Source organism: Bos javanicus, chromosome 4 (assembly GCF_032452875.1).
Source record: "Bos javanicus breed banteng chromosome 4, ARS-OSU_banteng_1.0, whole genome shotgun sequence".
Taxonomy (NCBI): Eukaryota; Metazoa; Chordata; class Mammalia; order Artiodactyla; family Bovidae; genus Bos; species Bos javanicus.
Window position 1 is genome coordinate 78,095,089 of NC_083871.1, and position 56,858 is coordinate 78,151,946.

Consider the following 56,858-nt stretch of genomic DNA (forward strand, 5'->3'; position numbering starts at 1 on the left):
AAGAGAGGCTGCTATGGATTTAGAGCTGTACATTTTCATTACCTGTAAATTATATCCCCCTTCCTACAATAAAATAGCTAAGGCTCTTGAGATTAACATTTTTAATCCAGCTCTTTTAGTTCTGTAACAAATTGAAGGTCAAGTGCTAGATGATCTTTAACAGTTTTGACTATCTTATTTTTATCAGTCTAATTCAAAATCCTACAAGTGTGATCTTAAAATGTATTCAGGATTGGTTTGTTGGTACCTTGGAATGATCCATGTTGGTATCCAGGGAGCATTGTTGGCTCAGGCCTCCGTGGACAGAGCCACACAGTGCTCACCTCTTGTCCAGCATTCTCGTAGTGACCTCTTCTACACTTTCTTCCAAACTGAAGTCCATAGGAAAAGCTTAAGATATACCACAATTAGCATCTGACCTTTCTCTGTAACTCCTGGAGAAAGCCATATTCTACTTTTCAGGTGAAAACAAAATGGAACATTAGGACACAATTTCCTGATTGACTGAAACCATTTGTACATTTTGCATAATTCATAAACAATTCATCAAGCTAAAATATAATGTTGAATTTTACTATAATTAAAACTGGATTTCTAAACTGCATAGATAACTCAATAGTATAGTTTAGTCCTTTGTAAACTAGTGAAAAGAAAAAATTAACATGAACAGCTTTAGATAAGTGCAGAGCTATTTGGTAAATAAAGTAATGGAAAGGTTTGGTCCAAAACTGTTAAGACTCTGAATGCTCTATTTATATTACAGAAACCAAAAAGTGCTTCTAAAGAAGCTGTACAATTTCTCACTTCAAGACCCAAAAGCAAATATTTAAGAAAAATATTAGCAAAATGCCCTACAAATTCAAACGGCTGACTTGACACTATTGCTTCCATCACAGGCAGGCGTGATCTAGGGAGCTGGAGGGGGTTGAGGATGTTCTTGTTGAACTGAATGAAGCTTGACATACATTCAGAGCCGTTCAGGTTTCTGTGACCCAATAAAATAATTGGTACTGGGCTTTAAAAATAAGCATTGTATTACCCTGAGCTTTTAAATGCATCAGACCTATCAGAAAGATCAAAGAAACTTACCCTTATATGCTAAAGTAAAAATATGTGAATTAAAAAAAGGCACAAAAACAGCTAAGGATAGTAGTGTACTGCAAGTGGCAAAGTGTCCAGCTAAAAGAAAACACATCTTTTCTCTTTTACAAGTACAGCAATTAAATGTATTCATTATGAATACAATTTAAAACTGTTTGGAAAAAGTCTATAAACTGGTCCACATGATTTCTGATTTTAAAACTGAACAAATCCATCAAGTATAAAACTGCATTGTTCAAATACTGGGTATTTTTTTTTCTCACCTATTTTTGTTGGAGATATAAAAATTTGACTAAAATTATATTTTACCTCTTTTCAAGACTTACCTGAGACTTAGCATTGCGGCCGTGTGTTTTCACTAAAAACTGCCACTGCAGCAGAATTTCCTCTTCCTCTTTCTACAGCTTGTTTAGAAACGCTCATTTCTAGGAAACCGTACAAATCAATATGCCAATTTAGTGAGAAAACAGTGCAACCCGAGGGTTCGAACTACCTAATCAGTTTCATCTGATGGAATTGGAACAACAGAGCGTGAGCGATGCTCACGTGGCAGGACTAGGAGCCCACGGAGACCAGGCATGTCCAAGTCCAGCCTGGTACTCTGCACAGACCTAAAAACAGATGGCTTGGTGCCCCCATCATCCTGATGCTGACAACTGAGCACCAGGCTGGGAAGAGAGCATTGTATGATTCCCTAGCAGACTGTGTAGGGACTGGCCTGAGTAGTTCACAATACAGAGCACACGTGTACACACGGCATACAGGTCACAGACAGGTTGTATTAACCTGATACTAGGACCTAATACAAGATAAATAAAGACTCTCAGACTGTTCCATGTAAGAAGGATATTTAGTTGCTTTAAGTTGTACAGCATCCACTTTTACATTTGCATTTTTTAAAATAGGAATTTACTGTTCACTGTGGGGCCCAGATACAACTGAAGTATTCAACCCTAAATAAATGCTACTGAGTATATTCTAAGTCTTTTGGGGACAAGGAAGGGTACCTCCCTAATGACAAAGTCTCCAAAGTCAAATTGCTTATGAACAAAGTAAAGGTTTATAAATATTCTGGCTTTTTGTAAATTTTCCCAATATAGTTTGGGGGCTAATACAACTCAGCAGAAGTAGAGGCTCAATGGTCAGCATGAATATGCTTTATTTCTTATCCTGACACCTAGGGATTTTATTAACAAAAACAGCATTATACCATCTTCTCACTGACCAAAGCACCATTGTGTTGATCCGATCATGTAAGAGGTGACTCTCCTAAGAGACCAAAGTGACAGACCTGCGCAGGGACGCGTCTATGAAGGAAGGTGTGACGAAGGAGCCGCAGGCTGACACTGGTGGAATATCACAGGATGACTTAACCTTGGCCTTGAAAACCAGAACCATTTCAGAGGTGAAAAATCACACCACTCTTACTAGTGATGTTGAAGAAAAACAAATTAGCCAGGGTTTTTCACTGATGGGGTGACAAGCATTAGAGGAAAAAACAACAGAAGCCAAATTAAATCAACATAAAGCAATAATATATAAATAAGACACTTTTAAACTAGTGGATTTATTCTAGGTCTCAAAAATTTAGAAAATACTTAAATTAAAATCTTACTCCCTCTAAAAAAACCCAAAGTGAAAAAGTATCAATTTTAGTAAAGGTATCAACATATATATATGCAGATATACATATGAATAATGCAAAACAGATTTACACAGGTGTTAATTTTGGCACTTTTACTTGGATTTTTACAGAAAGTGAATACAGATGTCTTTGCATACAAATTCTCATTCTGGAGAAGCAGGATGCAGAAATGGTTCAAACATCTCCCTTCTTAAAAAGAACATTGAAAAAGGTAACTTCACCCGTTAAGCCTCCTCGTTGGCCACTTGATGAATCCGGCTTGATTTCTCTCACTCCACAAGTTTGACAAAGTTATTTTAAGTTTCTATCACTGATACCTGGTCATCCACTTTCAGTCCATGTACCATTTGGCCAGAAGTCCATAAATAATGTTTCCAATGTAGAAATCTTAAAGTTCTATAGGGAAATACTGCTCAGTAGATAAAGTCTCCTGGAATGTCTTGTAGCAAAGGTTCCTCAAATTTAAATCGTTTGGAAATGGCCTTTTGCTCCATTTTCTCTTTTTCAGACTGTCTGCATTGTCCTAAAGTATATGAAGTAACTACAATTAGCTCCTCTGTTACGATGGATTCCTCGGTTTCTGGCTTCTGAGTATCTGAATTACTTTCAGACACAGGATCTGCTTCCTGGAGGGCATGTGCTTCTTCTAAGGCCCCTTTGACCTTGAAAGCAGGCTCCTGAACACCACTCTGAGTCAGCCATGGATGCTTCAGACACTCCTCTGCAGTGGCTCGATCTCTGGATAGGGATACACAGTTTACACTTAAGATGGCTTAAAACTTCAATCATAAGTCAGAGCCTAAGGGATTAAATTTTGGGACATAGGAAGAGCTGGTAAAAATCTTACTGTAGTTCCTGAATTAAAGGAAGTTTTAGCATTTGCTTGCAAAAACCATTCCCCATAATGTTGAAAAATAGTATTTTAAGCAAGTTATCTCTGAAAAGCCCCCTTGAAAGACCAAGAACAGATGGAAAATATCTGTTACACTGAGGTGCGATTCACATTTTCTGAAAACATTTTTATTTCTGCCACTTTTCTTTCAACAGACGTAAAAAGTCAAAGATTTTAATGTAGTTTTATGTCTACGTTTTCATGTCTTCATTTTGGGGTTTCAGTTGTTAATCTGCTTTTGTTCAGAGTAGATGGCTCAAAAATTGATAAAGATCAGTATTGACTAATACTTACTCAGGTTTCTTAACTAAAAGTGTCTTGATGAAGTCAACAGCTGACTCAGACACAACATCAAATTCTTCCTCAGAATAACTTAAATTCATCTGTGAGATGTTGAGGAACGTTTCCTGTTTATCATCGCCCAGGAAAGGCGATATTCCTGTCAGCATGACATATGCTAACACTCCAATGCTCCTAAATCAGAATGAAGAGGTAAGAAAAATCAGTATCACATTCATTTCTTAAAACTGATTTGATCAGTTTTTCATCAATGATTCTTACCACATATCTGTTGCCGTGCTGATAGGATCATAACTGAGAACTTCAGGAGCTAGTAGCAGAAACAAAAGAAAATATTTAGTTTTGTGGAAAAATGTAAACTTTGCTGTTAGAGATAAAAATTTAAATACTCAAAACTATATGACATTATCAAGGTTTGGGCTAAAATAAAGTAAGTTCACAGTATAAATCAAATTAATATGAATTAGTGTAAAGTCTAACTAGACATTTGTAATTAACTTAATTCCTTTTTTACTTCTAACCTCCAATGCTGGATCCTAGCAATTAAAAAAAAAATACTTGAATACATAAATACTACCATATAAAGTGATAACTTTTACTTTCTTCCCCCCTCTTCCCACACCCTCTATCTAATCAAGTATCAATCAGCTCTAACAGGTTCCTGCTTTTAAATCTCGCCTTGAGTCTGTAGTACGTCCCCCCAGACCCCTTTTGGACCCGCCTCTGATCTACTCTAAGCCGAGGCTGGAGTGAGCTTTTAAAATGCCCGTTAACTCGACGTCAGTCACCGAGGGTAGAAGACAGCCTGGGCATCGGATGACATGCATCATGCACAGAAAACAGGGACAACTCCAGGGGGCTGAGAGAGCAGTCTGCTTTGCTACCATCTAACTAGACCGCTGCCACCCAGACAAGGCAACGGAAGGGCAGCCCCAAGTGTGCGAGGCCACAGGGGAAATTCAGGAGAATTCTCCTCGGAAACTACTCACTGATACAAGCCAGTCAACCCAAAGATGATTTCTTTTTCATGAGTATACAGATAGGAAGGCCAGGCTATGCAGACAGTTAAGTACTGAATCCATTTAAAAACAGATCAAAGACTACAAAACTGTGGTAATTACAATAAAAAAGGGAATGAAAATGTTTCAGGGAAAACCAAAACACTCGAAGTCACACATGGATTAGTAGTTGGGGTCAAACCTGCCCCCGAATATGAGGGGAGGAAGTGGGGGAGGGGGAGGATATGAGGGGGAGAAGTGGGGAGGGCTGATTTCCTCAACTCCTATCTGAAGACGCCAAGCTGAGAAACAGATTATGAATATTACTTAAAAGTTTCAAAAGAAACTACTAGGAAATTTAAAATCAAATGCATAAAATCCAGATTACTGGACGGGAAAAAGTAAAACAGCCAAGACAGCAGTAGATGGTGGGTAGAGGGGGAGAAGGTAACATCGGTTACTTTTCTGAGTGTTTATAACACTGACAGAAGAGCATCACTGAGCAGATCCAATGAGGCAGGACTTGCACAGCCTTGTTTCATGGACAGAGAGACGTGTGGCACCAAGAGGCTTGGGGACCGAGGTCACACAGCTCACCAGCGTGGAGCAGCACACACCGGGGCAGAGGTGGCTTCAACTCCCCTTTAAAAGGCAGGCCAGCGGAAGGCAGACAGGAAAGCCCTCACGCTTTTCTGTATTATATCCTGAATTATTTTCAGTTTTTCCCAATTGGGCTTATACTATTTTTTTATAATAAAGTTTTATTTTTTTGGAGGGAAAAAAGCTCTTGATAGAAAATTGAGAATTTACCACAGAGCAGAAAACATTGGAAAACAAGCAAACAAAGCCCAAAACTCATTCAGCGCAGTAATTCCTGCTGGCGTCTTAGTCCATAGCCCTTCAGTCTGCATTGTCTGTGTTTCTTCCAGTTTACAAGGCCACCCACTACTCGCTGGCTAACACATCAGGCTACTCGCCCTGAAGCAGCACATTAAGCCTCTTTCCTATCCCTTACACTGTGGTCAGGAGGTGTTATCAATCAGCATACAGGAAATTAAGTGTTCTAGTCCACCAAAAAAACCCCAAAACCAATATCTGAACGATGTTTTTCTGCCTGTGATATCTTTTATTACCTAATAAAGGATATGCAGTTTCAAATCGGGACTTTAGAATGCAATTTCAAATTTCAAATTATTTTTTGTGCTATCTATAAAAAAAAAGCCCTATAGCTTTGCTTTTCTCAATCCTAACTGTGCCCTGGGGCTTTCTGGATGCCCTGGAATCCTTTTTTCCTTTCTACATACCACTCTCCTTTCTCATTCTGTTTTTTGCCAAGCCTCCAGGCCTTCTAGGAGGAGACTTCCTGTCCTCTTCACACCTCTGCCTGCAGGCAAACCTTTCCCCCTAGACAGGGCCACAGTCTTCTCTCTCATCTTCAGCTCTCACCTGAGGCCACAAAAGCCATCCTCCTCCTCCCAGGGCTGCCATCATCCAAGGTCTTCCCATCATAAAGAGCCGTTTCTACTCAGGTTTTAAATAAAACGGTAATCCCCGGTCACAACCTTTAAATTATTTCACTGCTTTGCTCTTCTATAGAAGTCTCTTTTTTAAACCTCATTCAAACCACTAATCCTTCTGTGTTCCACCTGTCTATCAAAAAAAAGTCATAGTTTACTTTATCTACCAACCTAGAAGCCATGGTTCCTGACCTGAACAGCTCTCTCCTTTTTCTTTCTGCCAGGAGCTTTCCCCTCTGTATCTACATAGCAGAATACCCGGTATTTCCCACACATGTGCAGTCACAGGCCTTGCAATGACTTTCACGATGTTTGTTACCAACTTCAAGCTCTTAACAGGTCCTTTACTTGTTCAATATCCTCCCACCCTCAGATAACCTGATATCCTATGCTGCTAAGAGAAGTGAAAGTCGCTCAGTCGTGTCTCTCTTCGACCCCATGGACTACGCATTCCACGGAATTCTCCAGGCCAGCATACTGGAGTGGATTGCTGTTCCCTTCTCCAGGGGATCTTCCCAACCCAGGGATCGAACCCAGGTCTCCTTCATTGCAGGTAGATTCTTTACCAGCTGAGCCACAAGGGAAGCCCACTCCATTTAGAATGAAGCACCAATTTGGTATCATACTCTTTAAAGTCTTCCGTTTTTTAACTCAAAGGAAGGGCTCTCTGACAGCAGAATTTCAACACAGTGGAAAGTTGGCCCCACCACTAATCATAGCACATGTGAGCTCCCTGGTGAAGGCGACGCCTGTCCCTAAAAAGAAGACACACCCCGCTCTGACAAATACTCACCCACATACTCAGGAGTGCCCATGATCTCTCGGAGTTCTTCGCTCTTCTTCATTATTCTTGAAAGACCAAAATCCACTATCTTAATGTCACCCAGTGGAGATTCACTTGTCAGCAGAATATTCTGAGGCTAAAAAATGATACCCCCAAATTAATAAATCATGATTGTGTATGAAGAGCAAAAAGAACAGGCAGCCTGTAAAACATACAGATTTTACCTGTGGAACTGAGAGTGAGAAATTTACCAGTGGACAGTCATTCATTACACAGCTCTGCTTACAGCACACTTCCTGTGTGTAACGCAGGAGGCTTCGTACCATCTCTTCTCTGATGCTAGCTCCTCCTCAGGACATAAATATGCATCTATTCCTATCTTAAAAACCAAACCACTTATTTTAAAAAACAACAACCCTCCCCTATGACCCTGAATTTCTTTCTACCCAGTCCACTCCCTCCCTCAAAGCTCAGCTGTTGAAAGCAAGGTCACTAGACCTTTGACCACTTCTCAATCCAGCTGAATCAGGATCTGCCCCCTTGGCTCAGTCTGCTCTCACTAAGGGCACATTATCTTTAATAGTCAAGGCCCACCAAGTCCGGGTGTCCTGCAGGCACTATTTTGCAGGCACTCACCGCTGGACAATCAGGAGCTTGTGGACATCCTTACACCCTCTTGGATATATCCCTCCTTCTATGGATCCCTCTCTATAGATCCTTTTCTTGGGATTTCTTTGTCCTCCTTTTAAGTATTGGTGTTGCTCAAGATCTCTTGCTGACTGACATTCTCCTGACACTCTGCATTCTATTTCTGAGCAATTTTATCTATCAGCAAAGTTTCAGTCCTCTCCAGACTCACAGCACCAATTAAAATCAGATCTTTTCATCAGGCTGAAATGTGCCACACCTTCGGCTTCTGCCTCGGGGCAAGGCCTTCAATGCAGTCAACACCTCGGTTACAGATTCCTGTCTCAGTGCCCAAGTCAAACAGTGGGAATCATCATAAAATTCTGTCTCCATTTTCTACCACTGTCAGATCGAATGAAGTCACCAGTCATGCTCATTCTAGTTCCTAGACCTCAGCATCTCCTCCACTTAAAGTTTGGGATTTCATTATTTCCTACTTGGACACGACCCTGCGTCTCTAGTTTTCCCTACCTTCAGCCCATCCTTCTCATACAATAATCTTCCCATAATGGAAGTCTGATCACGATATTCTCCCTATGTTGTCCAGCTGCCGTTCTTCAGCAACACACAAAACTCCAATGGAGTGGGGGTAGGGGGTGGATGCACACGGTGATGGTGAGCACTACCCAAATCCACAGATTAATAAGCTTCATATTCCTGGAGCCATTTTCACTCATTTGAAGAAGACACTTTAGCGTGAAAAGTCAAGCAGATATATTATGGACTAGAATGTAAGATTCATTAGAATTGTTTAAAATAAAGTATGAGATGTGAAAGTTTATATTTGCTTCATAAAGGGTCTGCATTTACTGTCTTTTGTTATTAAGAATATTTCCAAAGATAAATTGAGAAGCGTGCATACTTAGTCATGTCTAACTCTTGGTGACCCCATGGGCTGTACCTGCCAGGCTCCTCTGTCCACAGGATTCTCCAGGCAAGAATACTGGAGTGAGTTGCCACGCCCCCCTCCAGGGGCTTCTGTGAGGAATCTGTTCCCAATCTATCGGGCTGTAGTCCCTAAACAACACACGTGGGACACACCTCCGGCCTTGCCTCTGCTTGGGAAGCCCTGTTCCGCACTGCCTGACAAATTTATCCTCATCCCTCACTCCAGGCACAGTGCGTGGGTCTCCTCTGCAAAGGCTTATACAAGACAAACTGCTCTAACGGTAATTTCCTATTTCCCCCATCACACCTGTGCTCTGGAGGGTGGTACTGATGGTCACCCACCTTCCCTTCCACTCACACCCAGCTGCTCCATCCGACTTCCATCTTCTCATCTGCAGGGTCACTAGAGGGCTGGGGCTCTCTTCTGCACACCATCTCAGTGGCACCTGACTCTACTGCTCCTTCCCTGCTTGTGAACTCCTTTTCTCCTGGCTCTCCTAACTCTCGGCTGCTGCTATCCCCTCTGTTGTCAGTCTCCCGTTACCCGCCTGATAATCGCCGGGTCCCCACAGCCTGACCTGGAGGCTCCTTCGTCCCATCACCCCACTCCCGCCACACAGCACCCACCCGCACCACAGGCGGAACTGTCACCGCAGCTCAGGAGTCACCATCCTCATCTCTGGCTCAGATCTCTTCAACCAACTCCTACCTAATCTTTCCCCTCTGATGTTGCAGAGGTGCCTCAAATTCTACAAGCTCCAGTCAGACTCACTCCTATTTTCCTTCCAAGTCAGACCCCCCATCCCTCTGTGGGCATCTCAGGTGATGCTCTTCGTAGCTGCTGGGACACAACACTGAGAAGCAGCTCCGTCTCTCCTCCCTCCCACTGCTCTCCCTTCTAGCTATTCTGTCACCATATCCTACTGACTTTAAATCCCAGATGCAGGCATTTCCAGACTTTGCCTTCTCTCCCACCACAGGCTGCTAACTCCAGCTACCATCACTGTTTGCTTAGTTGTACAGAAAACTGCCCGGACTGCAGCCAGCAGGGTCTTCTGTCCTCTGCGCCATGCCCACACCCTTTCAGTAGCTGTCCCCAGCTCCTTCTGGATCCGTGAGCTGTCCCCACTGCTCACGGATCCAGAAGCCCCTGGCAGGGCGAGCTCCGGCCTGGCTCCCCAGACTCCTCATGCACCTGCTTCCCGCAATCAGGCAGAGTGAGGCTCTGGGACACTGCCAGCCCCTCACACCTGCACTGCTCTCTCACAACAGCATCTCTGTACACTGCCTGTCCCCCACCTAGAGCACTCTTCTCTGTTCTGCTTTGCCTATCAACTTGGTGAGAGGACCTAGCACGGGAGGAAAGCAGTGTCGTGAAGGGCTGTGCTATGACACAGGAAGCTGAGGTCAGATGGGCCCTCTCTTTAAAAGGGGTCGTAGGGCTTCCCTGGTGGGCCAGTGGTTAAGACTCCGTGTTTCCAGTGCAAGCGGTGCGGGTTTGAGCCCTGGTCAGGGAACTAAGATTCCAGGTGCCCCATGGCCAACAAAAAACTCTTAAAAGTCATTTAAAAACAAACAACAACCACAAAAATTTAAGGAAAAGGTGTCTTACTGTTGACCCAACCATCCTGCCTACCCTTTTCTACTATGAAAGTGCTCTAGGTCTGTCACAGTTTGGATTCAGAAGCGGCGAGTGGGAAGAGTCTACAGCTTGGTGGGAACCAGAGCCACAGCCCTGGTCACTGAGGCATCACCAGGTTCAGGGCCCCGCCCTCGGCAGACAGGCACTGGTATTCACTGAGTAAATGAAGAAAGGGAACTCTACAAAAAAAGCCCTGAGAGGGTCTCTACTTCGTGTCAGGCTAGGTGGTAACATGACTATGAACAATAAGCCCTTACTGTCCTGAGTTCATAATCAGAAGAGAAACAGATGGGCCTGTCAGGCTCAACTGACTCTGCTGTGCATCGTTAAGTACTGCAGTCCACAAAGTGCTTGGGCACTAAATGAACAAGAGCAAGGGATTCTACCTTGGAGAGTTCCAGAGGAGGCCAGGGAGCAGACCCTGAGGGGGGAAAAAGGACTTCACCATTGACTCAGCCAAGTTTCATGGACTGCCTAGTGAGCTGTGACCAGGGGAAATGGCAGAAAACAAGATGTGTTCCCCGTTCCAACCGGGTCAAATAAGGACCAATAGATAGTACAACTCCAGGTAATTTTTAGCTCTACCAGAGTGGGTAAAGGGTGACAGCATGCCTCGAAAGTATGTATGAGTATGGATGCTGTTTCTAGGACAGTCAGGGAAGGTTTCCTGGAGGAAGCAGTATTTGAAGGGAGACAAATGTTAAGAAGGAGTCAGTCACGGGAGAGCATCTCGGGGTTGGGGGAGGCCAAAGGAAGAACTGCAAGCTGCAGACAAACACAGAGGTGAGAGGCAAGTGTGAGGCTGGAAGGAAATGGGGTTGGGGGCAGGGCCTGCAGGGCTCTGTGGGCCATTCAGGAGTGCCTGGCAGGAGGCAGAGCGAGGGGAGGGACAAGAGGGCATCCAGGGAAGTATGACCACAGGCCAAAGGGCAACAGGGAGCCATCCCACAGCACGGCACGTGCAGGGGCTGCCAGATGCACGCCTGCGGCCAGGAACAGCCTTCTAAAACACGCGCCTTTAGCCTGTTTTTAAAGGCCTCCAGAGGGAGAGAGACTGAGGCAGGTGTGAAGAAGCATGGAATGAAAGAGAAGAGAAGAGAAGAGATCTCACACGTTAGAGGCAAAATGCACAGGCCATTGAGACTGATGACATGCAGAACAGAAAGGGGGAGCTCTTGTCATTCGCTGACTGATCCGTCAGGTCCACAGACAGGACCATCACTTCAGTTTTCTCAGGACCACCCAGGACAGCTGGAAATTCAATCTGGAGAGAGAGCAAGGCCAAGGACAGGGCTTTGGGGCCAAGAGCACTCGGGAAAGATTAAGCATGACACAGACAAGAGGAAGTGTGTATGTGGCAGAAGAGCAGTGGGCCAGGATGAGGGCTTGCTGATAACTAGGTTTAGGGGACACAACGAGAATCAAGGAGGAGGAGCTGGTCTGAGAGTGGGAACCCAGGTGTAACATCAGAGGAGGGGAGCCATGAAGAATCGCTCCATCAAATAGGACAAGAGGAAGAACGAGGACCATGAAGGAACTCGGAGAATGTAACTTTTGGCAAAGTTGTGGGAGAAAAAACTAGCTTACAGTAGGCGGAAAAATGAATGGAGAGGCTAAGAGATATAGTACCGGTTGTTTTAGCTTAAACATCTCCTGATCCCCTTGAAACCAGTGCTGTCCTGTTACAGAAAGGTCATGTGAGTCACAGAATGCAGCCTAAAATTACCTAGCACCCATATTACAAAAAGTAAATGAAATGGGTGAAATTAAATATATTCATTTAACTCAATTTATCTAAAAGTCCATACCTTCAACAGGTAACTAATATGCAAAATTATTGAAATATTTTACTTTTTTTTTCACACCAAGTCTCAGAGCTCTGGTGTGGACTTCATACTTGGAGCCCATTTCAGTTCGGCACCATGCAGCCAGTGGCACTGGATTGATGGTGCAGCCATAAATTCCTTAAGAGGGGGAAAAAGATTCAAATGACACCCCAAGAAATGGTCAGAGAATTCTGAGCGTCTCTTACTCAATGTGCTAATTATTACCACTATGCAATTTAATGGAATGAGAGTTTATTCTGAAAACAAATTCATAGAATAACTAAGGCTTTTCTGCCTATACTGAAAAAACCATATTATGGCCAGTATTATCTCTAATTTTGTATAAAAACCTGTTTTGTTTTTTAAATTACAAAAAATTTGGCTACAGTAAACACCTGAAACTGAATAAAAAACTAAAACAACAAATTGCTGTCACTACAGAAGTCTCCATTGCAGAGGCGTGATCCATGGTTATAAACACCCAAACCAGATAAAGCGCTCTCCTACCCCCAAAGACTGAGAAGCTTAACTGACCAGTGTTAGAATCAATTTCTCTTTTCAATGAGGTTTTGATAACATAAACCTCCTTATAAAGCCACGTTCTCTTTGTTACTTAGCTTCTAGCTAATTTTTCAGGGAAAAAAATCCTATACAGCACTGTGATTGTAAGTCCCCGACTTCTCAAAGCAACTGTAATTTTATTACAATAAAGAAATACTACTTACAATCAAATGTCATTTTTCAGGCAAATTAGATGAGAGGCGTTTGGCTCTGAATATATGTTCATCACTGCGCATGCTTCACCCTTCCCAGTACACCAAAAACACCAAGAGAAGTACTGCTTATCACTGGATCTGAAGGGTCATTTGTGATTAGTAAGACATGCTCATTCTGGGGATGTCTGCAAATGCCACTTATTCCCTTAAATGTTTTCCCTTACAGTTGGTTTACCCTTTATATTCCCTGGGAACTGCTTTCTTTAGTTGTTATTCAAAAGCTTGCTGGTCGAGTGGTAATGCAATAAATTCTGTATTTGTGTGACCAAATTATTAGAATGTTACTGTAGTAGTTGAAATTGAGGCTTAGTCACAAGTGTCCATGATCTGCCAAAGTGAGAGACCTTAAACCCTTGAAAGAGATTACTAGAGAAAACACACATCTCATAATAAAATCACAGCCATTTCATGGAATTTCAGTTATGTTTTTTGTGTCCTCTCGACCAACTGTGCCCTGGTTTGACCACCAGTACATTTTTAAAGTAGAACTTACTCCTCTAAATAAAGGACTATAGTTTCCATCAGTCTCTGATGGAGAAATAAATCCACTTCCATAAGTGAAAATAAGTGCTAAAAACAAAGATAAGGACCTTAAAATTCACAGCTCAGTCAGTTCTCCTTTTTGTAGAATCCAGTTCACGATCAAGGCTGTGGCTCACAATACTTAATTCTAATTTAAGATGCACTCATCCCGAATAGAAAGAAAGAAAGAAAGAAGGTCCACTGAGGGGTAATGGGAGTGGAATACACAGGAAACATACAAACCATCCTCAGACAACGGGAATAGAGACACCTTCCCAAAATCTTATTTCTCAGCTTCAAGTGGGAATCCTTTTCTTTACCTGGGTATCTTCACCTCTGCACACTGTCTACTTACCATTTACTGAGAGTCACCACTGGATAAGACCATTGTAAAGTTGAGGCTAATCTGCTCAATAAAGCTTAAGATACCATGGACAAAATTTTGAGCAACATTTTATCAGGCAATGAAAGTTTAATTGACTTTTTATGCTCTAAAACCCAGGTCAAAATACAGAAACAGGTTAATAATCCTGCCTAAATAAATTGGAGGAATTGTTTAGAAATGTTACATGATACCAATCTTTCAAGTAAAACGCTGATGCCTAAACTTTCAGTAATCAATTTAAATCTCAAATGGAAAAGTTTCAGCTTCTAATGCCGAGGCTGCTCCTCTCCTTCCCATCATACACATGGCAGTGGGGGCAGGTTTAATGACTCAACACCTAGTACAGAACGGTGAACGATCTGACCAATATAAGACCACTGGAACACAAAGAACCTTGGTTATTTTTTGACTTTTATTTTTTCGAACTATGTGGGATCTTAGCACCTCAACCAAGGATCAAGCCTCGAGCCTGCGTCCCCTGTATTGGAAGTGCAGAGCCTAAACCACCGGACCCAACCTTGGGTTTTAAGACTGACATTTGTACCCCTTTTGGTCAGTCCTCCTCCTGGCTGATGTAAAAGCAGGCCACTATGCCCAGGACCAGCTCACATTACTGAAATGATTTTGAGACTTGAGCTTTGTCCTGACTCTGAACATTTTGGTAATCCTTGAAATACCTCACACATTTTCATTATATTTGTCGTGCTGATCTGTGATCAATAACCTTGGCACTGGGAAAAATAGTGAAACTTTCTTTATTGAGATATTCACTTTACTGTGGTGTCTGGAAGCAAACCTGTGACTTCTCTGAGGCCTGCCTGCATCTGGCTGAGGGTCTTCAGTGAATCAGTCTTTGGGCAAACTGACTGCCCGGGTTCTTACCTACTGAAGAGTGTATTTCCCATTCTTGCAATTATCTCTTTTCACAGGGGCAAATCTAATAGTTGCCTAACTAACTAACTTCTGTCTCTGGGACAAGAATTGCCCATTTTCATCATCATGGGCAATAAAAATGGTCTAATGACTCAAAGTTACCATATATATCGGGGTTATCATTTTTTACAGGGCTTCCCAGGTGGCGCAAGTGGTAAAGAACCCGCCTGCCAATGCAGGAGACATAAGAGATGAGGGTTTGATCCCTGTCAGGAAGATCCCCTGGAGAAGGAAATGGCAACCCATTCCAGTATTCTTGCCTGGAGAATCCCATGGACAGAGGAGCCTGGCGGGCTACAGTCATGGGGTTACAAAGAGTCAGACACAACTGAAGTAACTTAGCACACACCAAGTATACATTTAGCTCTGTAGCTTAGTCTCTCAAGCTCCTATCAAGACTGAGAGTCAACATTATAAACACACTGTCACTGGGCAGATGGCTGTTAAAAGGACAGTAGACACTCTTTGTCCAGACTCACAAGGGTCATGGAAGCCAACTTGGGAATGACCTTTTGGTAGAAATCATTCCCGTCTGCATGGCTGCCTTTCCAACCCCACCTCTGACCTTTCCCTCCACAGTTCACTAGGAGCCAAGCTGGACTACATGTGTGAAGAGCGAGAGGGCAGGAGAGAGGCTGAGAACCCTCCGGGCCCCTTGTCTTCAAGCTCCTCTGGGTCTGGGAAACATGGAAGAGTCCTGTTTCCAACATCAAAGGCCCATCATCAAAGCCTCTATTAAATCTGGAAAGTATTCTATACCGAGTATACTGGGGAGAAAGGAATACAATTTATACTGAGTGTATTGGGGAGAAAGGGATATAATTTCCTTGTGTAAATACACAGTCGAACCTGGTAGTCAAGAACTTAATATTCACCCTTGACTGCTTTCAAGTAACATCAAAGATGCATGACACACGGTGTCGGCAACCTGTCTGACTCGCTACTTAATTAGTTTCTAGTCTGGATAATGTCACAGGTGGAGCTGTCATAAATTGAGAGCTCATTTCCTAAAGGTGTGATATTATTTAAATTGGGGTTCTGTTCGTGGAGGTCCTTTCTACATCATAAAACTAGCAAAATGTCATAAAATTAAATGTATGATTTTACAAAGTTGAGTGTGTAACACCAAACATGAGAGAAGGCTCAGCACAAACACAACTTTGGGGAATTTTTTTTGCACTGTCTGATACTGAGGCTTCTTAAAAGTCTGAGTTCACTGAAGCCTGGACTGCAAAGACCATCCCTTCCTGGCAAGTGTTCCCTTGGGAAGCATGGGTGGCTATGTCTTGCAGAGAGGATTTTTGAATTTCTAATGCACACGATACATTCAGGGGAAAAAACAAGAGCTCAAGCGGCCTGGTGCATGCTCTCAGGGTTTCACCAGATGACCTCTAAGGCCACTGCAGCATCAGCCTCCTGGGACCACATGTGGGTGCACACGTGTCCACACCTGCCTTCAAAAAACGTCCCACAAGCACTCCCATGTCTACTGCGGTGTAACCGCCCACTTTTGACACTCCTGCAGTATGGCGTGTGTACAGCATCGTGTGTGTAAGGTGTCAGAGCGTGCCATCCAGCAGTAATTGTGGGTGGCGCCTGGATCCCCAGGATTGGCATCACCAGGAAGTCCACAGAGTCAGACATGACTGAGCAACTAAACCACCAGCACCAGCGTTTCAAGCCCTGTCTCCACCAGGAAGCCTGCACCCACCCAGAAATATTGCTGAAGCTCCATTTCTAGGGCAACATGTCACTATTTATCTTCCCAGGTACACACGTGTGCGTATTCTCCCTGAAACACTGGCTAGAGGATAAGAATAAAGATTCAACTCTTACTTCCTTGTAACCCAATGACACATGCAGACCTGACAAATGTTTGAATAAATCACTGTGAAACACTTCACATCTGGGGTATGATTTTCCAGCAGCCTTAAAACTGGAAAGTGATTCAGTTTTCTTACCTTCAAATCAAGATGAACGACATCATGAGCGTGTAGGAAGCAAACACCTTCTAAAATCTGCCTCATGAGTCTCTGAACATCTTTTTCCGTGAAGGCTTCATCTCTATCTGCAACACATTGGTCAAAGATTTCACCTCCAGCCGCACTAGAAAAGAGGAGAAGCACAATTTAAGAGGAAAAGGACTCACTGAAAATAGTTGAGTCTTTTTGTTTCTAATATTTATACACACTAGGAATTCTTATTTAGATAGACTATTAATTTGAATGTGTGTAAACTTTTGTCTATTTACATGCTGAAATCCACTTTTTAAAATAAACAGTAAAATCTTTAATATGAGCTCATTTTAGCATTTCCAAAGCTAAATAAAAACAGCTTAAGAACTTTAAGAACTAAACCTAAATGGTAAAATATATTAACAAAGTTTCAAGTAAAAATATTTCAAGAATCTTTGGTTACAGAATACATAAAAACATTATTTTTGCAAAAAATGCAAATAATGAAAATAAAGCAAATACCTTCCATTGACAAGCCATTCCCCAATCCAAGAGCCACACCTGGAGGCATGCTCTTAGCATGTGGGCATACTCCATCCTTGCAGTTTTGTTTTTAAAAACCACACTTAAAATGCATACAAAAGTATCAGTTTCGTGCATTTTTAAAGAACACATAAATGGTAACACAGGACACATTCTACTGATTCTTACTTTTTTTTAAAACATGGCTTATGTGTTTTTTCCATGATGGGTTTTTTTAATCTACCCACCTCATGATTTTTCATTTCTGCAACCTTGTGAATAGATAAACCATAGTTTCTATATGAAACGTCCCCAAAGGCAAATTTATAGAGAAAGAGAGCACAGAAATAGCTGCCTGGGCAGGGGGGTGTAATGTGCATGAGGATGCTACTGAAAGCATACAAATGTTTCAAAATGGGTTTACTGCGATGGTTGTACAACTTGGTAAACTTACTAAAACCCACTGAATTACACACATGAAGCCTGGGAATTATATACTATGTAAAGTATGCCTCAATAAAATAATTTTTAAAACCTCATAATTTACTTAGCTATTCCCCTTTGAAAGACATTTAAGTTTTTTTTTTGGTCTAATTATTCATGATTATAGACAACGTCGTGATGAGAAGGTGCATGAATGTTCTGGTCTGCTCCTGGGCCCGCAGTCTTGGCAACTTGGATACTGGGAGAAAAGTGCTGGGTGAAGGGACTGTGCTTCTGAGACTGTGGTAGCTATGACAGGCTCACAGAGCAGCATGGACTTCTGGTTTCTCCCACCCTCTGGCCAAAGCAACTCGGTTTGTATTTTTTCCCTCTGAATAATTTTGCTAATTAAAAAAATCATTTATAATTTTTCCTTTCCTTTCAGCAGAAGTTCCATATTTAAACAATTTTTCCTTACCATAAATGACAACTCATGTCACACTTCAAATTTTCCTTTCTGTGTTTAAAAAAAAAAAAAAAGACTGGGTTGCGTCCATGAAGTTGCTACAGAATTAATGTGAACTATATAACACCAGGCAGCCATGCTTCTGTCAAACAAAAGCTGCTCATTCATTTCCTTTTCATAAGGTAACTTGGTTCTTCTCTTTCTTTTTTGTTAGGGCAACCTATTCTCCAAATTGTGTCTAGATAAGGAAATAAAAATTTTCACAAAAATCATATAAGAACCTATTAAGTTTAGTTAAAGAACTGCAGGTGATAAGAGCAGAAGAAAATAACTCATTGACTGGTTTAGATTTTCATTCTGGTTAAACGTATACAACTGACTCTTGTTATGTTTTCATTACAGTATGAGAAAACCATATGTGAAAGCATCAAAACAATTTTTATGTAATTAACTGTAAAATGGCCATGACATATTCAGGCAAAGTTAAAAGTACTATTTAATTTGAAAGAAAGGAAATAGTGAGCATTTACAGCACACACAAAAAACAGTAAATTCATGACAGCCTGACAGTGCTGTCTGCTGTGAACAGGGCGCTAAGATGAGCTGAGTCCACTTGGTCCCCAGCAGCTACAGACGCACCAGGGCGTGATGCACAGTCAGGGCACAGGCGCTCTGCACATACAGGCGACAATCTGCAGAGTACACTCAGGAGGGCCTCTGCTCCTCAGCTGAGACAGAACTGTCTTTTGGTTGCCAGAAAGTTTCTCAATCTCAATTTCCTGTCCTCTGGACCCCTCAGCTCAACACTACCATCCACAATAAAACTGAATAGAGCTTGATTTACATAAATTCAAGGATCTCTTTACCTAAGATTAAGAACAATTTATTATTAGTCTTTTCCACTAGCTATTCACTCATTCTTGCTTTAACAAAAGGGTTTCCTCTGTTTTCCCAAACACAAGATATGAAGGGCAAAATTAGTTTTCTAAAAATTCTGAAGGCTATATTGGGTTGGCCAATGGGTTTTGCCACAGGATCTTATGGGGAAAAAGGAAAAAACAAACAAACAAAAAGACTTGAAAGAACTTTTTGGCCAATCCAACACTTCAAACAGAGACTACGTAAAGAAGCTACGTAAGCCAGCCTTCAGTGATCAGCACAGCTTACGCACCCCTCTAGGTACAGTGTACAGTCGCAAGTCATTTTACCCTGTTTACATGTAAGCCAGACCCGTTAACCAGCTGTCATTTTAACTCATGAACCAAGTGAAGCTTTACTATGGAACAACCTGAGATGGTAAAGGCATCTGTCGAGTGTGGCAACAGAAAATACAAAAATATTAACAACTGCTTTGCACAAAGCACCTTCATTCACACAGAAGCTAGAACAGCAGGAAGAATTTTGCTGGGCCCATCTTTCACTACAGCAAAATTTTCAGTTTTATTGTAGTGCTCTAGTAGTGCTTATTTTCCATGACTTTAAATTATTCAGAAACTAAGTTTAATTCATGTAACTTTTTATCCAAATATTTTTCACAGAAATAACTGAAGGATTTTTCAAAAAATTTTACTAAAACTATTTTTATAGAAAATATTAAGATCTAGGAGTCTCAACTTTCTAGTGGTCCTCAGAAAATTATAAGTATCTCTTTGTTTACATTATTCAGAGTCATATAAATGATGTTTAGAAGGTAAGAGTAACCGAGTTCCCCTGGTAGCCTACACCTTAGTGAGCTCATAGCTCCCAACCTCACACCAAACACTCCTTTTTCTATCTAAACTAGCATTTCCATTTCTATCCTGCTTAGAGGCCCAGCATGGATCTTTACTCCCTCACTATTCAAATTTAACAAATATCATTCAAATATATTAGAGGCCCTGTGCTATGTGCTAGGGATAAAGAGATAAATTATGAGTAAGTATGTATGAGATTTCTTGTACTAGTGGCGAAGAAAAAAATGAAAGATATTTTTAAGAATATGGAAGATCCCCTTGAGGAGGAAATGACAACCTACTCCAGTATTCTTGCCTGGGAAGTCCCATGAACAGAGCAGCCTGGTGGGCTATAGTCCACAGGGTTGCAAAGAGCTGGACACCACTTATCGACTAAACAACAACAAATGCATAAGTATATATAGGTATGAAATTACACATCAAGTTATTGATAATTTAGCAAGTGAGCAATTAATTGGAAGGAAAAAAATATTAGAAAGATGATACTTATTCTCAGTCTTGAAGAATGAACAGGAATCCACTAGATGAAATGGCCAAGAGTGAGGGGACTTCTCTGGTGATCCAGTGGTTGAGACCTCCCTTTCCAATGCAGGGGATATGGGTGGGATCCCTGGTTGGGGAGCTAAGATCCCATATGTCTCAAGGCCAAAAACCCGAAACTTAAAACAGAAGCAATACTGCAACAAACTCAATAAAGACTCAAAAAAAAAACCCCCAAAAAACAAATAACCCCAAAGAGTCCATACCAGGAAGCGTGGACACGTATAAGGGTGGTGTGAAAATACAGGATATACTCCAGAAGGATAAGTAGCTACTTCCCCTTGCAGCCCAATGCTATGGAACTTGCTCTCTAGCCATGAACAATGAGCCAAGTACGTGAATCAACTATTTTCAGACACATCAACAACAGGCACTTAAGACCATTATCCCTGAGTTGGGGGCACAAACAAGCTGAGTTCTATGCTCAGTTTGTAGCTCAGTTGGTAAAGAATCCGCCTGCAATGTGGAAGACCTGGGTTGGGAAGATCCCCTGGAGAAGGGATAGGCTACCCACTCCAGTATTCCGGCCGAGAGAATTCCATGGACTGTATAGTTCATGGGGCCACAAAGAGTTGGACACGACTGAGCTACTTTCATTTTACTTCCTGCTTGGAGGTAATTTATGGAATGTGGTACAGGGCAGGGGAGGAACCCAAGCAGAATATGGCAGGCAGCCTTGCTAAGTTGAGAAGGTAGGGAGTTGGGCAAGGCTAAGGCAGCTGGATCTCATAAGCAGAGTACCAGGGAGGAGGGTTCTACACAGAGAGAGATATCTGTAGACATCTGTTCAGTCATATCCCAGAGTCTTAGACAAGATACTTATATGCACATTCACTGGGTAAAACTGTGAGGTCAGGCAAAAAACTGCCAGGAAATCATAAGCTGAACAATTCTTAGCATTCACAGAGGACAGAAGATATTTGAATGTTGCCCATTTTGAGTAGAAAAACCATGCCAAGCACCTGGGGCATTCAGCAGACCCCCCAGGATGCCATATTATAGTCTTATTAAAGGCTAAAGTTCTCCTAGACCTGCACTAATAAGGCTGATCCACAAGTAACTTAACTGCCTGCCAAAACAAACACCACCATTCTTTTAGTGGAAGATCATAAAATCCACCCAAGCACTATGCCATTCTAAACGTCTGGCATCCTTCCAAAAATTACCAGCCATCTGAAAATGCCACAACTTACAACTAACAGGAAAATAGAAACAGACCCAGAGATGATGGAATTGCTAGGTAAGGACTTTAAAACAGGTATTATATATACACCCAGGATTTAAAGTAAAATATGAACATAACAAGGAGATAGAAAGTATGAAAAGAACCAAATGGAACTGCTAGAGATAAAACAAAAACAAAAACACTTATAGTGAAGATTTCACCCAGCTTTAGAGCAGATCAGACCCTACAGAAGAACCAGCAAATCTGGAGACAGAAATGGAAGGCATCTGTCTAAAGTATGGGTGGTGGGGTGGAGAAAATAATAAACAAGACCTAGGGACCTGAGTTATGAGAAACCTAGATAGAATGTTAAAGAACATTACTTTGCAGACAAAGGTCTGTATAGTCAAAGCTATGGTTTTTCCAGCAGTCATGTACAGATGTGAGAGTTGGACTGCAAAGAACGCTGAGCACCAAAGGATTGACGCTTTCAAACTGTGGTGCTGGAGAAGACTCTTGACAGTCCTTTGGACTGCAAGGAGGTCAAACCAGTCAATCCTAAAGGAAATCAACAACAAAGGGATTTGAGTGACAATATGGAACAGTTTGTGCTTAGTTGCTCAGTCGTGTCTGACTCCTTGCGACCCCCCATGGACTGTAGCCTGCCAGGTACCTCTGTCCATGGGGCTTCTCCAGGCAAGAATACTGGAGTGGGCTGCCATGCCCTCCTCCAGGGGATCTTCTGAACCCAGGGATCGAACAGTTTAACACACTGTAATTGAAGGAACAAGATAAGTGGGGGAAGAAAAATATCTCTTAAAAATAATGGCTGAAAAATCCCCAAATCTGTTAAAAACTAAAAGATCCACATAGCTCAATAAACCCCAAGCAAGATAAACAAAGAAAATCAAGGCACATTTGCACAAATTGCTGAAAACCAGAGTGAAAGAGAAAAATCTTTAAAAAGGCACATGTACAGGGGAATTAAGAATCAACGCCGACTTCATCATAAGCAATGTAAGGCAGGGGACAGTGCAGTGACATCTTAAAGAACTGAGAAAAAAGTGTGCCCAGAATGGAAGGTGAGGTTGGAGCGCTAGCAGTAGATGAGACAGAAGTCAGACAGAAAAGCATGGGATGTGGTCCAAACAACCTGAAAAGTCCTGAGTAAGGCAATGACGGCTAGTATATAATGCTAAATGTCTCCTCCAAGGGCACTCCTGAGCCTCTCCCTTGGAGTAAAGGTGCACAGCTCATGGCTAAAGGCTTTGGACTCGCAAACTCTTATGCTAAATCGTAGCTCTACTACTTGTCGTGTGATCTTAGGTTGAATTATTATTCTGGTATTTTTCTCACACATAAAATCTTGTTCTAAAATTTGTAAATAAATTCAGTTGTAGCATTCAAAATCAGTATACTGAAGTCAATGTGTTCCTTTTATATACTAACAATGAACTATCAGAAAGAGAAATCAACAAAACAATCCCATTTTCAGTAACATCAAAAAGAATAATTCTTAGGACTATTTTTAACCAAGAAATCAAACATCTGTACGTGGAAAACTAAGACGCTGATGAAAAAAACTAAAGAAGACACAAATAAATGGAAGGATAGTCTGCTCATGATCTGGAAGAATTAATATCATTAAATATCTATGCTACCCAAAATGATCTACAGATTCAATGCAATTCCTATCAAAATTTCAATGGCATTTTTTAAACAGAAAAAACAATCCCAAAATTTGTGTGGAACCACAAAAGACTCCAAAAAGCCAAACCAATCTTGAGAAAGAACAAACCTGGAGGCATCTCCCCAGTTTCAAAATATATTACAAAACTACAGTAATCAAAACAGTATGGTATTGGCATAGAAATAGATACACAGATCAATGGAACAGAACAGAATGCCAAGAAATAAAAACACACACATATCATCACTTTATTTATGAAGGAGCCAGGAGTACAAAACAGGGCAAGAACAGTCTCTTCAATGAATGGTGTTTGGAAAACTCAATATTCACATGCAAATGAATGAATCTTACGCATACACAAAAGTCAACTCAAAATGGATCAAAGACTTGAATGTAAGACCTGAAACCATAAAAGTTCTAAACAGTGGGGGTAAGTTCCTTAAAATCAGTCTTGGCAATGATATTTTTGGATTTGACAACAAAAGCAAAAATAAACAACTGGGACGACACCAAATTAGAAAGCTTCTGCAGAGCTTAGAAAATCATCACAAAATGAAAAGGCAACTATGAAGTGGGAGAAAATATCTGCAAAATATATCTGATAAGGTATTAGTATCCAAAATATATAAAGATCTCATACAACTGAATAGCAAAAAACCAAATCCTCCAATTTTTAAAAAATTGGCAGAGGAACAATAGACATGCTCACAAAGAAGATGTACAAATGGCCAACAGACCACATGCAAAGGTCTGCAACATCACTAACAGTTGGGGAAATGCAAATCAAAACCACAGTGAGCTAACTCACACCTGTTAAGATGGCTATCATCAAAAAGACAAGAGAAGACAAGTGTTGGCAAGGATGTGGAAGAAAGCGAGCCCTTGTGCACTGCTGATGGGAGCATAAATTGGTGCAGCCACTCTGGAAAACAGTATGAAGGTTCCTCCAAAAATTAAAAGTAGGGCTGCCATATGATCCAGCAATTCCACTCTTGGGTATGCACCCAAAAGAAATGAAAACAGGATCTCAAAGAGATATCTACACTCCCGCGCCTTATTGACAATAGCCAAGATACAGAAACAACCTAAAGTGTCTGTCAAAACATGAATGGATAAAGAAGATGCAGTATATATACAATGGACTATTATTCAGCCATGAGAAAGAAAGACATTCTACATTTGCAACAATGTGGATGAAACTTGGGGCATTATGCTAAGTGAAGCAAGTCACACAGAGAAGGACAGATACCATATATCACTTATAAGTGAAATCTAAAAAAGCCAAACTCACAGAAACAAAGATTAGAATGGTGGTTACCAGGGACTAGGGGGTGAAGAATAGGGGAGCTGTTGGTCAGAGTATAAACTTCTAGTTAGAAGTTCTGGGGATCTAATGTAACGATAATTATTATAGTTAATAATACTGTATTATATACTTAAAAGTTGCTAAGAGAATAGATCTTAAATGTTCTCACCACAAAAAAGAAATAGTAATTATGTGATGTAGGTGTTAGCTAATGCTCTAACATTGCAAGATATAAGTATATCAAAACACTGCAGACCTCAAACTTACAACATGTTTTATCTCAATTATATCTTGTAAAGCTGGAGAAAATTTAAAAAACTATCTCCTTCACTAAACATCATTTGGAGTGAAGGGGTTATGCTGTTTTTACTTTCCTATTACCAGCACCCATTAGTATTCAGTGCACAGGGCAGGTGGAGTGAGTAATACAGTAATCATAAACCTGTCTGCTTCCATAGCAACAAGACCTCAGTGTCTAAAGTCTAATTCTAAGACTTCCTCTTCAAGCAAAATGCATAACACAAAACATTTTGGCCAAACCATATGGTTTTGTGGTTCTAGAATCGTGACCATGAAAGCAACAGAAGCCAGCAAAAGCTTCTAAGCAAGGGAATAGTGTCCCCACATCTATGTGTTGGTTACCTGCCCAATGGGAGCCTGAGGGACGCTCTAGGATTGAGGGGGATCAGCTAAGCAGCTACAGGGAAAGTCCTCAGAAGAGGCAGTGAGGACCCAACACAGGGGAAAAACAGCAAGCACAAAGGAACAGGCCCCAGCAGGGGAGAGGGGTAAGTGGAAGACTTGGTGATTCATTACACAAGAGCATTAAAGGAGATAAAGCAATCAAGGACACAGCCAAGGTTTATATTTGAGTGATGAAATAAATAGGGACACCAGTGGAAACGGGGAACAAAACACGGGCATTAGAAGCACAGCAGTGCAGGGGTGCACACACACGGATCCTGCACTGGTCACAGTGTGCGGGTGGATTAAGGGATATGCACTAGGCAGCTGGAGCTTAGGGAAGGTCTCATGTTGGAGACAAAGATTTGGAAACATGTAAATAATAGCTGAAGCCACAGAGTTACCATCCAGGGTAAATGTGCAGGTCATAAACGCATGACAAGAGTAATACTAATCAGCTGTGGCAAGCACTTACATAGTAGAAGAAGGGGGAAAGGCTCTAAGATGGAAAAAAAAAAGCCATGAAAGCTAAGGAAGAACACAATTTCAAGTGAAGATGGTATAACATCAAGTGTTTAAAGAGCGTAAGAAGCAGAATGAACACTAAAATGAGGAGATCGATTCCTGCAAACAGGGCTGATGACCTCATGGAAGTTTTAGAGGAGCAGGTGGCATCAGATTGAAAAGTGATGGAGTATTGGCAGCTAAACATATGGATGGTTCAGTGAAGTAGAACAAAATTGACTAGAAGGTGAGGAAAGCTGTAAATTCAGAAGAGAAGGGCAGGACAATAGTTCAAAAGAGTCCAAGCTGAGGACCAGGAATTTTAGGAGAGAAGTGATTGAATTATTGGAAGATGGATGGAAAAGAATCACTTGAGGTGGGAGGGACTCTCAGAGAGATTAGAAAAGTGAGTAAAACACACAACACAGGTCCTAGGAAAGGAAGGAAGAGGATTAAAGAGCAGAAGTCAAAGTTGTAGGCTTGGAGTTAAGGAATGGACTCTCTTCCTGGAAACAGAGGAAAGGCAGTGAGAGTGTAAAGAGTGGGTGATGCTGAGCAGTGTGCATCTGATGGCTTTTATCTTCTCAGTAAAGGGAGAGAGGTTTGGTATCTAACAAGTGGGAAGTGGGTGACAGCACATGTGACCAAGGATTTCATAAGCTCCTGCCCTCCTGCTGGGGATGTTAAAAGAAGGGGAGGAGAGATTAGGTAAAGAATTACAAAACTACACCAAGAGCCCAGCTGAGGATGGAACTCTTCCTTGTGTAATAAGCAGGTGGAAGGCTATGCAAATCCTCCCAAGAATGGGCAGGAGGAGGGACAACAGCTTAGATCCCGTGTTTTAAACTGGTAGAATGGATTGCAGAGGAAGAGCAAGAAGAAGAAAAGCATAATATGAGGCACTAGTGAGGGATTAGCTGCAGGAACTACCCCAGAAGTGAAGGGAATGTAAGGGAAGTGAAGGCAGGAGATGATGGAGGACCAAGGGGAGACAGGAGGGAAGGTTAAGAGCAGGTTCTGTGAGATCGGGAGAGAGACAAGATGATGATCAGAGCATCACACTTCAGACAGTCCCTTTCGGATCAATTTCCAATTCTAACCAACCCTCTCCAGAACAAACTGAAGACCAGAAACCTCTAAACCAAGGTTTTTTGAAAATGAAAAACAACTTCATTGAGATATAATCCACAGAGACTACATTTCTTAACCATTCAATCATTTGTGGCTATTTCTATTACAATGAAAAATTCACAGTGGAAAACATGTTCATGCTTTTTGTTGTTCACATTTTAATTTTTTTTCTTTGAAAGGATTCCTACAAGTGAAATTACTGAATTAAAGAAATACATAAACACAATGCTCTTGAATTATATTTTAGGCTTTTTTAGAAGCCATCCAGACTTCTCCCTCTATAAACTTATTTATGTTTAAAAGTTTATAGAGGGAGAAGTATTGCTTTACAGAATTTTGACATGTTTTCATGTCAAACCTCAACATGAATCAGCCATAGGTATACATATATCCCTTCCCTTTTGAAACTCCCTCCCATCTCCCTCCCCATCCCACCCCTCTAGGTTGATACAGATATCTATTTTATACATAGGACTGTATTTATGTCAATCCCAATCTCCCAGCTCAGCCCCCTCCATTCTTTCCCCCTTGGAGTCTGTCTGTTTGTTCTTTACGTCTGACAGGATTTCTTAAGAAGAAAAAACTGTCCTTCATGTCCCAAAGCTGTTTTCTCTGCTGTCCCACCTACTTACCCAAATTGAAAGCACGGTATGAATCCCAACAATTATTTCTGAAAGAAGGATTATTAACTTAGACCACATGAACATGTAAGAAATTATATCAAATGCCTTTTGTTTTAATATTGTACCAGTTACCTCCTTAAGAAGGCCTCTAATAAGAACATAAGAGAACTTTATTTTCAAAAGAATTTCATTAAAGAATGAAGATGAAAAACACAACATATACGTATCCTTGCAAATCTGGGCTATGTTGATAAATACACGAAAAAGTTTTGGAAAATCTTCAGATTTCCAGAGAAGCAGGGCTTGCCAGGTTATCACGGACGAGCGGCCTGTATAAAGGAGTGTGGACTAGCAAACAAACTCAGTAAGGAAGACAATACTTACTATTCTAGAACTAAGATCATTTCCGATGGTGTCTCATAGACTTCATGTAAATTAATGACCCACGGATTGTCCTGGGCTAGCTCGAGTACAGCGATTTCATGAACTATTTCCATCCGACAATCTTGGCCTTTTCTTCTTTTTCTCATGAACTTGGCGGCAAATTCTTTTCCAGAATCTTTCTTTATGCATTTCCTCACCACTGCAAATTTCCCTCTAGAATTAAGCAAAACACAGTCACTGTTAAAGCTGACTTTTCAGAGGTGATAAATTTTAATGTAATTTCCAAACAGTCATCAGTGGATTTTTAAATTTAGGTCATATGCAAACACTCAAGTAGCATTATAACTTGGGAAACACCTCTCTATAAATAAAACGTAATGGGCAAATCTGCAGGATTCATTCTTCTAAATAGAGGATAACCAAATATTTAAACCAATATTTCTTTACAGCATTATATATGTATATATATATAAATAACTTAATTTTTACACATTTATACATAAAATACTCTGAATCTTAAAAAAAAGCCATCTGACTTATGGCTGGTTATCAAAATTCCTAAACAATGGATTTCACTGTCACTAATTGACTCTAAAAAGACCCAATCACCCTACAAAGTTATTTAAAGGTAGGGACCTCATTTGTATGACGTCATTTCAACTGCAGCATCAGCTGGAAATGTCTAGCTTTTCTATAAAGACAGATATAACAAGCCTTCTTTGATACCCTCTGCTGCTGCTGCTAAATTGCTTCAGTCGTGTCTGACTCTGTGCCACGTTATTATACTAATAAGTCACACAGGGGATCAGCACAGCATATTGACTATGGAATAAGGTCTGGAATTAGATTTGGGCACGAATCCCAAAGAATGGCTCCATCCGCTCACTCAATGCATAAACTTGGGCAATTTAAGCTCTAACTTAAAAAAAAAAATCTCATTTTCTTAATCTATAAAGGAGAACACAAACAGAATCTATTTCACAGGGTTGTTGTGAGAATTAAAGAATACATGTCAACTGCTTAGCATGGTACTTGCCACATACTCAATAAAATATTATGAAGCAAACAAATCACTGAGCTGTAATAATTATCACCCATAAACACCCAATACTCAAGCTGGAAGGCAACTTAGAAATCAAATAGTTTTTTTTTTTTTTTAATCTACTGCCAAATGCCAAAGCCAATGTTTTTCTTTCAAACTGTGAGGTAGTCTTTTCCTCTTGTGGGCACACATTATTTTAGTAAGGTTTTCATTACAAGCCTAAACCTGGCTTCAAGAGAAGAGCTGCTGTCCATATCTTTTGCTGAGTGATACAGAAGGACCAACCTGACAGTCTATCAGGTACTGGACACAGCTGACGTGATCTGTTAATTGCTACTCCCTTTTCCAATTTTCAATCATTCCTCATCCCCTTAGGGTCTTTGCTGGTAAAATGCGTCAACCAAATCTGAAGCAACTGCTCCAAGTATAAGCTCAAAGTGCTTCATGATTATTATTTTGCTGAGGTTGGCCCGATACAAATTAATATGCCTTGTGAAAAAAACTTGACAGGTTTTTCATATTTCATAAATAAAACCTTCTCCTCTTGGATTCTTTCAAGGCAGTGTCTTGATACTATGTTTTGGAAATATACTTTAAAAAAGTTCAATGCAAGGCTTTAATTTGCTGTTAAATTCTACTTTCTAGGTTTGGGCCCAGCATTCTAGACTACCAATGCAATTTTGAGGACTGATCCTTCCTTCTTTGCTACTGTTAACCACAAATATGATGTTCATCCCCTCTGAATTTTTGTTACCATCAGCAATAAAAATGTTACATGAAAAATCCTTAGGCACAGCCCTACAGCTGATCAATTAGGTGGCAATCTACCTAACAACACCCTAATTCAGAACAAGGCTCTGCGCTCAACAGGAATGTGAGATGACACACTTCTTCAGGTCACTAGAAAGATTCAACAATAAATTATGCATCACAAGCTAATGCCTCTTTTTATTTAGCCCCACAAAATCATTAGGCTAATAACATCTCCATTGAGTTTTAAAAGGTTCCTAATGATCTTTGGATTTCTTTAAGGAAGAGAAAAAAAATCATTAATCATTTGATTTTTTTTATACCTGTATTTCTGAAGTTTCAAAAGAGGAAAAAGAGAAAATCTAATTTGTAAAAAACTGACCAACATATAATTGACAACAAACATGTTGCTATTAAATTAAAATGCCTGGGTTGAACTGCCCTCAAAGAACTCCCACAGCAAACACAGGTATTTACTGTTACCACACCTAACACTCTAGGCAATACAGTCCTGTGTAAAATTATAGTAAAATACTGCTGCTTACATGCCTGTCCTGAAGGTATTGCTATATTTCCAAAGACGCAACAGATGAATGGATCCCTAACCTATAAACTCTGGGAACCCTTGTTATAAAGGAGCCATTGCTCAATTCAGAGGCCAGAAGAAACCAGAGGAGACCCCTATACTTACCCTGGGTCTCCCACTAGGCATCCACTTCTTTGGGTCCCCACAGTAGTTCACACACCAATCACTAATCTTGACATCACCCTTGTTTTTGAGGAAGCATTGAGCTGTAGGCTTACCCTTTCTCTCCCCATATCATGCGCTATCCTGGGAGTCAGCCAACCTTTCTGTAAAGGGCCAGATAGCAGATACTTTCGGTTTTGCTGGCCAGCTGATTTGATCACTACCATTCAAGTCTGCTGTACAGTCAAAGCAGCTGCAGACAACAGGCCAATGAATAGGCGAGGCAGGGTTTAAAAAAACAAAAAAACAAAACACAACTTTACCAGCACTGAAATGTGAATTTCGCATAGTTTCCATGTCATTAAATGACTCTTCTTTTGACTTTTCAATCATTTAAAAATGTACAGATCATTCTATATAGCTAATGAGCCTCATCAAAACAGGCAGCCAGCAGTGGGTGACCAACTTGTGCTCTAATCCATGCTGAAGAAAACTCTTCCACCGTTCTGATACTGCACGCCACTGAAGCAGACAGCAGGACAGTAGGTCCCAGGACACCGGCCCTGCCTTCATCTCAGGATGACGGGGCGATGGAGGGGAACCCTTAAAACTACCTTAAAACTTCAGAAGATGAAGCCAGGTTTCCGGGAACTGTTCTTTCTCTAGAGCCACAAGGCAAACAGAAGCGTGAGACTCAGTCTTCAAGGTGCGGGGGTCGAGTGAACACACTAAGAATTAGCCAGTCAGTTTCCCTAAATTCCACACCCTGGAGTGCTCTGGTATGCCTGCTTTACCACAACTTCATGGCCAAGACTGTGATTGTATCTCAACCCTTTAAGTTATTGAGGCCTCTCCAAAGCATGAAATAAATGATGTTTCTCTGACTCTCAGGGTCATAGTTATATGCAGGGACTTGAGGCTGATGAGGTTCAAAGGACATAAGACGTCTGTTGCACGTTTACTTCCTTAGCTGACTTAGCCAAAATTCTCCCTAGATTATCAGGATGTTTCAGTTTCCAGAGCTCTTCACGCATTTCACAAACTTCTATAGTTCACTATCACACACTAAACTGAAAACTCTGATTTTCATTAATCATTTGGCAGGGAGTGGGGGTGGCGGGGGGAGATATTAGGAATGAGTAGGTTTCAAAATAACAATGATAACACACTCCAGGGTAGTCAGACAGGAAGGATAAACAAAGATAACAACAGGAAGAGACATTTGAGTCAGAGCCACCAGTCTAAGCTTCCTCAGAACAAGGACTGGGTTTCTACTGATCTCTGTATTACTGGTGCACAACTGGAAAAGCTTAGGAAGGCTCAGTGAACATAGGTAGGTAGATTTAGGTATGACAGGCTAAGTAGCTGGCGCTTTATTTCTCAAGGTAAGAATGGGCACCTATGAGACTTTTACCTTAGTGAAAGTTTTAAAAAGCTAAGATAAATGTTTTAAAAAGCCAATTCTGAGGGTATTGCCAAGTGTTAACTAGAAACTAGGGAAGCCAAGAAAACAGCTCAAAGTAAGGGGTCTGAACTAAAGTAGCAGCAGCAGAGGCTGGGAAGAGAGGAAGTATTTACAAGGCATTCAAGGTCAAGACAGACTGAGCTTTGGCAGAGATGAGGGCAGAAGGGAAAGGCCGAAGAGGACTTGGAGATCTTTGCCCTGCGTCCTGGGTAACGTGGTACCAATCCACTGAGAGGAAAAATCAGAAGAATGGTAACAGATGTGCAGAGGGTGGAGGGAAGGGAGTGTGTGTTAGGCTTCAGATGGGAGAAGTTTGAGGTGCCTTTCTCTGTAAAGAGAATTTTATTTACTAATACATTGATTCCAAATATAACCAGTGTTGGGCTACCACACAAAGATGAACACACATTAGACTACATAAGGCTCGGGCAAAGATAAAAAAAGTGGAGGTGCTGATTTGAGTGTATATAGAGGAAGCAAAATAAAAGTGAGTTCCAAGGTTCTAGGTTTGATTCTAGATTACAGGAAAGGGCTTTGTTTCCACATGTACCCTATTATTTAAGTTCTTCCGACACGTTACAATTTTTTGGCTATGACTGTCTTCCTGGCCCCACTATGAGTTTCAGAGACCTGGCCTCTTCATCTTTGCATCTCCATGTGTAGTGCCTGGCATATGGCAGGTGCTCAAATACAACATCAGATAACACCCTAGATACATACACTGTTCTTGTTATTTTGCTAAATAGAAGTTCTATTTAGCAAACTTAGCCACATAAGGTCTAATATTTTAGCCACATGGGGCTACTTGCTGTTCTCTTTTTCACTGAATTTTTCTGCACTCTGTGCTTGTTTTATTGCCAGTGGCTGGAGTGTCTTGCATTACTACTGCTACTGAAATTCCATCCATTCTTTCAGGCTCAGCTCAAATGTTGTTTTCCCCACAAGATTTTCCCATGTGGCATGTCACTTTGCCCATAAAAGGAGTAGTGACTGATTTGTTAGATTTGGGAACAATTTCCAGAGCCTACCAAAGAGCCTTGTGTGCTCAACATGCCAAGTCCAATATTTGCTTAATAGCACTGGGGTACAGCCTTAGGCGCAAAGAAGTTCTGTTCAAGAATGACCTAGATCAGATCTGTCTTCCTTACCTCTGAAAGAACAAAAACCAAACCATCTGTTGATCCTAAATGTAAAAATCAGCAAGTCCATCAGATAAGTCAGCATGAGTGACAAGAACAGCTAGAGCCAAAAGCCAGACTTGGTTTGAAATTCGGGAAACTTGTTCAACTTTTTTGAGTCTTAAGATTCCTCACCTACAAAATGAGGTTGATGGCACTAACCCTGCAGGGTAGTGAAGACAAAAGAAAATGACATTTCCAAAGTGTCCATTCTCTGCAATCAGTAACAGCAGCTATTTTTATTGTCTGGGGCATTAATTTCAGATCTATGATAATTTATAAAAAAAATCATACAGAACTGAAGAGTTTTGGAGGCAACTTAATTTGAACTTTCTACTTGATGCATAAATTTACTATACAAATTGAGTTCCTCCTTCCTTTCCTGAACAGGCAAACCAATGATTATAGCTACCTAACTTTCTAATGCATTTAGTTCAATAATTGGATTTTATAAAATTTTGTTAGGTTTGTAAAGTGGTGGAAATTCACTAAATCTTTAAGTTTACATATTTTTAAACTTTGATTTTATATTGGAAAGTTTATATATTTAAATTAAGTTTTTACTTTTAACATAAGCTCCAACTTTTCAAAATTAACAGTTGACCTAATGAAGCACATGCCTTGGAGCAGGAGCCATACTTCCTAGCAATGTCTGATGCTGAACCGCAAACATGGCTAGTTGTCTTTATCCATCCAAAAATATCAGATTACCCGAAACTGTAAATATCTTTCAAACTGATGATAAACTGCCAAGAAATCTTAATAGTTTTCCTAAAACAAGGCAAAATTTTTACATGGATAGTCTTATTTAACAAGGATCTTTATTTCTAAAGAAATTATGACTTAAAATTTATGACACATGCTCAAGTAGTTGTAAGGTCCTCAACCTGAAGCCATTACCTACAGACATGAATCTAGGTAAAGGAGATCCACCTTCTAAAACACCTCCACCTGTGCATCCTCTTCAGCTTGTACATCTTCTTATTTTCTGGTAAAAATCCTTCCTTGTTCCCGTTACTCCCAACCGCTTTGAGGAGAATGAGATAGGCTGTCCCTACCCACCATGAGGCCCAGCTGAGACAGGCTGGGATCTGGGACCCTTCACCTGAGTGCCTGCACCTGTACAAACATCTCCCCAAGCAACAGAATACAAAGGAACTATAAGGGACTCAAAAATAACTTCATGCATGCGCAGGTGGGGTCAATTATGAACAAAAAGCTAGGAAAAGGCCACAAACTGACAGCCATTTCTGAGGTGCTGGGAGAAAAAGCAGGCGCCTGCACACCAAGGGGGTGGGCGGACCACTGAAGCCCGCCTCCAGCCAAAACCACCCATCAGGCCCTAACCTTATCCCATCCAAGGGACCAGCCTGCCCCCTTCCCCTCCCAGCCAGGGGCATGAGCAAGGGCATCTGGTTCTTGTTTTCACTCCTGTGCGCTACATACAGCCCAAGTCCCAGACAAGGCTCTCCCGGAATTCTCATCTGGCCTCTTATCAATTTCTATTGATTAGAGAGTCCAGGGACCCAGGTGGGTAACACGACCGGGGAGGGACCACATGAGGCTGAAGCTTGGCAGTGCTTGCTCCGATCTGGAGCCCATTAACATGTCCTCTTACAAAAACGATGGCAAATTGCTTTAGCCGCAAGATAGACTACAGCTTTTTTTTTTTTTGAGAAACATCTGCGGTATAATGGAAGTGATTGCAAGGAGTCCCAGCTCAGCTGTCTCTCATATGACTCAATCTACTGGTATCTTGATTTTCTCATCTGAAAAACAGGACTTCCCAAATCTGCTTGTGATAAGAAGTAAATGAGATAATGTATGTGAAAGCCCCTATAAAATTGTAAATGTATGAAGTACCCATTTCAACAGAGAACTTGGATTTTGTACCTTTTCTGCTCACAGGGAAATTCAACTATCAGTATATAATAGTATAAAAAACAAGATATTCTTTTGGCTTTAAAAATATCTTTTTTCTTAAGATGAAATTTATGAATATATCAAAAAATGTTGAAGACTAGGCAAATCATTTGATGTAAAATTTAGTATAATTTAAAATTTCTAGAAACATTTTTTTGTTCCTACGCTATCAATAGAAGCTCCATGGACGTCAACTCTTTGAAAAAATTCTTGGAACCCAAGGTCATGTCTCCTGTACCTCGAATCGTTACTGTGGTTTACATTGGCACATGTCCTGACTCAAAAGAAAGGTAACAAGCCTCAGGAATAACAAGTCAAGTTTCAAGCAATAAAAGAAAATTTTACATCATATATTTACCCACATTTAGGCTGCTATGGACTCTGCTGGAGACATGAAAGAATGTGGTATTTCTTAAAATAATCAACATTACATCCTCTCATTAGTAGGGAATCAATACTGATCATTTAAAATGTCTTCTCCAAACAACCATTTCACTGAAAGCTTTATATTTCTATAAAATAATGGGAATGCCTGCAAAAACTTGATTTCTTTGAACAGTTAGCTCTTCACACCTCTTCAACATTTTCACTAAATGAAAGGCCAGAGAACAAAATGAATAGATCTTTGTTTTTCATACCACATCATTAAAGTATAACATGAGTAATTTTAAAGTTCTACATCAGCATGAGATCAATTCCTTATATCAGAAATGCAACTAGAGTCAACACCTAGGAAAAGAGGCTACTTTTCTTACTACTGAAAGAATTACACAAAAACACACTTCATTCTGTCAAAACTACAACATTCAGGCAAAATTGATAAACCTTAAACAGCAACTGCTTCTAATACAAAACAGAACTTTCACTTCCTGGGACGTCCAAACAGTTCCCTGGGCTTTTGCAATGAGGTTCTCTACTTCTGCAACAGATAGAGACACATTTGGAGGTTGTGCAGGTTTTCCTGTTTTTGCGTTTTGGTTACATGTAAAATACCATTCACTTAGCTACTCAACGCATTACAGTTTCTGAGTGCATGCCCTAAGTCAAGCACAGCTTTTATGCTACAGATATGCTGTTAATTTACTTAATTCTCTCAACAACTCTGTGAGGTAATCAGAGATTAGGTAACTCACTCAAGTACATATAAAGTGAAGTAGCTCAGTCATGTCTGACTCTTTGTGACCCAATGGACTGCAGCCCACCAGGCTCCTCCATCCATGGAATATTCTAGGCAAGAATACTGGAATGGGTTGCCATTTTCTTCTCCAGGGGATCTTCCTGACACAGGGATAGAACCCAGGTCTCCCTCACTGCGGGTAAAGGCTTTACCGTCTGAGCTACCAGGGAATCCAGTAAGAGCCAAGACTCCATCACAGACTGACTCCTAAGTCCATGTTCTTAACCACTGCGTTACACTTCTCCATGAAGAAAAGGGAACCAAAAAGAAACAAATACATTCATTTTCTTTTTCAGTTTTAGGCTCTTATATCAAGTACCTATCTAATTGCATTGTTCTGTGCTTCAGGAGTTATTGCTTATGTAAAGAAATTCATGTAAGATATGTAAAAGATGTCATGCTGCTGCTAAGTCGCTTCAGTCGTGTCCGACTCTGTGCGACCCCATAGACGGCAGCCCACAAGGCTCCCCCGTCCCTGGGATTCTCCAGGCAAGAACACTGGAGTGGGTTGCCATTTCCTTTTCCAATGCATGAAAGTGAAAAGTGAAAGTGAAGTCACTCAGTCGTGTCTGACTCTTTGCAACCCCATGGACTGCAGCCCACCAGGCTCCTCCACCCATGGGATTTTCCAGGCGAGAGTACTGGAGTGGCTTCAAGCAAACGAACACAACTTTATAGACAAACTAATTTTATAATAGAGGTTAAAATGAAAGTTGATTTAACCTCCTTGGTTCCTGGAGGGATTGTCACAACACCTGGTAGGGAGCAAATCAATTGTTTTCTGATTAAGTCATCTATTATGAGTCCACAAGACAGTGCTTGCCACCTGAAGACATTTTCAGTTGTGTAATGTGTTTTCCCTTCTGTGGAATGAAGCCAGACAACCAAACAATGGAGAGTCCTGGTTTTCCTTCCTCAAGAAATCAGTTACTTCAGAATGTCTGGAATTTTCACCAATTAGAATACCTAGATGAGTTAGTAGCTGTCGTCTTTTGTCATAAAGTGCACACAGATCCAGTTAATTAGTGCCTAGCAGAGTGAAGTAAAGCTTGGCCCTGGAAGACGTTTTTCCTTTTCCCATGTGGAATAAATAAGACACTTTTAAGGTCAGTTTCTTTGCCAAAAAACGATTTCTAAAGGTTACTTTAATATTTGTAAGGCGGCTTGTTTTTAACGTTGTACTCACTGTTATAAGACCTTTTTCCAAGACCCTCAAATGAAGGCTGTTGTAACTGTCAGGCCCATTCCCCATTACAACATGGTGAGATTTTGCAACCTTGATAAATGTCTGCAACAGCTGCTAACACTTATCAAATGCTGTGTGCCAGGACCAGTGGTTTGACCTGTACAGCCCCTGCACCTTCTGGACACCCCCATGAGGGAGGTACTGTCACTACACTGACTGATTTTATGGGTGGGAAACGTGAGGCTGGGGAGACTAAGTCACCGTCCAAAGGCGCACAGAGCAAGCAGAGTGGGGATCTGAGCTCGGGTCTGACCCCAAAGCCAGTGCTTCTGACAATTTCTTCAGAAATTGTCTTTTTCCTCTGTTCTTAGAGAAAAAGTCGGTCCCCAGACCTCTACTGTTCCCTCGTCGGTCAGCAGTAAAAAAAAAAAGGCAAGCAAGAGAGAAAAATCCGCCTGCACGGAGATGCTGGTTCAATCCGTGGTCGGGAAGATCCCCTGCAGAAGGCAATGGCAAATACCCTACTCCAGTTTTTCTTGCCTGGGAAATCTCATGGACAAGAGGAGCCTGGTGGGCTACAGTCCATGGGGTCGCAAAAGAGTCGGACATGACTTTACGACCAAACAACAAAACCTATCACTCTGTGACCCCTCTTCAACATACAAGACGTAAAGTATCCAAACAGCCTTCACCTTTTGCGATTTTAAAAGCAGACCAAATTCTAAGCACTCCCTACCCCTACAAAACAACAACGAGATGGGGAAGAAAAGCAAGGGCTGAATCACGGCGTAGAAAGAGTCAGACAAGGGCCCAGAGTCCACAAGTGAAACTGATCTGAACTTGAAAAAGCACACGGCCCTAAATATTTCAGAACGCAAACAGCACAAACCCAAGAAATCGCAACTGAAGTCTGCAGAAAGCGGCTGACGGAAACTGGCCCAGGGCTGGTGCGAAAGAAGCTGTCACGCTCGGGGTCCTGCGCTCGTCTGTCACAGCCACAGAGGGAGAAGCAGGAACCCACAGGCAAAACCAAAGGTGACTCCACACCTGTGCTGACTTCAGACTCGCTGCCGCGGGGAAAGGTTCGCAGCGCGGTTCCCACGCCGCCTCGTTAAGTTACCGCACAAGGGACCACAGAGGCTGAGACGCCCGCAGCAGAGAGAGGGAGGGGTCAAGGTTCTGGGGGGAGCCTTTCTCATGGCCGATACCACGGCTTTGGGGGACGCCGCGCGTGGACTCGTGGCCAGGGGGCCCCGCCGCCCTAATCGCCGCCCGCACCCACGTCTGTACCCGGTCCCGGCGCGCTATCTGCCCCGGCGCCGCCAGCCTCCCGCACTTATCTGCGCGCGCCCGCCGGCCTCACCTGCCCAACTCCCGGCCGGGGGTCAGGGTGTAGGCGTCCTGAAAGGGCTCGGTGCGCACGGCGGTGCGGATCTCCGTCAGCAGCCCGCGGGCCTGGGTCGGGGGCGGCGGCCGGCGCGGCGTGCTCAGACCCCGGCCAGCTCGACCCGAGCCGGAGGCGACGGCCGGGGAAGAGCCGCCGCTGCCCGGCTTCTCGAGAGGAATCATGGCGCTCGGGCGTGCTTTTCTTGCCTGCCACCCGGCTCGCTCGGAGCTCCCGGCGGGTAACGGCCCCGCCTCCAGTTGCCTCGAGCCGGCGCGAGGATGCCACCCGCTCTGCCCGGAGCTGCGCACAGACTGCGGCCGGGGGCCTCCAGGCCGCCTGGCCCCGCCCCACGTCCGGCCCCGCCTCTCCCCTGCCCCGCTCTGAGCTCCCGTGGGTTCCTGAGCGCCGAGTGCCTCGCGCGCGCCCTCTGCAGCTGAGGGGGAGAAGGTGCAGCCTGGCGGGGGGCCCGGCGGCCGGCCCCGGGCAATCTGCAGGCAACCCACAGCACCGCCCTTCTGACTGGAGGACCGGCTGCGTCAGCCAGTTACGTACCTGCTGAGCATCTGAGTGTTGCAAATCTGAGCCCTACATTAATGAAAATGCGTAGGAGCTACCAGCCAGAGCTTCACGATCCCTTCCCTTGGGCGGGTCAGGAGAGGTGATGAGACTCAGATCAGGGCTGCTGTACAGCACGTGGAAGTTGCCTGGAGTATCTGGTACCTTCCCACACTGAGAGGAGGACGTGAAGGCAAGAGATGGATAAATATTTTTAAGCCCGCATACCAGCCCTACAGTCTTCTCTATATTTAACTTTCAAGGTGCTCTCATCCGGTCTTGTGGTTTTAATTACATCCGTATGCTCATGACCACAAAATTTTTATCTCCAGCTTCCAACCATTCTCTGAACTTCAAACTCATACACTGAAGTATACACTTGGCATCACCAGTTGGATGCCAAATTAGCATTTCAAATTCAACGAGCAGAACTCATCTCCTGATCATCCTTCATAAATGCAGTCCCAGCAAGTTTCCGCACCTCAGTAAATGGCATTTCCATCCTTCCAGTTCAGTTCAGTCGCTCAGTCGTGTCCAGTTCTTTGCGACCCCATGAATCGCAGCACGCCAGGCCTCCCTGTCCATCACCAACTCCCGGAGTTCACTCAAACTCACGTTCATCGAGTCGGTGATGCCATCCAGCCATCTCATCCTCTGTCATCCCCTTCTCCTCCTGCCCCCAATCCCTCCCAGCATCAGTCTTTTCCAATGAGTCAACTCTTCACATGAGGTGGCCAAAGTACTGGAGTTTCAGCTTTAGCATCATTCCTTCCAAAGAACACCCAGGACTGGTCTCCTTTAGGATGGACTGGTTGGATCTCCTTGCAGTCCAAGGGACTCTCAAGAGTCTTCTCCAACACCACAGTTCAAAAGCATCAATTCTTCTGCGCTCAGCTTTCTTCACAGTCCAACTCTCACATACACGACTATTGGAAAAACCATAGCCTTGACTAGATGGACCTTTGTTGGCAAAGTAAGTGGTTCAAGCCAAAAGCCTTGGGGTCAACACTGACTCCTCTCTTTCTCCCATACCCCTCATCCATTTTGTAAGTAAATCCTCTTGGCTTTACCTTCAAAACATATCCAGAATCTGATCACTTGTCTCTATTTCCACATGACCACAACTAACATTCTCTCTTGTCTGGATTATTGTGATATCTCCCTAACTAGGCTATCTGCTACCATCCCTCTTCCTCCTCAATTCCACATCTCTTATTTTTGAGGCAACTAGAGTGATCTTTTAAAAAATCTAAATTAGATCATGTCATTACTCAGAGTTTTGCTTCTGGCAATGATGAGTTAGTCTATATGTGATCAATACTCTCACTGAGAAAGTTGGGAAAAATTTTTAAATCAGATAGTCCTCTACTTGAAACATCAGAGGGTTTCAAAAGCAGCAAGAACTTGAACCACTGAGATCCTGGCAAGAAGGGCGGCCCAGAATGGCACCCCTCTCCCATGAAGCGTTTGATAATTCCAAAGCAATGACTGGAAGGGTGAGAAAATAAGCAGGGCTTTAGGCATCTCATCAGGCTGGAGAGACAAAAAACTGGAGTTTAGGGATCTGCTAAGAAGGAGGAGCTGGTAGACACTCTAGACTTGTAGTTGGCACCCTAAAGTGCTACCTCTTAGGAGTACTGGTAAAGGGAAATAGACAAGCTGTCTCAAGGACTGAAGAACAGCTTCAAAACGCAATAGAAAATCCCCTGTGGAGGAAAACACCATCATCCAAGGTCAACATTATCTCTACAATATTTCATACACAATGTCGGGCACTTAATTTAAAAGGGGGGCACACAAGAAGAATTATCTTAGAAACTGAGAGAAAAAGATAGAAAATAGAAAAAGTAATAAGAAGATGCAGATAATGAATTTTAAAGACATATTTTAAATAATTGTGTTTAATATCTTCAAGAAATTAAATGACAAGATAGAGAATTTCAGCACAGAACTGAGAAATCCAAAGAATAAAATGGGCTTTTTAGAATTGGGGGAAAAACCCACAAACTAAAACTACGACTGAATAGATGGGTTTAATAACAGATTTTATGAAGCTTAAGAAAGAGTTAGTGGACCTGATTAGGGATCTTAATAGATAAAAATATGCAAAATGAAACGTGAGAGATAAGAGGAAATAATGTTCAGAAAAGAAACTAAAGCACATAAGGTACTATGTGTTAAGATGTTCTAACATACGTATAACTGAAGTATCAGAAAGAGAGGGAAGAGAAAAAAGAAGCAATATTTTAAAATATAGTGGCCAGGAATTCTTCAAACCTAATGAAAGACAACAACTCATAGAATCAAGAAACTTTATAAATATCAAGCAGTGTTTCAAGAAAAGAAAATCATACCTAAGCAGATCACAGTCAACTACTAAGAATTAAAGACAAAAATCTTGAAAAAAATAGAGAAAGGAAATATATATAATATATATATATTATATATTATAGAAAGGATATATATATATAATATATATATAATAGATATATATTATCTGCAAAAGAGCAACAGTAAGATCAAGAGCTTATTCTCAAACAATGGAGAATAACTATCTTCAGATATCTTCAAAATGCTAAAAGAAATTAGCTGCCAATCTAGATTATATACTATCCAGTAAAAATGTTCTTCAAAATTGGAAGTAAAATACAGCCATTTTTATAAAAAACACTAAGATCATCAGCTGACCTATATTAAAGGAAATTTGAAAAGGAGTTCTTTACGTAGCTAGAAAAATAATCCCAGATAAAATTGTGAGAATGTCTGTAGGGATGCAGAAGAATAAAGTGATTAATATGTGGCTAGATATAAATAGGAACTGTATATAACAATAAAAATGATGTCTTCTAAATTTAAATATTTATAGATATAGAATTAAAATATATACGATAATAGCACAAAAGAAGAGAGGGAGTAAATAGCACAAAAAAAGAGATGGAATGAAAATATGCTAAAGTTCTAGCATTGAGTGGGAATTCATGAAAGTACCTGGCTTTAATAAATCAAGAATTAATATTATAATCTCTAGATTAGCAATGAAAATAATAGAAAAAGAATGAAAAACAAATTCATGGCGGGGAGGGAATGGGATAATAAAAAAACTCAAAAGAAGTAAGAACAGAAAGCAAAGGATCATAAAGTAAGAAAAGACAAATAGAAAACACATAGTAAGATGATATGTTTAAACAAACTGAAGTTGTTTTTTTAAAACTGCAGTTACTGCAAACTTGAATGGAATTTGATATACCCTAGATTAAAAGACAAAGGTTGTAGACAGGATATAGTTGTTTGTGCTTCAATAAGACACCCTAACTAGAAAGTTACAGAAAGGTTGAAATTAAAAGGATAGAAAGATTTATGCCATATAAATAGGAGCTAATAGAAAATTGGTGTAGTTATGCATATATTAGACAAAGTAGATTTTTAAGGCAAGAGGCATTACTAGAGATAAAGGGCAACATTTCTCAATGATGAAAGGATCAATCTGTGAGTAAGTTATAAAAATTCTAAATTTGTATGGTCTTAAAAATATAGCATTGAAATATACAAAGCAAAATGACAGAACTATAAGGAGAAATAAATCAGAACCTGAGATTTTTAACACACTCTATGTGATAGCAATATCTATCTGTGTGATGTGATAGACAAGCACATAAAAAACAAAGAAACATTTTTAGCAGTTTGAACAACACAATGAACAAACAACATAATCGACATAAATAAAACACTGCAGGCTATACATCCTTTTGGTGCAAGAACATTTATTATGTACTGGATCATGAAGCACATTTCAACAGTTTCGAAGAACTGACGTTCTACAGAGTACTATGTTCTGTGATCATAGTGGAGTTAAGCAAGAAACCAAACATCACCTATTGGTTTGGCATACAACTAAGACCACAACTGAAAGCTCTATAAAATCGCAAATGCTTGGAAACCTCATTTATGGTGATAGAAATCAGAAGAGGGGTTGATTTCAGGGTGGAGGAGATTGAAAAGAAGCAAAACAAGATTTTCTGGGGTGATGAAATAACCTAGTTTTACTCTGGCTTGCATGGATATATGCATTATTTAAATTACCCTTTATTTTTTATAAAAACTTCTGTTCTACAGAAATTTTCAAACCGATGGAAAAACATGGCCTCAAAAATATTAAACAAAATTAATTTAAGCGATATATGAAAATATACATCATATCAGAGTAGATTTTATCCCAGGACAATTCAGGGTGCTTCACTCCATGTTCAGATTAGAGGAGGAAAGAAATTCCATTAACTTAATAAATACTGGAAAATATTTTATAATGTTCAATACCCATTCATGGTTAATTTTTTTTAAATTGAGCAACCTCAAATAAAAAAGAATATCCTAAGCTTAATAAGACATGTCTCAAAACTTGCAGGAGCATTATAACTGAAGTCAGGGGTACAATGATGACGCCTGCTCTTGTGACTCCTACTTAATGTTGCAGGAAGACCAGTCTGGTTCTTGTTGGAAAGGAAGAGTGAAAATGGTCCAAGGGAAAAGGTAACATTGTTGAATATACACAGTTCAAGGACATTTCTAGACTACCCAGAAGAATCAACTGGAAAATACGAAAATTAAAAATTAGAAAAAGGTGATGAAATATAGTAAAAATAAATACCAGCTTTCATAAATAAAAACAATATAAGGAAGGAGGATATAGGGAATTTTCTACTTGCAATAGAAGGAAAAATAAAACATGCAGAAACAACCCTAACAAAAAAGCATAAAGCATACATTTTACTTTATAGCTATATAGAACACAATTATTCTAGGACACATAAAAGTAGACAAATAGAAATACATAGCATGTTTTTCAATGAAGAGTTTAGATTCTGTAATTCTTTGTTAATCAATCAACATATTTAACAAAATTCTAATAAATCACCAAATGATTTATTTTGGAATTTATTAAAATTGTCCTAAAGCTTATCATGAAGAATTTTCAAATGTGAATAGCTAGGAAAATTTTGGAAAAGACGATTTGTAAGATGAGAATGGTTCTAATAGACACTAAAATATATTATGAAATAAGACAGCTCAGTATAATAGATGCATAGTTTTGAGTTATTCTATATACAAAAATGAAACAGGTCCAAAAATATAAATCATTAATTAAATTGATTATAAAATAAATTACTTAAATATAAAAGGACTACAATCTGGAAATAAATTGTATATAATGATTAACTGATTTCTATAGGAGAAATAATTTCTAAAGCCATGGGAAAAAACCTCAAAGGAAACTCTTTGACTACCTAAAAATTCAAATTCTTGCATATATTTTAAAAATTATATACAAAACAAAAAGGCAGACAAATTGGGAAAAGTTTTACTGGCAAAAAAATGGAACCCCACTAATCAATTTATATTTCTTTGATTTCTAGCAAATTTGAACATTTCATACGAGTTTACTAAATTTATCCACTTAAAACAAAAATTACACCCTAGTATATAAAGAACATATAAACCAATAAGCAATATGGCAACACTATGTTAGAAAGAGATCCAAGAAAATAAAAAGTAATTTTTAAAGGGATAAATACAGCAAACTCATATGAAATGTTCAAATTTGCTAGAAATCAAAAAAATATAAATTAACAATTGGGGCTCAATTTTTGCCAGTAAATTAGCAAAACATTTTAACATAATTCGACATGGAACAACAGACTGGTTCCAAATAGGAAAAGGAGTACGTCAAGGCTGTATATTGTCACCCTGCTTATTTAACTTCTATGCAGAGTACATCATGAGAAATGCTGGGCTGGAAGAAGCACAAGCTGGAATCAAGATTGCCTGGAGAAATATCAGTAACCTCAGATATGTAGATGACACCACCCTTATGGCAGAAAGTGAAGAGGAACTAAAAAGCCTCTTGATAAAAGTGAAAGAGGAGAGTGAAAAAGTTGGCTTAAAGCTCAACATTCAGAAAACAAAGATCATGGCATCTGGTCCCATTACTTCATGGGAAATAGATGGGGAAACAGTGGCAGACTTTATATTTTGGGGCTCCAAACTCACTGCAGATGGTGATTGTAGCCATGAAATTAAAAGACGCTTACTCCTTGGAAGGAAAGTTATGACCAACCTAGATAGCATATTGAAAAGTAGAGACATTACTTTGCCAACAAAGGTCCGTCTAGTCAAGGCTATGGTTTTTCCAGTGGTCATGTATGGATGTGAGAGTTGGACTGTGAAGAAAGCTGAGCACAGAAGAATTGATGCTTTTGAACTGTGGTGTTGGAGAAGACTCTTGAGAGTCCCTTGGACTGCAAGGAGATCCAACCAGTCCATTCTGAAGGAGATCAGTCCTGGGTGTTCATTGGAAGGACTGATGCTAAAGCTGAAACTTCAATACTTTGGCCACCTCATGTGAAGAGTTGACTCATTGGAAAAGACCCTGATACTGGGAAAGATTGAAGGCGGGAGGAGAAGGGGAAGACAGAGGATAAGATGGTTGAATGGCATCACTGACTTGATGGACCTGAGTTTAAGCAAGCTCCGGGCGTTGATGATAGGGAAGCCTGACGTGCTACAGTCCATGGGGTTGAAAAGAGTCGGACACGACTGAGTGACTGAACTGAACTGAATAATACTGCACTATTGTCTTGCAGGTCAGTTCAGTTCAGTCACTCAGTAGTGTCCAACTCTTTGCAACCCTATGGACTGCCGCACGCCAGGCTTCCCTGTCCATCACCAACGCCTGGAGCTTGCTCAAACTCATGTCCATCAAGTTTGTGATGCCATCTAGCCATCTCATCCTCTGTCGTCCCCTTCTCCTCCTTGCAATGACAATTCATTAATTATTTCCTACAGGGAGACATTCAGAGTGTTGCATATTCAGTTCAACCACATTTATTTACCAGTATTTATGGAGGTCCACTTTACACATACTGCTGCTGCTGCTAAGTCACTTCAGTCGTGTCTGACTCTGTGTGACCCCATAGATGGCAGCCCACCAGGCTCCCCCATCCCTGGGATTCTCCAGGCAAGAACATTGGAGTGGGTTGCCATTTCCTTCTCCAATGCATGAAAGTGAAAAGTGAAAGTCAAGTCGCTCAGTCGTGTTCGACTCTTAGTGACCCCATGGACTGCAGCCCACCAGGCTCCTTCGTCCATGGGATTTTCCAGGCAAGAGTACTGGAGTGGGGTGCCACTGCCTTCTCTGTACACATACTGAGATACAGAAATAAATGATCTCTGTCCTCTCTAGGAAAATAGAAAATTATACACTTAGAATGTAAATCGATATAGCTGTCTTGCAATGACAGCTATAAAAAAAGAATGATTCAAAATTGTTTCTATTATATAGTATATATTTTTAAAGTGCATTGAAAACAGGTGATGTTATTACACTCAAATAGTGATTCTTTTTGAGTTATCTATCGTTGAGCAATTTTCTTTTATATTTTGTATTTTCCAAATGTCTTTGATTGGTTATACATTGATTCTGTACTTGAGTGAAAATTTTTAAGCCTTATTTTTAAAATAAATATTCCATAGTTGAGCCATCCAGGCATGAAATATGGGTATTTTAAACAGAGTTCATACATACCCGGATGCTCCCTGTCTTTCCATCTACTGATGGGGGATTAAGTCACATTCTCTTTCTTCTACTTCAAATTAAAGCTTGTTGTATGTCTAAACTTTGGTTATTTTTAAAATACCATAGCACTGTCTGGGAAATTACATGTAGGTTATATAGATTTAAGCTCTTTGAGGATGCATATGCCTTTGAGATCAGCATTTCAAATAAGTAACCTTTGACACCTCCTATCAAAGAAAGATTGAAAAAAAAAAAAACAAAGATTGACTTGTACTTCTCATGTGGGTGCCAAAATTATATAGCATTTCGGTCAAATGTATGACCATTTTTCAGTATTTAGCTGAGGAAGAATCACCTCACAGGATCATCTCTTCTCTCTTTTCCTTGGCCATTTAGCCTTTCTAAATAAAGTCTACATTTGAGAGAATCACAGTTATTCTGCCAGAGTTATATAAATTATATAAGATAACTTTGGAGAGCAGATAAACTCACACACATTTGAGGATCTGAGAGATTTGAAAGCACATGGATCTGAGAGAACAGAAATGAAGCACAATGTCACAATGTCATTCAACAGCTGTTTGGTCAATGTTGTGGAATCTAATGAAATCATCAGCTAGCGAAATTCCAGCTGAGCTAGTTCAAGTTCTAAAAGATGATGCTGTTAAAGTGCTGCATCCAATATGCCAGCAAATTTGGAAAACTCATCAGTTTTCTTGTCCACAGAACAGGAAAAGGTCAGTTTTCATTTCAATCCCAAAGAAAGGCAATGCCAAAGAATGTTCAAACTACTGCACAAATTGCACTCATCTCACACACTAGCAAAGTAATGCTCAAAATTCTCCAAGCGAGGCTTCAACAATACGTGAACTGAGAACTTCCAGATGTTCAAGCTGGATTTAGAAAAGGCAGAGGAACCAGAGATCAAACTGCCAACATCCACTGGATCATAGAAAAAGCAAGAGTTCTAGAAAAACATCTGCTTTATTGGCTATGACAAAGCCTTTAACTGTGTGGATCACAACAAACTGTGGAAAATTCTTCAAGAGATGGGAATACCAGACCACCTTACCTGCCTCCTGAGAAATCTGTATGCAGGTCAAGAAGCAACAGTTAGAACTGGACAGGGAATAACCAAATTGGGAAAGGAGTACGTCAAGGCTGTATATTGTCACCCTGCTTATTTAACTTATATGCAGAGTACATCATGCAAAATGCCAGGCTGAATGAAGCAGAAGTTGCGATCAAGATTGCAGGGAGAAATATCAATAACCTCAGATATGCATATAACACCACCCTATGGCAGAAAGCCAAGAGGCACTGAAGAGTGTCTTGATGAAAGTGAAAGAGGAGAGTGAAAAAGTTGACTTAAAACTCAACATTCAAAAAATGAAGATCATGGCATCCGGCCCCATCACTTCATGGCAAATAGATGGGGAAACAATGGAAACAGTGACAGACTTTATTTTGGGGGGGGCTCCAAAATCACTGTAGATGGTGACCGCAGCCAGGAAATTAAAAGATGCTTGTTCCTTGGAAGAAAAGTTATGACCAACCTAGACAGCATATTAAAAAGCAGAGACATTACTTTGCCAACAAAGGTCCATCTAGTCAAAGCTATGGTTTTTCCAGTAGTCATATAGAGATGTAAGAGTTGGACTATAAAGAAAGCTGAGCGCCGAAGAATTCATGCTTTTGAACTGTGGTGCTGGAGAAGACTCTTGAGAGTCCCTTGGACTGCAAGGAGATCCAACCAGTCCATCCTAAAGGAGATCAGTCCTGAGTATTCACTGGAAGGACTGATGCTGAAGCTGAAACTCCAATACTTTCACCATCTGATGCTAAGAACTGACTCCTTGGAAAAGACCCTGATGCTGGGAAAGATTGAAGGCGGGAAGAGAAGGGAAAAACAGAGGATGAGATGGTTGATGGCATCACTGACTCGATGGACCTGAGTTTGAGCAAGCTCTGGGAGTTGTTGACGGACAGGGAAGCCTGATGTACTGCAGTCCATGGGATCACAAAGAGGCAGACATGACTGAGTGATTGAACTGAACTGAATTGAACATGCTTTGAATATTGGTAAAGGAGCAAATCAATTCCCAAATGAAAACTTTCTATATGACTTCTGAGGTGTTCATTGATTAAGAAAATTAAACACCTTAGAATATGAAGAAGAACATATGTGTATGTATAACTGAATCAGTTTGCTATATAGCAGAAATTAACACATTGTAAATCAACTATATTTCAATAAAGAAAAATAAAATAAACATCTGAAAAATAAAATAGTTGACCAATTAAAAAGAAAGAAAATTAAACATCTTAATATGTGTAGATAAGCTAATGAAAAGCAAAAGAAATATATTCATGAACTGGATGAAATTGTCTGTAATTCTATGTTTTATAAAGTAAACTCTAAAAGGGACATGTCAGCTCAAGATAGAAGATGTGGATCCACTTCAGATTGGTTGAAAATGTAATATAACTGGTATTTTACTGACTGTAATTGAATTTTTGAATTCAATTCAAAAGTTTTGAATTATTATTATTCTGCAAAATACATAATAGATTGATGGAAAGCTTTGAGCAAGAGGCAACAGCATCATCAAAAGAGCCTCCCCGTCTCAGGAAGAATCAGCAGCATAGGAGCCTAGATCCTGTGTCCTAACTTCTCCTTTAAACACTCATGAAGAAGATGCCTAGAGGAAATAACCACATGAGCTCTAGAAAATAAAAGGAGAAAAAAACAATCATATAATGGACTCTAGGATTAGTTTCTACAATTTACAGTTCTGAGGTCTGAGGACACAGATAGAAAACAAGATTAATTAGATTAATTAGCATGCGTACAAAATAATTTCTGATGATCTCCTCTTGGGAAATGAAAGTCAAGGTCAGCCTTTTATAGTCTGCAAAGACTCTGGAAACACAGGAGTAATTGTTGGAAATGGCCCGACATAAGAATGCTTTCATTCCTAAAATCTGTTTGCTATGCAGATAAGGTTGTTTAGCCAGAAATTATATTTATTAAATCCCTAAGGTATTGTATGGAGAAGGCAGTGGCACCCCACTCCAGTACTCTTGCCTGGAAAATCCCATGGACAGAGGAGCCTGGTAGGCTGCAGTCCGTGGGGTCACTAAGAGTCGGGCACGACTGAGCGACTTCACTTTCACTTTTCACTTTCATGCACTGGGGAAGGAAATGGCAACCCACTCCAGTGTTCTTGCCTGGAGAATCCCAGGGACGGGGGAGCCTGGTGGGCTGCAGTCTATGGGGTCGCACACAGAGTCGGGCACGACTGAAGTGACTTAGTAGTAGTAAGGTATTCTAGGCAGTGTTTAAAAAATTTTACCTGCACTTTCTTGAGGCCTCAGAATACATCGTCTTGATCTGTAGATAAAAACATAATCCCAATAAAAATCCCAATGAATTATCTTGTGGATATTGACAGACTAACAGATTTAAAGTTCATATGGAGATGCAAAAGACTGAGAATAGCTAACAATATTGCAGGAAAGCAACAAAGTCAGAGGACTGACACTACCCAATTTTAAGACTTAAACTGTTAATATAAAGTGACAACAATCAAGATAGTGTGGTATTGGTGATATTAGCAATATGGTGGAGCAGACGGTTCCCAGACCACATTTCCCAGGATCCAGGAGGGAGGCTGTGAGACCTCAGTGCAGCCCAAGACTAAGGAGGACAACCTGGAGAAGGCAGGCTGGTGCACACTGGCTGGCCTGGTGACTGTGGCCCCAGCTGCGAAGCAGAAGCAACCCTGTTCCTCTGTGGACTTGGCTTTAACTTTCACTTATTCACCCTTCATTTATTTATTTGTCCTATCTTTATATAGTTCTGAGTTCCTGACCTATATTATTTTCCTTTCATCTAAAGTATTTCATTTAACATTTCTTTCACGGCCGTCTACCGGTGATAAATTTCCTGTTTTCTCTGAGAATTTTTTTTCCTCCATTTTTTTCTTTTTCTTTGACCTCACCCTGTGGCATGAGGGATCTTAGTTCCCCAATGAGGGACTGAATCCACACTTCCTACATTGGAAAGTGGAGTCTTAACCACTGGACCACCAGAGAAGTCCCCCTCTCACTTTTGAAGGATAATTTGCAGTGTACAGAATTCTAGGTTAGTGGATTTTTTTTCTCTTAACATTTCAGACATTTCACTCCACTCTCTTAATTTCTGAGAAGTTGGACATAATTACTATCTTTGTTCCTCTATAGGTAAGGTGTCCTCCCACCCCTCCTAGGCTACTTTCAGGATCTTTTATCTTTGATTTTCTGTAATTTCAAAATGATATGCCAAAGCGGTTGTTTTTTTGTTTTGTTTTTGTTTTTTTTTGCATTTCCCTTGCTTTGGTTCTCTGAACCTCTTGGATCTGTGGTCTGGACTGATATGAAATGGGGGGAAATTTTCAGTCATCACTGTTTCACATATGTCTTCTGTTGCTTTTTCCCCTCTGTTTCTGGTATTCCCATTATTTATACATTACATCTTTTTGAGTTGTCCCAAAGATCTTGGATATTGTTTAGTATTTTTTGGTCTTTGTTCTCTTTGTTTTTCAGTTTTCAGGGTTACTACTGAGAGATCCTCAACTTCAGAGATTCTTTCCTCAGCCATGTCTAGTCTACTAATAAGCCCATTCCTTGTTTCTGTTACACTGTGTTTTATCTTTCTCAGCATTTCTTTCTCATTCTTAGGAATTCTACTCTCTTCTCACATGGCTCATCTGTTCTTGTGTGCTGTCTACTTTATCCATTAGACCCTTAGTATAATAGTCATAGTGTTTTTTAATTCCCATTCTGGTAATTTCTACACCCTTGCTATGTCTGGTTCTAATGCTTGCTTTGTCTCTTCAAATAGTGTTGCTGTTGTTTTCCTCTTGGTAAGCCTAGTGATGTTTTTCTTAATAACAAGAGATGAGGCGCTGTGCAGAAGGAAGTGCTGTAAATGGGCCTTTAGTCACATGATGGTGAGGGGGGAGGGGAAGCCCTCTACAGGCCCATGATCAGGTCTCAGTCTTTTACTGAGCCTTTGCCTCTGGACTGTGAACTTCACAAGTGTTGCTCCATTTTTTTCCTCCCTCCTTAAGTGGGAGAGTATTACCAGAGTGTGCTGCAGTTTGGTATTTCCCTTTTCTGAAGTCAGTTAGGCTTTGGTAATACCCCAGCGGGTTAGGGTCTGTTTGGCTAATTTCCCCTGTGGGCTGGACTTGTTAAAAAGAACAAAGTGCTCTGGCATGTTTCAAAATGGTTCCTTTTCCCCTCCCCCTGCCAGAAGCTTGAGGGTATTTTTCTCTGATAATTACTGTGGGAACCTGGTTAAACTCCTGGAAGGAAGTCTCACAAGACCCTGGGGACCTCCCTATGACTAAATCCTCCTGGAGTTTTTAACTCTCAGACTTGTTCACATTGAGTTTCCTCCTTCAGCACTGGCTCCTGTGGCAATTTTTGAGTCTTTTCTCTGATCAATCACTACTCCCAATATTTGCCCGACTGTCTTTCCAACTTGGGGCCACAGTTGGCTTCGTATCTTTCTCTCTCTCATGGATCCAAGAAGTGTTGAATTTTCAGCCTGTCTTTGCTTTTTCTGAGTCATCAGGACGAAGTGATGACTTATAAGCTCCTTACATGAGGAACTGGAAACTGAAAGTCTTATTAATTTTTTACTCCCTGTATGAATTCATTCATTTATTCAAGAAAATATCCAGTGATTAATTAATTAATGAACTGAATGAATTCATTACATTGATATTTAGCCAGAACTGTTTCAGGCTTTGGTGCTATAAGGGTAAGCAAAACAAGTTTTCCTGGAGCTTCCATTCTTATGGAGAAGATACAATAAACAGAGATATAAGGTTGAGAGAAGTATGAAAAGGCATGAAACAAGAAAACGAGATTGGGAGGGATTGGGCACTGTGCTTCAGAAATGTTGAGTATAAAAGTCTCTCTGAGAAGATGACAGATGTGGAGAGACCTGATGGAGAGAGAGAGAGTACCTTGCAGACATGAAGGAGGAGAGCATTTCAAGCAGAGCAAATCATGACTGCAAAGGCTCTCAGGTGAAAACGTGTTTGGGTGTGTGGCTGGGAGAGAGAGGTAAGAGGTAAGCAAGGTAGCCAGAGGCATATCATGTAGGAATTTATATACTGATGAGAAACCATTGGAGGGCTTGAACTGGAGGGTGATGTGATTTAACACATGTTTTATAAGGCTTATTCTGGCTACAGGGTGGCGAATAGACTGTAGGGTGCTGAATTGGATCCAGAAAGGAGACTATGACAATAATACAAATGGGAAATCACTGTGGGCTGGACTAAGGGAGGTGGCAATGGAACTGCTGAAAAGAAATGGATATTCTTTCCAGGTAGGTCCCACTGGAACTGCTGGTGGATTAGATGAAGAGCTTGAGAGAAGGAATATTTCTGCTGTTTCTCTGAGTCTTGGATCAGGTATGTGGGTAATTCCATCACGAGAGGGACTAATACTTTTGCCAAGGACCAATGTTCTTGCTGTGGCTTCCAGTTTGTTCTCACGGGTTTCAGTTCATCCCTGTGAGCTTCCTTTTCCTCCCCTGCTGCAGATCTGGCTTCTCTTCCTGATTCAGACCAACCGTTGGCTGTAAAAGCTTCCAGAGATTTATTTACCAGCTCCAAGAGCTGTGTAAGGTCCATCCCTATAATAAAGTCCTTATTCTGTATCACTCAGAGTGACTGCTTCCCTGATTAAAACCTTAACTGATACAGTTTGATCTGTTTATCAGCCCACTGAATAGACATATTCATGAACCAGTTGGATATAAAATGTAAGAGATATATTAGTGATATCCATGATTTGTGGCTATCTAGTCTTTTTTTTATTCAGTTCAGTTCAGTCACTCAGTCGTGTCTGACTCTTTGCGACCCCATGAATCGCAGCACACCAGGCTTCCCTGTCCATCACCAACTCCCAGAGTTCACTCAGACTCACGTCCATCGAGTCAGTGATGCCATCCAGCCATCTCATCCTCTGTCGTCCCCTTCTCCTCCTGCCCCCGATCCCTCCCAGCATCAGTATCCTATAATAAATAACTTTTAAAACTATTGTCTTCTAATTGCATGGCCTTGTGTTCAAAGGATGTAGGAGTATGGCTTCTTTGGCATTCGTTGAGTGGTTTGTAGTCTTTATTTAGGAACAGTCTTTTGTACTTGGGAAGAACGCATATTTTCTGGATAAAAGATTTTATGGGTATCCACACAATAGGTAGGATATGGATTATCCATAAAATCCTTAAGAACTCTTAAAAATGAAGAGAACAAAATTGCAGGTAAATATTGTTGGGGAGTAAGAAGGTCATTACATATTTGTAAAATAAATAAGCCACCAAGGAGACCCAACCATCATTAACTTATATATGCATAATACACAGACTCAAAATAAATGAAGCTTACTGAATTACAAATTCAAAGAATTTCGATTTATAAATTATTTCTAAAATGGACCAAAACAAATAACAAATCAAATCACATTTATGTGTGTGTGTGTGTTTCTAGACCAAGGAAACAAACTCTACTTCTTATAACAAAAACAGATTTGAATGACATTGAATAAGCACTTACACGTCAACTTTTTGGGGCTCAGCATTCGCAGGGTAGAAGTTGAGAGTTCTTATCTCAACCTAATAGTTTAATCTACAAAATAAAAATCAACTGGGATTTCCCTGGTGGTCCAGCGGCTAAGACTCCTTACTCCCGATGCAGGGGGCCCAGGTTCGACCCCTGATCAGAGAACTAGATCCCACATGCTGCAACTAAGACCCAGCACAACCAAATAAATATTTTTAAAACATTAACTGAGCAATATTTGCTTTTATCATACAATTATGACAAAACTACATTTTATAAACATATGAAGAATATAGATTCACTTAGTTTAGAAGCAATATCTGTCAAATATTGAGGTGATACCCATTTTCCTACAAGGTAAATGCTTAAAAAATAAAAAACAGAAAAAGGCACAGTATTATTCTTTTCTTACCTGGCTTCTCAAAGTTTATGATTTTCTGTCCTTGATTTATATATTCTATCCTTTCTCAGTCTGTCTGAACATTTAGAAGTAATTACTTAACACCTTTTAGATTGCAGTATCATTTCAAGTTCTCCTTGTTTGTTCTACCTGGCTGTGGAGTTCCTCACATTTTTTTATATTTTTTTGTTTATGAGCTCATATAAATATTCTTGCTTCAGGATTATTATTAATTCAAATTAAACAGTGGCCACCAGGCATAGTGGACTCACTTGAAAGGTTAAACCAAACTTTCAGTACTGGGTTTCAAGTTATCCCAGTAAAGAAAGGATGCCTAATGATCTTTGAATTAGTTGTCTGTTACCATCATAATGATGTACAACAATCATAAAATACCACTGGCATATAATCATGTCTCAGCTGGAGTTTGGCTGGGTGGCTTTCATGATCTTGGCTGAGTTTGCCCAAATACTTGACTGGTTGTTGGTTGTCTAGCCTGGTCTCAGCTGTGCTCCCTGTGTCTCTCATCCTCCTCTTATACCAGGCATACACTCCTCAGGACAGGAGAGCAACAAGAGAGAAAAAGAGAGGTCAAGCTCAATTCTGCAAGTGCTTTATAAGCCTCTGTTTGCAGTAAGCTGGCCAAAACGGGTGGGTTAGAGTTTGGAATGCTTGGCTCCCTGCAGGAGGTGATAGCAGACTTACAGGTGTAGTAAAGGGTGTGGCTATAAGTGAGGAATTGAGGCCATTTTATGATATCTACTATAATCTTAGAAAAGAGATGCTCCCTATTGTACTGAATAAGCTTGAAAGAAGAGAAGCTTTTTTCATGGACAAATATAAAAGTTTGGGTAAAAGTCATGACCCAACTTTTATTACACTTAAAAAGCAATAGGCAGCACAATATTGTAAATCAACTATACTTCAACACAAAAAAGAAAATAGAAATCACATAACTGTAATGGCAAAAAGAAAACTGTAATGTAAACTCCTTGGAATAAAATGAAAAGAAATGCCAGTTCTTGGGCATCCTGGGAGATGCCTAATGAAACAAGTTTTGATACTCAGAGGTTCTAGACACTTACAAAAATTTCTTTGCAGCTATGTTCTCCTAGGTCTTCAAGATGAGAAGGTTTTAAAGCTGATTTACTCACTTCTAGGTCCTTCTCTGTTTACTGTTTCAGTAAAAACAACATGTTTCCCTCTTGGTGATAAATGTAAGTCACTTTCCCCAATTTTATACACGCTCAAATCTTGTCTCAATTATAAACACATCTTTGTCTGTCTTTTCTCTCCAGCAGAAAACAGCCAATGGCTCCTGTTCACTTTCCCCATAGCATTTTGCTTATTTATTATCATTGTTTTACAATGACATCCCATCTTACACAAGAGCTGGGGTGGTGAGTGGGACAGGGGCTGTGCATATTAAAAACAGGGGCCAAATTTCAAACAAAGGGGAAGAATGCAGTGTCATAGGCTGGACCATGGACTCCCTGAGGGCAAAGACTCCTGAGAACAGGGCCCAGGGTGTAATAAGTATTCAAAAAATGCTTAAAGGAATGAAAGCAGTGGGTACTGGTGGTTGAGTACTTAGACTCGGAAATCAGGTTCCTTGTTCAAATATTGGCTATACATTTACTAGGATAATAATATGAAAAGCTAGGATAGTATTAGGATCCTATACTATAGCTAGGATAATACATGAAAAGTACCAGATGGGTTTTTTTTAAGTAGTGAAAAATTTATTGTGATCCCATCATCTTCATAATCCATTGATTAAACAAATACTATGATATTAATTTTCTTTTAAAAAAGTGGATATTTGATGTTTATTTAATTATTGGCTACATCTTGCAGCTTGTAGGATTTTAACTCCCCAACCAGGGATCG

At 40.6% G+C, this 56,858-nt stretch overlaps 1 protein-coding gene across 1 annotated transcript; it reads right to left on the reverse strand.

Annotated features, from left to right (window-relative positions):
• Positions 1-2,823: 2,823 nt before the first annotated feature.
• Positions 2,824-39,167, reverse strand: STK17A (serine/threonine kinase 17a). Its single transcript, XM_061414479.1, has 7 exons — positions 38,795-39,167; positions 28,023-28,235; positions 16,858-17,002; positions 7,247-7,373; positions 4,200-4,248; positions 3,933-4,112; positions 2,824-3,484 (listed from the first exon to the last, which is right to left on the reverse strand). Exons 1-7 carry the CDS (start codon positions 38,998-39,000, stop codon positions 3,160-3,162), a joined length of 1,245 nt encoding a protein of 414 aa, XP_061270463.1. The 5' UTR covers positions 39,001-39,167; the 3' UTR covers positions 2,824-3,159.
• Positions 39,168-56,858: the final 17,691 nt, after the last annotated feature.

Bases quoted from the DNA above. Each gene is read 5' to 3' on its own strand.
- STK17A (XM_061414479.1), bottom strand. From the start codon at position 39,000: ATGATTCCTCTCGAGAAGCCGGGCAGCGGCGGCTCTTCCCCGGCCGTC. The intron at 4,249-7,246 runs GTGAGTATTTGT...TTCTGCTACTAG, and splicing joins GGGCACTCCTGAGTATGTGG to CTCCTGAAGTTCTCAGTTAT. The intron at 4,113-4,199 runs GTAAGAATCATT...ATTCTGATTTAG, and splicing joins AGCACGGCAACAGATATGTG to GAGCATTGGAGTGTTAGCAT.